Source organism: Camelus ferus, chromosome 25 (genome assembly GCF_009834535.1).
Source record: "Camelus ferus isolate YT-003-E chromosome 25, BCGSAC_Cfer_1.0, whole genome shotgun sequence".
In the NCBI taxonomy this organism is placed as follows: domain Eukaryota; kingdom Metazoa; phylum Chordata; class Mammalia; order Artiodactyla; family Camelidae; genus Camelus; species Camelus ferus.
In genome coordinates, this window is record NC_045720.1 from 28,296,135 (window position 1) to 28,357,082 (window position 60,948).

Sequence of the window (60,948 nt, forward strand, 5' to 3'; positions counted from 1 at the left end):
TGATACGATCAACAAGCACTGGATTTGCAGGTAAACTTCCCTCGCTTGAGTCCCTGCTCTGCCATTTACTGGTTGAATGGACCATAACTACTTTTTAATCTGTAAATGGGGGCTAATAGTGTTCTTGCCTATTTCACAAGGCTTTTGGAGGATTATGTAAAAGCCCTTTGTTTAAAAAGAAAAAAAAATCTAAGCAGCTCTACGTACAAATTTAAGGGTCCAGTAAAGATTCTCTGTAACTGTCCATATGTTTGAAATTCATGACTTTATTGACACAAACTTTGCAATAGGAAGCATTCCGCTAGGAGGACAGTAAGAATCAGTTTCTGTATCATACACACATGAAAAAGTTGCCAGGTGAATTTCCTAGTAACACGGTTTGACTTCCGGTCTTGGTGAAATCCAGATTGTTCTGGAGAGGGGAAGATCATACATGCCCTGCATTCCCTTCTCCTCCAGAAGTGAGAAACTGTTTCTATATAAAGCAGAGACACACTCTCAAGTTGATAAATTCCAAACAACGTGCAGCGGTTAAGTGACGCAAACACAAGGTTGTAAAGAGAAATGAGGCTTAGCCCGTGGCTGGCAGCACAGTGACTGGTGAAGGAGCACTAGCACAAAAGCACAGTGCACGTGCCCTGGGACAGCGAGCCCTTGAACCTGCAGGATCAATGCCAGCCTTTGGCAGTTGGTGGCTCCTGCTGAGTAATGCCAGAGGGGACATGGGAGCCACAGGCTTTGCTTTATTTTATTTTATTTAAGTTTTGGAACATGAAATTCCCGAAAAGCCCTTTCTCAGAGAATCACAAAATGATAAAGGTTTGAGAAAACTGTAGTTTTGTGGTTGGTAAAGGCTTGTACAGTGATTAGGAGAATGCCCAGATCTGGAGTTTGGGGAAGAAATCTATCCTGAATATAAAAGTGAGATTACATTGCAGACCGATTCTCACTGCATCTAAGCCACTCTCCTGGTTATGAAGTTCACTGTCAGAGTCAGGATATACAGTCATGACTGGCCAGACTCCAAACCTCTCAGCATCCGCATGGTACCTGACACAGGGTTGGCATTTAATGTTGAATGAATAAATATACAATCAACGGAAGGAAGGAAGGAAGGAAGGAAGGAAGGAAGGAAGGAAGGAAGGAAGGAAGGAAGGAAGGACATTGCCCACTTGTGTCTGAGAAATAACAGAGTTGGCAGGTAAGGAGGCTGAGTATCTGAATCTTTAACCCGCTGGTGTCAATTCTCTGGACCATGTTAGATAAACACACACCATCAGGCTGCCTATTTCTGTTAAACATGAAGTTTATTGGTGTCATTTGGTACAACTTTAGTCCTACCTTTCCCAGTCCCAGGCATATTAACAGTCCTTTAAAAATCATGCTACATTACTTTGGAGGAAAATACTTCCAACTTAACATGTTTAAAGAAATGCTAGAAAATTTTATTTCTATCAAAAAAAATTTTTTTCTGCCTCAGCTACCTGATTTCTTTTTTTAAAAAAACATTTTTTATTGATTTATAATCATTTTACAGTGTTGTATCAGCTACCTGATTTCTAACACAGAGCATGTCGATCTAAAGTCAGTGTGACCACACACCGACCAGGTACTGACTTTCTAAAATGATTCCTTTTAGATACCAAAATGACACAGTCCTGGGGCCGTGTGCTGAGAGGCCAAGGGAAGCTGACGTGTTCGGATTTCCTCCCTCTTGTGAGCAGTGTCTGGCTTCTGACTAACAATTGCAAATGACCTGATTGGAGAGAAAAACCGCTCATGAACACAAGCAGAGGGAAGTGGAAAGCTGGAAAAATGCAATGTCTGCTGAGCCTGGAGATGGGACGCACTGAGCATGACTGTGATATTACGGTTCAGAGGCTGACGAGGGTGCCTGCATGGGGGACACTGAAGGGAGATGAGAAATGGTGTGACTGCATCACAGAGGCCTCCCTGGGACATGCCCTGGGTGTTGGTGGGGTTAGTCTGTGTAAAATTGGATCTGAATCTGTCTCAGACTGAGCTAAGGAAACAAGAATAACAGAGTTTTCCTGTTTCTTGACTTCTCACACAGGAAACATTTGTATGGGCTTAGAGTTGGGTGAGAGCCAGCTTTTAAGTGAACATGGTAAGCTTTGATGGCGGTATTTGAAAGGAAGAATGAAAGGATAAGCTTCCTGACAGGGCACACCACTGCAGCCGGGAGAGCTCAGAACCGACTCTCCTTCAGCCAGGAACCACCGCTTCTGCCTCCCTGTTTCCTAAACTGGCCTGTGGCTTTAGCTCACCACCTTTCCATCAGACCACACTGCAGGAGTTGCAAGAGGCAAACCTAACGAACGCACATCTGCAGTTTACTACCCTATACATTTACATGATAGGAGGCTGAGAACATCCCAACAGCTCTGGCAGCGGGTGGCTGCCGGGTGAGAGTCTCCCAAGGCACTCAGCAGTGGCCAGTGCGACCACGGTCACCCACTTCTTCAAGGTTCCTCGATGGATCCAGGATGTGAAGGGCACCAGCGAAGCCCATCTGCCTTTCAATTGCACTCTGCTAGTTGACACAGTTCTTTGTGATTCTTCGACTTCGGTCCACCTGTCGGATGCTGTCTGGGACATTAATGGTGACTTCCTTTGCAGACGTTCGCTTAGTATCTCTTTTAGCCTGTTAAAAAGTTTAACACGGTGAATCAAGTTACTAGGAAATAACCCAAAGGCTCTCATATTTGCAGTAATCTCTTGAGATTGTTACATGCACATGCACACACACCCAGAAGCAAGAAGAATGACCCACAAAGACCCAAGCCCATATACTCCTCATAGGCTGCTCTGCTGAGTCTCTAACGTCAACCTAGTGCATAGAAAGCCTTGGTAAAGCGCTGCCAAATGACGCTTCAGAGCTCCCCCTGGGGTGGGTGCAGCACAGGCTGAGGTCAGGCCTGCACTGTTGCTCCACTTCTCCCTCTGCCCACTCCTGCTTCCAGCCCCTCTCCCACGAGTGTGGACAGAGCACTTCTCAATGAACATCCCGTATAATGACATCCCATATAATGACAACTGCTTCCTGGAAAATAGTCACTCAAGTTGTGGGAGCATCTCCCCATGCTGGGTGAGAGTCTAGGGTTGATAGATACATATTTTTCATACAACATGGTCCCTGAACACAAGCCATCTACTTCGTCAGTAGTGCATCCCAGGAAATGCTGGACTGTTGCACCACTGGAGAAAGATTAATTGCTCTGGTGTATTTACTGACAAATGATATGCATTTTCTAACATGTCACCTACACCCTGTGTAGTAGCTGCTGGTGATGCCCCTCTCCGATTCTCTTTACTTGGCTGGTGCATCCATCCATTAGCTGCTTTGGGTTTTGGCTGCTAACCACTCACAGCTGCACCCTTCTTTTGAGAACTGCCCTCATCTGACTGAAGCCATCTCACCCAGAAATACAAAAGCGGGCACACCCTACTTCCTAGAGACAGCCCAAAGCCAATGCCGATGGTTGGGAATATAAAAGGCTGGCCCTTCTGCCTTCAGGGGTGTAAATCTATGATGCCCTGCACATCCCAGAGCTCCCTGTGGGGTCAGGCTGAGGCTGCACTACAGTGTTCAGCTGAGCTCACGTATTTGCTGAACTCAGTCCTCTGGCCCAATCCTGCATCCCCTACTACTGTACAGGTTCCTCCCAAGACTACTCTTTCAGTCACTTACTTGCACAAGAATCCTCATCTCAGTCTCTGCTTCCAGGGAACCTGACCTCAGATAATACTCAATGGGTAATTTGATGCTTAAGGATCATTTTGATTGTATGCAACTTTAGTCTTATCTATTGATTTCATGAGACAGGAGTTCATTGTTTTCCTCTTCAAGTTCCCAGTGCCTAGCACAGTCTGAGACATAGCGGGCCCTCAATTTAACTTCCGTTGAATAAATGGATGAATGAACGAATAAGCACACCACATGTGTGAGCGCATCCTTGCTTTAACAATCAGTAGTCGGTGCTGCCTGAGGACTCAGTCGTACACTCAGCTCCTCCAAGCCGGAACTGGCACTGGGCTAGCAGTGACTTTTATGGGTTTGCTTTCCCCTCAAAGCAGAGAATTCATAAAGTCCCACAACCAATTCTGTTTCCTAAAGAAAAGTGTGGCAATTTTGAGGCTAAATCCATTTGATTGCCATTTCAGGTGTTATTGCAGAAAAGCTTAGAGGACTGAGACATGGAATGGTAACACAGAGGCTGTATTTAAAATGAGCCAAGGTGAGGGCAGCATTCCTCTCAAACTGGTGGGCAGTAAGAGAGCTTTCCAGAATGGAAACGTAAACGTTCCCAATGGCGTAACTGCTTTTCTTTAGAGTCACTGGCAGGATTTCACAAAAAGTTATTAAAGATTCTACACAGAAAGTGCTCTGCTCAATGTTTCAGCCTGCCTTCCCAAGCTGAAAGATCTAAGCAAACCTTCAATAGTCGGATGATTCTTAATTTTCCAGCCTGTTTAAGAATCAAAGGCCACAAAATAGTCATTCCCAGAATAGCCACAGAATATGTATGGTTTGCATCTCAAGTACAGAGGGGCAATTTCTTAAACCTGTGTATCAAAAGCCTGACAGTGGAGATGTTCAGAGGACAAGCTTTGGGAACAGACAGACCTAGACCCACCACAGTGCTTTACGGGACATTGCTTCAGCCTCTGAATCTCGGTTCCCTTACCTGAAATGGGGAAAATAACGCCTAATTCTTAGTGGTTTTTTTGGAGAGAATCAAGCACATCACTGAGCATTAATAGGGTGATCAGCTTCTCCTGGTTGGCCCACGACCTTTCCATTTTCAAACTGAAAGTCCCACATTCTGGGAACCACCTCAGGCCTCTGCAAACCAGGACAGCTACTCACCCCAATTATATAGATTTTGACATTAATTCTATTTGCAGAATGATGTCAGTCAAACAGATCAAATTTCAAATGAAAACTCTCTTATTCTAATGAAACTATAATGATTGCTATGATTATTTCTAAATACCAACAATAACCATAACTCTAAGTTCCACATTTGGACAGAGAACAAACTGGAGCTCTGTATCCTAATGATGGGCACAGAAGGGTCCTAGCCATAAACAAATTCACTTTCAAATAATCACACCATATTTAATTTGGCAACTTAAACAACTAGAACAACCATGCAGTGACTCGGAAGCGTTTTATAGAAGAGAAGCTTGCGACATCAGAGAGGTCCCCACCCCTTTACAGTGGCGCGGTTAGTCGTCGCTGAAATCTAGGTACAACTTGGAAACCTCAGATTTGAAGTTCAACCGAGAGGGAGAAAGAAAATGAGAAAGAGAACCACAGTGCCAGATATTTTTTCTAGAAGTTTCAAGAAATAAGTAGCTTTGGGATTTCTTCTAAGCCCTATTCTGAGAAGTTGCTTGAACTTGCCCCTGCTCAGCGTCAGGCAGGAGGGGTTCAGGACATGGAGATCAAGTCATGGTGGGTCTTTCCTGAAAACTTTAACTTTCCTTTAGAATTTTACATAGAAGAGGAGCAGGAGCAGTTCATCTTTGGCCACCTAGACACCGACCTCCACTGCATCGAGACGCACAGCCAGACCTTCACTGAGCTGAAGACGGGGTTCACGGCCACCAGCCTGACGCGTGTCCTTGTCATCAGACCTTTGGAGGGGAGGCAGTGGCTGTTCCTCATGATTCAGAGCATGGGGAGCTGGGGCTCCCACAGCCAGGCCCGAGGCTGAGAGATGCTGCAGCCGGTCCGGAGCCAGCCCCTGACCACGCACGACCTGGCATCCCCCACTTCCTGCAGCTTGACCCACTGGCCCTGTCTCTGCCCCTCAGGAGAGTGAGGGCTGCCTCTCTTAGAACTTCTTTGACTTGCCCTTACCAATCCATTGGTTACTGTAGACGCCACTAGATTTCAATCTCAGTAACAAAGGATTGCTCTCCCCTCGGCAAAAAAAAAAAAAAAAAAAGAAAGAAAGACAGTAGCTTTGCCTGCCTATGAGAAAAGAGCTATACAGATACACGGAACAATTATACCACTGTACCTCTGGGATTGTGACACTTTGTACAACATAGATAGCTATTTTCCCTCTGACATGGTTTCCAGCCAGCTAAAGCTTTTTTTTTTTTTTTTAACATTGGATTATAGTTGATTTACAACGTTGTGTCAGTTTCTAGTGTACAGCATAGTGGTTCAGTTATACATAGATATATACAGCCAAACCTTTCGATTTGACATCCAACCCTCTTTGTTTAAAGACAGGAAAAGAAAACACGTCCCTATTGCAATTACTGGCTTCAAAAAAAAAAAATCTTACGGTTCCCGACTCAATGATGAGAGAAACCTATTGGCACCTTTTCTTTTCACAGATGCCTGCTGATTCCATCCTTCCTCCGCTTCCAAGATTCTTGTTTTGTGAATTTTATCACCACTGACTCTTGTTCATGAGCCACATGCTTGTTTCTCACCCAGTTTTACAGCTTTTCTATTCTTCTCTTGCCTTGTGTTAATTTCTGCAGGTTTAGAATCATAGATTTTAGTCTTCTTGATACTTGCCTCTTTAATTAAAAGTAATGTACTGTCTGCCATTTCTCCAGGGAAACCAGGCTGACTGTGGTAACTTCCCGGCAGATGGATGCATTTCTCTCGAGGTCTAGAAGTCAACGACCCAGCTCATTCCTGCGGAAGGAGGGCTGCTAAGGTTACTTGGCCTTTTCTCACTTCCCCCTAGATGGAAACAGCGATGTTCTCTGCTTGACTTTGACTCCACAAATACACCTTTCATGGGGCTGTATGAGCCTTTTCATGGTTCCTTGCAGACAACGAAGGAAAACAAGGCTTACTAAGTTCATGATTTATCAGACACCGATTTGCTGTATAACTAGTATTTTTTAACGATAAAAAAGGATCCATAATTATGGGAAAAGAAATTCAAAGAGGAGAGAGAGGAACGGTGAAAAGTGGACACTTGCTCCCATGCTCTGGCCACGCTGTGCTCTCTCCAGAGGTAACCATGGCTAATCACTTCTTAGGAGCATTGTAGGGACTTTCTAAGCAGACCCAGCATGGGGCCATCTTATTCCCTCCCCCACGCTCTGCACTTCCTAGCCTTTAACTGGGGTTTAGATGATATGTTTATTTGCTTGTTAACTAGCTTTTTTTTTTTTTTGCATTCTTATCAGATTATAAGATTCAAGAAGGTAGAGACCCAGTGGGTGGATTCACTACAGTATCCCCAGAGTCTAGCCAAGTGCCTATCACATAATAGACATCCGACAAATAATTTGATGAGGAACACATGTGTGAAGACACATCTTCAGAAAGAAAGAGAAAAACAAAAACGCTGGGAAGAGAACCTGCTTGCATTGCCCTGCCTAAACGTTCTAGAACTTTCCTACAGAATTTCAGTTATGTTCAGTATTGATTGCTCTTGCACCACCCCCGAGGGACGGCCTGGAACGTAGCTGTGTTCACTTTTCCCAATGAGGCAGCTGAAGTTGCTTGGGCTAAAGCAATATGCCCAAGGTCAAAGTCAATATAGGCGGTGAATTGAACTAAAGACGGTGGGAGGCTGGATGTAGGCTTTAATCTCACACCCAGCCTCCCGCAATTGCCAGCATTCACTCTAAATTCTCCACCATTTCGTTTCAGGTAATGGGGAGGAAAGATCATGGGGTTCAGAGGCCGACAGACCTGGCTTCAGACTCCAGCACGGCCAAATCACTACTCCCAGTGCCACCCTGGCCAAATATCCTAACCTTCCCAGGCCTGTCTTCCCAGGTGGGGAATGATGCTACTAAGCGCTTAGAGTTGTGAGGGTTAAAGACGATGCCATATATACAGTGTGTCTGGCTCACAACAGATGCTTTGAAAATGTTAGTTCCTTCCTCTCCTCCTTCCCAAAAGATGAAAGCCTGAGCCTTGTCAGCTGCAACTCAAGACACTTTTCCTCTATTCAGTTAAGTTCCATTAAAGGGAGGCAGACAATACCAACCCTCTAGCTGTTCCCAAATTCCATGAATTTATTTGCGGCTGCTTCACTGGCATTAAAGAGAGGTCACCCAGGAAACATCTGATCTTAGCATCTCCACCAGGGGCCAGGATGCTAGCCTCCGAAGAAAGAGGTCAGACCCTGCCTCAAGCAAAACTCCCAAGCGCTCCCCAGGCCTAAAGCAGATCCTGTGCAGACCACAGCCCTGTGCTAACTCAGCCTAGGGGGTTTTATTTATCAGGTATCAGGTGTCAAAAGGAGTTGTTGCTTTTTCAGCTTAAACCTCAGAAAGATCAGACACTGGGAGGGCAGTAGAACCTGCTTCAGAAAAGCAACTGGGCTCCCACAGAACAGCCATTAAGCATACGAAGGTGCACTGGAGCAGGGGACAGAGCAGGGAGTGGAGCCGTGGGAAACCACTCTTATCTTGATGAAGTCCTGGCGATCTCATTCAGTCCACAATTAGTCAGTACACAGCAGGTGCCCATCCCTGAAGTGGGCTCAGGGGGCAAGGGAAGAATATAAAGAACAAGAAGGAAGTCTCTACCCTGAGAGTCTTCTAATCGAATTGATCTTTCTGCAGACCCTGAGACGAACAGTGAGTCTTGCAATTCTTCATCTACATAAGGTAGCAGCTGATGTACGATGCACTGTGGAAATCACCACACACACACACACACACACACACACACACACACACACACTCTCTCTCTCTCTCTCTCTCTCTCCACGTCCCTGTGCTGCTACATTGCTTCCCACCCCCACCTCCACCCCGGCTCAAACTGGAATATGAATCAAAGTCTCCTTCTAACAGCCCTCCCTGTCTGGTTGTCCCCAGTGGTTTCTCCTGTTATCTTTCCTTTTATTGTCATGTTTTTGTTCTTCTAGAAGAAACTCACATTGACTTTCCAAACTCTCTTCGTGGATCTCGATATTACCACCATTCAGGAGAAATTCTGGGCTGGTCCCATCCTCCTTTCGGGATCAGGTCTCCCTCTCTGGCCATTTTCACACCTCTGAGGCTTCACCTATCTCTCCTGGACCGCACTAAGCCTTGCCGACAGCTAGACACAGCAGGGAGGGGGGAACGAGAGCAGAAGGAGGAGGCTACCTAGATGAGAATCAGTCCAGGTATTGGCTGATTTCTTTGGCACAGCCACTTTGCCAAGAACAATAAAGCAACTGGGAAAGATGCAGCTTTGGAAGATGTGAAGGCTCACCCGGAGGCCCGCCACAGACTCAGCTCTGTCTCCCAGAGCTGCAGCCCCATCCATGCTTCTCCCTGAGCTGAATACTTGAGGAGGTACTTCTGGGGGAGAAAAACAAAGGTCCTCAGCCTGAAGGAATGGCACTTCCAGGTTGGAGAGGAAGTGTCTGGAGGCGGCCCGGAGTTCCTCAGCAATTAATCAGCAGGAGAGAAGCAGCAGCTACAGAGCTTCCCCTCGCGTTGTCTGTCGAGCTCAGGGAAGGGGCTAGGGGAAGGAGACAGCAGATGATTTATCAGATGCTGTGCAGTCAGACAGGTCCCAAGCGACTGGAAGAAATCGAGGTTTAATAGAGGAAGAGCTCCCCACCGAGACAGTCAGTTCCAATTTGTGAAAGATCATTTTTATCACATTCTTTCTGCCAGTTAGCACCTATTAACACCTGGCATGAGACAGGAGCCAGAGAGAACTGAAAGAAGGAAGATGTGGTTTGCTCGGTGGGCCCTGGAGCAGAGCAGGGATCAGCTCACGAGATGCTGTTGCTCACAGGCTTCCACACCATCAGCGGCCCCTCATCGCTCTTCAGAAAGCGATGAACTGTGGGGTCGCACCTATGCTAAATAGAGTAGTTGCTATCCCCAACTGGTGGCCTTTTATTTCCTTCACAGCACCATTTCAAGTCTAGAAGACTTGTTCGTTTATTCTGTATTATCGGAACCCCCACATGCAGTGCCATTAAAATTGGCAGCTGTTTCAGAGCAAAGGGCATGCGTGCCTTTTCCACTCCCGGATCGTTGGCATCACACCCATGCCTGGTACCCAGACGGGGCTCAGTGAATGAACATTAGATGAATGAACCCACAGAGTGCTTACAGGAACTGATGAGGAAACTTTCCAGGCCTAGCGAGGACTGCCTTTAACACACAACCTTGGTTTGTAAATCTGATGGGAACACCGCGTAGACACGTGCATGAGGACATGAGCTTCATGAACGGGTTCTTCTGGAGAAGGAAAACTTTTCGAAAGTGCCCAAGAATCATCAGCCAGTGGCCCAATGACGTCCAGGACAACTCTGGGAAGTGGGAATAGGTCATCTTAGGGGAGCAAAGGAAGACCGGAAGAGGCAAATGGATACAGCCTGAGCCAGAAAAGAAAGAAAATTATTTTCTTTAGGCAGATCCTAGGCAGCTGAGAGCGGTGTTGGTCTGAGATAGCTCCGCTAACAGAGCTTCAATCAGAGGTAGACTTGTAAGCAGACCCCTTAGGTAGAAAACCTTAGTCTTTGAGGAAGTCAGAGCACCTGGTGGCTGGTGAGGTCTCGGGACACGAAGAACACTGATGCACTTCGGCAACTGCCTGAACACTAAAAACTGAAGCTATCTGCTCCCTGATCTTATTTTGGAAATACTGACAATACAGCTATTGTTCATTGAATTGTGAAACAGAAGTTGTGTGGACAGCTTATCAGTGTGAGCCATCTGCCCCCGGGGCTGTGCTGGTCAGGAGTGTGTGGTCCTCACTCCCCTGTGACACAATTTTCTCTGCGGCTGGAGCGCCGGGTGGGCTGGCAGCACCTGGCCCTATCTGAACTACCACACGAGCTCCTGCAGCGCATGCGTGTGTGGCATGGGCAGGGCTGTCCTGAGCTGCCTCTGAGCCTCCATTCTCATCTGTGAGCTGGAGACCGCAGTGCCAGCTTTGCGGAGTCATTGTGAGAGTCAAGTGAGGCAAGATAACCAAGTGCTTAGCACCCTCTGCCACACCTAGAAGGCTGCTCTCACGGGTCTAAGAAACACAGGACCAAGCACAACTCACTGGCCTTAAATTCCTAAGGTTCGTAACTGGAACTCAACTGCTGCTGGTTAGCGTGGAAGGTGATATAACCACTTTGGAAAACTGTTTGTCACTATCTCTTAGAGTCAGATACATCCCCATTCTATGAGTCAGGAATTCTGCTCCTGGATACACACCCCAAAGAGGTGGATGTCCACCAAAGGGCATGCACAAGAATGGTAACAGCTGTGTGGTTCACAACAGCTCCAAACTGGAAACCACCCAAATTTCCCTCCAGTACAATGGTTAAATTGCGGTGTTTCCATTTAGTGGAATATACATAACAAGGAAAATGAGGGCATTTCTGCACCTCACAACAACACGGATGATTCTCACTAGGAGACTGTTGCACAGAAGGAGCCAGACACAAAAGAGCACAAATTGTAGATTCCATTCATAAAAGTCAAAAATAAACAAAGCTGGTCTATGACGCCAGCATATCAGAAGAATGGTAATGTTGTGGGCAGGAGAGGGTGCGGATGATGACTGACACATCCCAGGCACCACGGTGAAGGGCATGGGGGCATTTTTGGAATAGTGATGATGTCCTGTGTCTCCACATGAAAGATGGTTATGTGGATGTGTCACCTTTTAAAAATTAATTGAACTTATAACTGACGTGTACACTTTTCTATAAGTGTGTTATATGTGGTAGATTGCACTATTGCCCCTAATCCTTTGCTGTCTCCCCACTGGGGACAGAGTACACTTTCTTCCCTGTTGATGTTAGACTTGTCCAGGACTTCCTTTGGCCAGTTAGAGGTTGGACAGTATGGTGTGAGCAGAAGCATGAGATATATTTGAGTAGTTTGGTTTTGCACTGTTGGGTTTCTGCCATAGCTGAGAATATACCTCAGGGAGCTACTACTGCTCTTTTAGCCTGATTCTCAGAATAATATACATGGAACAGACTGAGCTAGACCTGGAGCTGGAGCCTAAAGTCAGGTCTAGCCATTCAAGTTGCAGCTGATCGTAAGAAAAAAAAAGATTGTTGTTTTAAGCCACTGAAAGTTGATTTGCTTTGTTATGGAGCATTATTGTGGCCATAGCTGACTAATACATCATTTGTCAACAAAAACATTCTCTAAGGTCTCTATGCACCACTTTTCTAATAGTCAGCTGTTTCAAATTAAAATTACCAACACCCAACTCTGGCACTTACATGACCTGTTCAGGTCATCTGTTAAGTGAATCTCAGTTTCCTTGTCTATAAAAATGGAATGGTGCTTACTTTCCAATGCTCCTGGGAAAACTGAAAGAGCCAGTACACCTAAAAGCACTCCGCAAATTGCAAAACACAATTTTAAAGTGATGGATGATGGCAGTGAGGTGGGAAAGTACGCACACACCAAGAAAAGCTGCTTCCCTCTTCCCATGGCACAACCTGACTCAGAGGGTCAGGACACAAGTGTGGGGAGGAGGCTGGGAACAAAAGTCCAGGCCTGCACTAGAGCAGTGACCAAGCTTCTGAGCGTAGTTCTGTGGGGTCCAGGCTGTCTTGGGAGATGGCAGTGGTGCTTAGGCCTCTCGAAGGCTCCGAGCTAACAGCTTATGCACAGACAAAGCAGGCAATACAGGACCCCAGGAGGCCACCACTGCCCTCATATCTACCTTCCACGCGTGACCTTCTATGTGTCTGAAAAACCACCTTTTTCCTTTATTTGGGTTACAGTGCCGTGTGCCTACCCACCCCTGTGAATCCTCACCGCCTTTCTCACAGCACTTCTCAGTTTACAAAGAACCAACTGTTCTCTCATTTTGGTCTTATTTCCACTGTGTGGATAAGGAACCCGAGACTCTGAGAGATTGAGTGATTCCTGCAAGGCCACTTAGTTCATGAGCATTAGAGCTGAATTTGCAAGAGGTTTTCTGACCAAAGCTTAGATAGGTAACTCACTGATGTGGTGAAGAATTCCATCATTGGATAACCCAGTTGGATTTTCAGAAAACAGTGTTGGCCTGAGGGACGGGACCAGTAAACACTGACAGAGGAGAGGGGAAAGATGGGTTTGGAGTGTTGGTAAGCAGGTCCGCAGTGGGCTTTGATGGTAGGGGTAGGGGGAAGCGAGGGAGAAGAGGGGGAGGGGCGGGGGAGGGGAGGGGTGGGAAGCACGGGGAAAATGAGGAAGTGAGAGGGAAGAATGTCCCCACGGGGGGAGCCAGGGCAGCAAGAGGAGCGCTTCCCAACAACAGCTCTGAGAGAGAAGGAAGAACTGAGAGGGCTGCCAGCTAAGGTCCAGGGGCTCTGCAGCCCTGCCTCATCTCCAAAAGCAACGGTGCAGGGGTGATGCTGTCACCACGTTCTGCAACCAGAGCCCTCCTGGGGACCCTCCCACGGCCACGGTCGGTCGGAGGGTGTGAGGTAGGACGCGTACTACATATGCCCTTCTCTCCCCTTCCCTGCCAACCCCTGACCTGGCCGACTGCTGGCCAGAGCCTGGTTCCTGTAACCAGTATCGTCCTCACTACCAAGATGAGAACTGCAACAGAAAAGCAGATCCTTGAACAAAGCTGTATTTAAACAAACACACGCTTCCTTTACAGCGCAGATATCTAGGACCTGTTTCCGCTAATTCAACAAAACATAGCAACACTCAAGGCGGGGGTTGGGGGGTGGGTCTTGCTATTTTCTTTGCGACACTTTTCACAGGGTGGGTGGAGGACTTCCTTTGGCAAGGTGAGCTGGCTCCTTCCCTGTGCTTTCCCTGGGTACCGTCTCAGCTTGGCTCTGCCCTGAAGCAAGCCTCTCCTCCTTTCTCCCATCCCAAGTCTGTTCTGTGACCTACCTCGGTGGTCCGGAGGCCATTCTGTTTCTGGGTCAGGGGGCCTGAGCTGAGGCTCTGAGGATTCGGGCACTGGGTCCCACAGCTCATCTTCTTCTCTGCGTTAGGCATTCCACCTGGGGCTGCAGATCGGGACACACCACTGGAGGACAATCCATCTTCCAGCACACCTAGGGGAGGGAAGCAGAGGATGGCACTAGAGTCTTGCATGTGGCAGTTGCTGCAAACAATCCCCAAGACTGTGAGGGAAAGACAGCAAAAAAGAAGAAATAAAAGTCACCCAGAATCCCACCATGCAGAGCTACCGTTTTCTATACAAACATGCATGGGTTGGTTTTTTGTTTGTTTGTTTTTTACAAAAATGAGACTGTAAAGTAATTTTGTAACCTAAAATTTTTACTTATTAATACATCAGTGACACTGTCCATGCCATTAGATATTCTGCCATATTACTTTTCACACACTTTGTCATTGTATAGATGTGTCACCATCTATTTAACTAATCACCTCCAACTGGTTCTTTGTTACTTTTTCATAACAAATGTTACTGTGATGAAGCCCCTTGGGGTTAAAGCTTTATTCTTTATTACTCCCTTAGGATAAATTCCTAGAAGTGAGATTACTGGTTTGAAGGCTATACATCGTTTTTTACATAATTCCATTTTAAGGTGTTGGACTGAGCATGTGTTACTCCCATAACAAATACCAAAGAAATGATAGAATGAAGTTTAAATATGGCCTCATTGAAAAGCGAGAGGAAGACTATAGCGAGGAGTTCATGGATAAAGAGTATCTGACTGAAGGTAAAAGGTGGCCCGGGGAGCACGACGGGAGTGCCAAGTGGGAGACAAAGGCCGGCAGAGGCTCTGTGATAACCACGGGGAAGCCGGGGGCGGCCAGGTAGGCTGGTCATTCTACTCCTCCACCGGCTGAAGCCAGCCAGCAACGGTGGAGCAGTCTGTGAGGGTAGGACATGGTGATACAAAAAGAAAGATGTATCTGGTCTTTGTCCCCAGTTTCCGGCACAGAGCTCCTAAAACCCTGAGTAAGAGGGGTGACAGCAGCATCTTCTGCTATAACATTTGGTATCTGCTTGCGCTTCATGACACAGAGCTCCTAAATTTCTCCCACAGAAGAGTCTAAAACAGAGCTTCTCCTTGTGGTCCAGGGACCAAACTGCTGTTACTGGTCTGCTGTGGGATAAATATAAGAACTGAACACAAGCATTTGGAAATGTCTACAGCAATCTGACGTTGCTGGACCACAGAGGAAAACTAGTTCTTATATCATCATGCAGAGATATCCCTGGTTAACAAGGAGGTGACATCTTTCTGGAAGACGCTCTTGGTGCCTGCCCAGGTCCACCTACCCAACCCTACACCCATCCATCCCCTAATTGTGGTAGATGCTGGTGGCTAATGGCTCATGATTGTCCCCTTCTCCTAAGACTTGCCCTTGGCCAAAGGAGGCCCCCTCACTGGGAGAGGCCAGGTACAGCCCATGGCCAACGATTGACTAAAAGTGTGGGAGGGTGGGGGGTGTGGGAGAGGGGTGTGTATACAACAGCCCTGACCCCTTGCCTCGGAGCAGGACAATGTCTACAAAGCAACATTTCTCCAAAGTAACTCACAAGATCAGGCTGGGGCTAGACCGATCCTGAAACTACATCTCTGCCCAGCTCCTTCTCTTGGCCCATCCTGCTTCCCTCACTCCGTTCTCCTCCTCCGAGTGTCTCCAGGAGTCACCTGCACAAAATCCCCATTCAGGCTCTGCTTCTAGAGAACCAAACCTAAGACAGCATGCATATTCCTTGCATGCTGGAGATATTCCTTCTGCCCCTCCATGCTCACTCTCCCCTTCTCTTCACCCCACTCTGTGTCCCAGGACACTGGCTTGGCCGCACCATGTCCACCAACTCCCTTGCCCACTGGCCTCTAGTTGGGTTTGCCCAGGGGCATCACTAGCTATTGCCGGGGGGTGCTCTGCAGTAGCATGCTGAGGTCGGGTCTTTATTTCTCTAGCTCCCTCCCAGCAGGGTTGCCATGGGTGCACTGTGTCCTCTCTACACTCCTCCCCCAGAAAAGGGTACAGAACCAAGAGGTTTCTGATGACTTCAAGGAGAGTGCAGAGGAGTGGTGGGAAGAGAGAACAGATGTTAAGTTGCTGAGTAGGGAGTTACCGATGCTGTATCAGTCAGAGTTCATAGCTGCAAGCAACAAAAATTGACGCCAGTGAATTAAAGTAGAAAAGTGATTCATTTAGATGATCTGAGAAGCTCACAGAATATCTGGGAGGGCTGGAGGCTGAGGCACAGAAGCTATCAATTAAGGAACAATGCCCCAGATCCTTCTATGGAACCTGACCCACCAACCCCTGGACCCTGGAAACTCGCCTCAGCATTGCTGCCACACCATACTAAAAAATTATTGTTGTTTTTCTGAAATTTAAGCTTAATTGGGTGTCCTGAATTTTATCTGGCAATCCTACTGGGCGCCAAGTGCTCCAGACTGGCGGGACTTTGTTGTGAAAGCTGCATGTACTAGACCCTGAGCGCCATCTGCATCTCTACTCCATGCAACTCCTCTCAAGCCCGGGCCGTGAGGAAGAGACTTATTTTACAGGAGAAGAAACTGAAGTTGAACCCATGTTCTGTGTATTTCCAAAGTCTGTGGTCTCAGCAAGTATTCACATTTCCTTTGAGGAAAAACTCCCAAGTACGCAATTCTCAAATTTTAGTGGGCACAAGACCCACCTGTTAAAATACAGATCCTTATACCCAATCCCCAGAACTTCTGATTCAGTAGGGGCCAAGGAATATGCATTTTAACAAGTTCTTTCCATCCCACCCCACCTCCAGGGACTCTGAGACAGGGAATTCTAAAGACTACGCTTTGAAGCTCCCAACACAGAGACCGACACTCATACTCATTTTGAAGGTTGCCCGAAAAATGCCCGTCTATTTCTTTCCATAGTGAATTCTGTAGTAGTAACTTGAGGGACATTTGTGTGCCCCTAGGGCAGGTCTTTTTTGGACACCCTTCAGAAAATTTTCATTCCACACAGAAGACAAGCCAATCACTGACTTTGCCAAAAGATGGGAAACAGCTGAGTCCAAAGCTTGATGATAAATTGCAACCAATGCCTTCTTGCCAGTTTCTTGCTATTTTGGAAATGGAGCTGGGAGAGGGGCAGAGCGTAGAAGTTAAAAATGACAGCCAGAAGCCATGGGGAGAGTAGGACAAGGGGCAATTCCTCCTTAACCCTTGGTGAAGGTGATCACAGAGTCTGTTCAAAGTCATTGAAGCCACCTGCAAGCCAATGACCTCAATGACTGAAGACCAAAGTAGGAGTCATTAGCAGTCTGTTTGGGAAGAATCTCTTAAAGTCACATCAGATAAGATTCTGGCTCATCAAGCACTGTCTGGGCTCAGGTTCTGAACACATGGCTGATGATAATTTTGTTTGAACTGAGTTATAAATTTAATAAACTGCAACTACCCAGCCACCTACTGAGAATTTGTTTCTTCATCTTTCAAAATGAGCTAGAATGGGAAGGTGTCTGTCATTTCTTCAATCTGATGAGTAATTTTTGAATACACAATGTGACCTTTGGGATGGCTAATGTAAGAAAATCCTTAAAAATGGTAACCCTTACATTTACTGTCAATTGATTTTGGGCAATGGTGCCAAGATATTTCAATGGGAGAAAGAATTGTTTTTTCCAAATATGTGGGACAACTGGATATTTACATGCCAAAGAATGAAATTGGACCCCTACCTCATATCATATACAAAAATTAACCCAAAGTGGATCAAAGATCTAAATGTAATTGCTTAAACTATAAAACACTGAAAAGAAAACATAGGTGTTAAGTCTTCACAACCTTGGATTAGGCAATGGTTTCTTAAAAATGATGCCAAAAGCACAAGCAACAAGAACAGAAAGTAGGTAAATTGCAGATCATCAAAATTTAAAACTTTTGTGCTTCAAAGGACACCATAAATAAAGTGAGAAGACAATTCACAGAACAGGAGAACATCTTTGCAAATTATACATCCAGTAAGGGATTCTTATTCCCCAAAACCCATACAATTCAATAATAAAAAGACAAAGAACCCAATTAAAGCCTGGGCAAAGAAGCTGAATAGATATTTTTCCCCAAGAGATATGCAAATGGTAAATAAGTAAATAAAAAGGTATTCAACATCACTACTAGGAAAATACAAATCAAAACCAGAATGAGATTATCACTTTTCATTCACTAGAATGGCTATAAAAAGAGACAGGTAACAAGAGTTGACAAAGATGTGGAGAATTTGGAACCCTCCATACACTGCCAGTGGGAATGTAAAATGGGGCAGCCACTTTAGAAATCAGTCTGGCAGATCCCCCAAAGGTTAGACACAGTTACCATATGACCCAGAAATTCCACTCCTCCATATGTACCTAAGAGAAATGGAAACCTATGTCCACACAAAGACTTGTACATGAATGTTCACAGCAGCATTGTTCATAATAGCCAAAAAGTAGAAGGATCCTAAATATCCACTGACTGATGGATGGATAAATAAAATACAGTATATACCTACAATAGACTGTTACTTGGCAGCAAAGTGAAATGCTGATGCCTGCTGCAACACTGGAAAACCCTGAAAACACTATACTAAGTGAAAAATGCCAGTTACAGAAGGTCATGTAAAATATTGTATTATTCCATTTATATGAAATGTTCAGAAAGAGGCTAATCCATAGACAGAAAAGGACATTAGTGGTTGCCTGGAGCTGGGGTGCACGGGGGTTGGGGAATGAAGAGTGACTGTCAATAGATGTGGGGTTTCTTTTTAAGATGATGAAAATGTTCTAAAATTGATTGTGGGGATGATTCCACAACTCTAAGAATATACTAAAAACTGTTTAATTATACACTTTAGATAGGTCAATTGTATGGTACATGAATTATAGCTCAATAAAGCTGTAATCTTAAAAATGGTGAGCAACACATTTTGGAATGTTCCATTGTCTAGAGAAAATGAAGCACATTTGGATTTGCACAGTAATAGTCGAGGAGAGAGACTGACCAAGGGACTTAAAGTCTCTAAGGACAACTGCAGGCCTAGCCTCACAGTCCCCAAAGGCCCTGGGTCCTGACGAGGAGGGCACTGGAGATGAGTCACAGGCCTGTCACATCTGCCCTTGGCCATGGGGGTTGGTGGTAGAAAAGGCTTCCCCACGGTCCCCAGCCACGTGCAAGAAAGAGGCTGAGAGCAACAGCTGGAATGGAAAGGACCATGAAAAGAAGCTAGGAGAGTCCCATCTGTCCTTGGTGAAATCAGGCCTGAATTCTTCTCTCCCCAGAGACACTAGGAGACAACAAACTAGCCAAGGAACTGGGAGGCAGCCAAAAGGAAAACTCAAAATCTCCCTTTTCTTCTCCCTACTGATTCCCTTAGAATCTGTCAGTGTTACCCTTCCCTCTCCTGCTTCCATCCCCTCCGTGGCACTTCCCTTCCTTGAAGCCTCCACCTCTGCTCCGGGATCATCACACAGAAGGTTCTCCAGGGCGGGTTCATGCCTCATCTCTGGGCTAATCACAGTGCAGCTGCCTCGACTCTGTAATCAAAACTTAGCTCTCTCCCATCACAGAACTTACTGTTTCAAAACAGACTCAGACATAGAAAACAAACTTCACCCGGTCACCAGCAGGGGTTGTGGGAGGGAAGGGATAAATTGGGAGTTTGGGATTTGCAGATACACACTACTATATATAAAATAGATAAATAACAAGATCCTACTGTATAGCATAGGGAACTGTATTCAATATTTTGTAGTAAGCTATAATAAAAAAGAATATGAAAAGGAATATATGTCTGTGTATGTATGACTGAAACGTTATGCTGTACACCAGAAATTGTAAACTGACTACACTTTAATTTTAAAAAATCTTACTATTTCTAAGGTATGCAATATTGCTTTTATCATCAGTCTTTCAATTAGCCAGTCATTTGAAAAATATTTATTCAGTGCCTACTATGTGCCAGGCACTATGCTGGGTGCTTGTACTCTAGTAGGGTTGCAGTCTCTCAGCTAAGTCCTCCCCTCCACCTACCTTCCTTTTCTTCCTGCCTCTCCCAGTCTCCCCAGTTCCACACCAGAGAGGATGCGGAGATGGAGGAAAAGTTGAATTCCCACTGGTGGGAGAAGGAAGATAAGAACCTGAACTAGTGTTAACACAATTCTCCCTGAGAGACAGAGGGCGAGGCAAGGCAGAGGACATTTGGAAGACAACAAATCATACCTCTTCCTCATCCCCTGGCCCAGTCTGGCTCCCACCTTCTTAATGGGGTTGAAACTGCCTCTCCAGGAAATTGTTTACCTAAGCAGCCCCAGGCACCCTGGCCAGCGGCGCCCTCACCACAGAATACTCTCTGAAGGTGACATGCTGACCCTGGGAAGAAAGCCCCAGGAGTCGGGTGGGAGGAGGAGGCCCCTCCGGTGGCCGGGGCCTTCCTTGGCCAAGGCCCTGCCCATCACGGCCCCATTTCTCGGTAAGTGAGCTTGACTGGGAAGGCTTACTTTGATCTTGTATTCTTCCCCCACTTCCTTATATGTCCAGACAAGATATCCTTCTTGTGGCCTGGCTTCCTTCCACAAAGTCTGCAGATCTAATCAGCCAGGGATTTAGAAACACCCCAGGGGTTACGCCTCGCACGGCTGAAAGGTGCCAGCCCCACGCTAGTCTCACGGCCTGCCCTTGACTCTTGCTTAGTCAGTGAAATCGGACCTCAGGGAAACAGTCTTCCAATGCAATCTTCTCCCTGTCTTCTTTTTGCCTTGGTTCAGTCACTTTCAGGGTGCTTCACTCTTTTAGGAAGTGGCAGCTTGTTTCCTGTTTTTTTTTTTAAAGCTCCTGGACAGTTTCTGAGTTTAGCGCAACCAACTTCTTCAGCAGGCTCTTTCCAGGCCAGCTGTAGCTGGTACTAAATTGTTCTCAGATGCACATTAGAAATTAGGGGACATATCCTTACTAGATATAAGAAGTATACTGGGGCCAATCAGAATTTGGAGATTTAGGTCAACTGAATTGTTTTAATTCTTGAAAATTTAGAATCATCCAAAGCCATCAGTCAATCCCGTAGCATCTGTGAGTGCCTCCCCTGTGCCTACTAGCACTGGGCTGTCACTAGGGGATATAAAACACTTGCCTGACCGAATCCTTCCTGCTTCTGTAATTTAATTAGGAACGTAATCGTTTATTTAAGAATTACTGGAAAATAGAGCTGTGCAAAATTTAAATAGCAAGGTGTCATTTCTGACCCATCAGAGTGGCAAAAGTTAAGAAGTCTGATAATCCTAAATGTTGAAAGGGGTTCAGTGAATGGGTTCTCTTGTATATTGCTGGTGGGGGTGCAAACAGAACTATCTATTTTGGGAAAGTTGGCAGAATCTATGCAAGTTTAAAACATGTGTACATTATGACACAGCAATTTCAGTCCCCAGTATCTCCTGTAGAAAACCACCCCCCATCGCCCAGAGGCCAGTTGACAGCATTCTTTGCATCCCTGTAATAGTGAAAAATAAATTAACGTAGCCATTCATCAGCTGGCTAAATTAACTGTTTTACCTGTACTGTATTATGGAATTCTATACAATAATGTAAAAGTAGAAAGATTTATATAAATAGAGGTTCAATACATGATAATGAGTGGAATAAAGCAAGCAGAAGATAAATGTGTAAGAATGATAGCTTTTGTGTAGGAAAGAAAAAACTATATTATATACTATATTTTTATTGCTGTATTTTTTGCATAATGATACACATATGTATGTGTATATATATCTTTATGTATGTATATGTATACGTGTGTGTGTGCGTATACACCCAACAAACTGGTAACAATGTCCCTAGGGAAAAGACAGGGGACCATGATCAGAGGGTGGTTAATGGGGTCTTATCTATAACATTTCTACTTTGTAAATCTATTACTTGTGAAATAAAAACAATTTTAAACAATAGAGCTATGTCATATTCTGCCTTTTCTCATTAGTAATGGCTTTGCCCCCCACCCAGAATATCTGGCTATTTAATTTTTAGTTATTAGATTATAGTAACCAAATACAACCAAGACCAAGCATGACACACAGGAATTACCGCATTGCTGTTAGCCTATTCTACAAAGACAGTGCAACCACTTTAAAATCAAAAGATGCAACGTCTGCCTCTCTGAAGGCAGCCAGACAATTCACTGAGGCACCCTAACAGTAAATGTGCATGGAGCAAATTACAGCTGTTGGTAAGAACCTGGGGATTACTTATGTGACTGAGTTCAGACATGGTTAGTCCTCACTGGGGAGAGGATTCCTGAGCAATGTTTAAAAAGAAAGACTGGGTGGCTTTGGCAGGAAGGGTAACAGAAGAAATGACATGAGCACATTTGTGGGCTCCCACTGAGTGCCAGCCCCACACTCAGAGCTAAAGAAATAAAGATGGAAAGGCTCCTGAAATGACTGGTAGCAAAGAGCATGGAGTTGGAATTGGGTTCCCAACTCACTTCATTGTCACATCAACCTTCCACGTAGGTGTTACAACCTCCCTCTTTTTTTTTTTTTTTTTTCTTTCAGAATAGGAAACAGAAGTTCAAGAAGGTTAAGTAACCTGCCTGAGGTCCTACAGCCTGTGCCACAGCCACGGCTTCCACCCTACGTCTGTCAGACTCTAAAACCTTTGATTTCACATGCATTTGTGTTTACTCGCATCATTAAAAAAAATCGACAGCGAAACATGTTCTCCCTTTTCAGGGCTAGGCAACAGCAAGGAGATGTACGGTGCCATCAAAATAAGTGGAAGGCTTTTTGTTGTTTTGGAGGTAACCCACAGCTCAAATGTCTTACTCCTTCAGGGAAGAGCAGGTCTTTGGAATACCTCGGAATCCAAGTAACTTGCAGCAGAATCAAGCAGGTCACAGTGAAGCGCAGACAGAGAGAAGACGGGTATATCTAATTAAACTAGCTTCATGCCTTTCCTACCCCTCGGACCCCTAAGACTGTCCTGCTGGGTGCTCAGCCCTCTGGGTTTCCCACCGAGGATTCAGCTTCTCTCCCCAACACTGAGAAGCCACACATCAGCTCCCGTTTCAGGGGTGCAGCCAGCTGGCCTTGGACAATCTCTACCCCAGGCAGGATCATGACAACTTTCTCTGGGATGGAAAATAATTCCAGGGATGCTCACAAGGCCAGGATGTTGCAGGCATCTAGTGATCCAATCAAGGGGGCAGAGAGAGGCTGCCAAACGAAGAGGAGAAGGGATGGCATGGTGGCTTGTAGATTCTATTCTCCACTGGGCGGCCAGAACTATCTATCCATCTATCCATCTGTGTATCTATATTCTTTGTTTTTAATTGAAGTAGAGTTGGTTTACAATGTGTTAATTTCCAGTGTACAGCACAGTGATATATATGTATATATATCCCTTTTCATATTCATTTTCATTATAGGCTATTACAAGGTACCAAATAGAGCAGAACAATATTTTAGAGCTATGAATCTGATCCCGGCCCACCCTTCGTGGACTTCTCAATGCCTTTAGGATAAAGTCCCCGATCCCTGCATGCCCGCAAGGCTCTTTGCTCTATGTTCTTGTCTTACTGGATGTAAAAGGCACCTCACTGCCTGTACACGCTGTCCCATCTATCCACAAAGCTCTTCCCTCGGCCTGGCTGATTTCTCTGTGTCAACCTAAGCATGACGTCCATAGGGGGCCTTCCCAGACTCCTCCCTCACACAGGGTTAGGTTCCCCTGGTCACCTCCCACAGCACCTTGTACTTCTTTGGAGCGTTCATCACTGTTGGAATTTTCTGTTCTGGGACTGCCTGCCCTACTAGTCTGGCTGCTCCATGAAGCCAAGGACCATGCCTGTCTTGTTCATTACCACGCCTGGCATATATCAGCATTCAAGAAGTGTTTGTTGGAAGAGTCTTGGGCCGCTGAGCAGGTTGCCAGAGCTAGGATCATCGTTCAGGACGGAGCTGCCATACAGACCTCCATGTGTTCAGTGTTTTCTCCCTTGATGTACCAAGCAGCTGAAATTCCAAAGGAAGCAAGTGCAAACATGCACCGTACCAGCTGTTCTGATCACTGGAGGTATCAGGGAGTGAAGGAAAGAGCTCACAGAAACAGTGTAAGCAGCCCTGCCGGCCACACACCCCGCACCACACTTCAGGTTCCTGTGACTCCCGGGGGCTCCCAATCAAGGCTGACATCTTTCCAGGATTTGGGGCTGAGTGCAAATGCAAAGGCAGTTTGTAGGTCTCCCCAGATTCCATTTGCCCTCTGGGGCTCCTGCTGAAGGAAGGAAGGATGGCTTCCCCTCATCATGAATGTCACATCCCTCGGGCAAAAGCAGTTCTCCAACAACCTTAGCTCATTAAGGTCACTCTGTACCCAAATCCAGGAAGGGCTGGTGACAGGGCTGGGCAGTGCTACCCAGGGGCTGGCAACGGCACAGGCGAGAGGTGAGTCATGCTGGGCTTTCCTTTCCTCTCTCTACAGATGGCTGACGGCTGCCAGGAAGGGGAGCTTAGATGGTGGGGCCCTGGGAAGGTGCCAAGGGCATGACCCTGGGCCTTTGATTCTAGGCTGGAAGGTCTCCAGGGCTAACTTTGTGTAGAAGAAGAACCCCCAGCCTTCAAAGCCCTCCCTCTTTTCCACTGATGCTTGCAATTCCTTCCCCGGGGGACAGTATATTTTACACTACGATTACCAGTAAGGTTTAAGCGAGTTCCAGGAGAGAGAACATGGTAACTTAAATTCACCTCTCTCTACCTTTCCCAATCTTTTAAAAGCAGAGAGGATTCATATATGCTAGAATGACCTCCTGGCTTACTTCTGAGTTGAAAAATCCAGGTAATTAACTGGTGGAAAGGAAGTCAAAGAACAGAGAGACATTACGCTGACTTTTTATTAGAGTTTAGGTGGAGAACGGGCAGGAAGCAGAAAAGTGGTGTCAAGGATGGGAAGAAGAAGGAGAGAGACTAGGAGATGGGGAGCTACTGCCTGGTTTGTAAAAAAGTCTGAGTCAGAAGATTTCAGAGAGGTTTTGTTATGCATCAAGAGTAAACTCCTTCCAAAATCCTGCCATTTGAGACAACGTGGACGAATCTGAGGGCATCACGCTAAGTGAAATAAGCCGGCCAGCCAGAGACAAATACTGCATGGTTTCAGTCATACGTGGAATCTTAACAACACCAACACCAACAAAAAGTTAAACTCATGGGAATAGAGAGGAGAAAAGTAGTTGCCAGGGGCCGAGGGTGGGGGAACTCGGGAGAGGTTAGTTAAAGGGTACAAACTTGGAGTTGTAAGATGAGTAAGGTCTGAGGATCTAATGGATAACGATGACTGTGACTGATAACACTACACTGCGTAACTGAAACTTGCTAAGAGAGGAGAAGCCCAGGGATGGATGTGTGTCAATTGATTTGATGGAGAGAATTCTTTCACGATGTACACATGTATCAAGTCATGTTCACACTTTAAGTACCTTACAATTTTATTTAAAATTACACCTCAGTAAAGCTGGAAAAAATAAAAAATTTCTTCTTTTGTGATACTTCTTTTCTGAGACAGAGCAGGATTTGAACTGCTTTTTTTCCTTCATTCCATGTCTCTGAAGCTGCCTCCATTTTGAGACTGAACCTCTTGGGGCCTAAGTGTCTGTGAGCTGAATGACTTCAATTCCTGTTCACTCAGCAAGCATCACCAGCGGCCTGCTGGCTGTGTGTCCAGGAGGACCGTGCCGCAGTAGGGTGGCACTGCCTCTCCAACCAGTCAGGCCTGGGTCCAAATCCCAGCTGTGCCCCTTACAAGCTGTGTGACCATTCTGAAGTGACTCAATTTTAACATTCACCTCTTTTTTTTTTTTTTTTGTTAGTCTACCAAGTATCAAACTCTCTGATATGATTACTCCCATTTTATAGACCAGGACGCTGCCTCAGAGAGGCCAAGTAACTTGCTCAAAGACAACCAGCCAATGGCGGAACAAAGACAGCACTCAGATCTGTGACCCCAAGGATGCCTTGTTCCCATCTACTGTCTGTCGTTGCCCACTACTCAGCATCCCCTGGCCTCGGTTTCCTTGGGTCAAGAATGGGAATGATGATATGTGCACCAAAGATGGGTGCTCAGAAGGGGAGAAGAGTATGGGAGCCCGGCTCCGGGCCTGGCACACAGTCAGGGCTGATTTCTCGACTTCCCAGCCCCAGGCACAAGATGCAGACTACAGATGCTTTCTTGAGAGTGAAGAGTTGCTGGGGTAATGGTGGGTGAAAGAGATGCAGGAAAGAGCTGGGGACAGGAGAGAATCATCAAGACCAACTCTGCCAAGTCCACGACTCTGTCCCAGATCCAGTCAGGGCGTAGCAACCCCTAAAGGGCGGAAGACCCAGAGACTAAGGGACCCCGGAGGCCCATCAAAGGGACAAAGGCTGAGCTGACGCAGGAGCCCCAGGTTACAGAGCAGACGGCTGTTACATTAGGGTCTCTTTACTGCATTTATCTGATATGCAACACGTGTGACAGGGATAAGGGATAAAACAGTATTCACAGCCCTCACTGGGCCTCACCCTCTTCAGAAGGAGCTTGGCCAGCTGGGGGCCTTTCTTGTACTGAAGAGAAACCAACAGAGCCCGAGAAAAACAGACCAGGGGACGGTGGTTCATGACTATTTCCTGCACTTCTCCCATGTGCCAGGCTCTGCTCTAGGGCTGGGGAGGCAGCAGTGGAGGAGAGACTCACTCCTTGTCCTTTGGCAGAGATATTTGGGATGCAGGGACAAAAGCTGTCCAAGAGGCCTTGTTGGTGGAAAGGTACAAAACAGGCCAAAGAGAGGCAGAGGCCAAGTCATGGGCGGCCACATGTACCCTGTTAAGGTGTCTGGATGGTGTCCAGAGGGCAGCAGAGCCAGTGTGGAGGAGCCATCTGAAGGGCTCAAACCTGGAGGCAGGGAGTCCAAGAAGGAGAGCCTTGCCTCAGGGCTCTGCTTCCTTCTAGAGTCTCCCTTAGCTCACTGAAGGCATTTTTGAGATGATTATCTTCCCAGCTGGACTCACCAAATTGGAACCACTCACGGAAGGCTGCGACTGGTAATTACGCCACTTTAGAAAGTAAGCTTTTGCCAAAAGACACACCTGACAAGTGCAATGGAATATTTAGATAGAAAGAGGGGGAAAATGAAAACAATAGTAAATTAATTAGGATAATCATCTGTAACCACGATCTAGAGAAGGTTTTCAGTAACGATTTCAAAAGGACAAAAAGGATACAGTCGGAATGGACTGATTAAGCCTGACAGCCCACTCACTACACAGCTCACTCTGAGTGTTGAAGTAGTTGATGAGATCCAGAATCCCTCTGTAGCGAACCCGTGAGACAGAGATACCATGCATTTTCTATCAGAAGCTGAAATAACTCCAGTTGGGCTGACTTGATTTTTCATTTCTGAAATGCCGTAATTGGCTCTTACATCCCCTGTTCTTGTCTCTGAGCTTTCCAAGCAGGATAGCTTTAAAAGCAGGTTTAAGCTTAGTTTTTTCTTCTGAGAAGCCAAGTTCAAGCTCCCCACCTTCAACAAGTTCCTGCAAGGTTCCAGGAGAAGGTGCAGCTGGCTTTGCTTTAAATCATAGTACCGTTCTCGATATTTACAGAAGGAGGTGGCTTTTCCAATGGAAGAGTTTGGACAGCATTATCTGTAAAGTGCATAAGCTGTTTGTGTGACCTGATTCCATCCCCAATGCATGGATCCTGTTTTGAAACAGGTTCTGCTGAGTTAGAACCAGGGAATACAAAGCCTGAGAAAAATCAAAATCCCTTTTAGGGATTTTCTTCATTGTGAAACAATAGCAAAACTGATTTTTCTTCAAGTTTCCCACTCAAAATATCTGGATCAAACCTTAGGGACACACAAGAAGGTAGGTGGCCCTGTGGAAAACTTCATGAACCCAAGGTCATGCAGGGACTTAGATGGAATGGGCACTGGCTTGCTTAGACCCCACACCACTGACTGATGGCTTTGTAGGTTCTGTCCAAAAAATTAGCACAGGGTGGCTCACACATCACTGATCACTGAGGGTAGCTCACACATCACTCTAAAAATCCCCACTCTTTGCTCTAATATATTCCTCTCTCAGAGACTACATCCATCTTCACTCATTTCACTCACATCTGATCCCAGCTCTCTGCTCTTATCAGTTCATCCCAACAAGTACTAGCATGCCAGACATTTCACCAGCCTCTGGGGACTCTCAGGGACCTAGTTACAGTCTTCACCCCACAGGTACTCACATTCAGTGAGAGAGTCAGAAACAGAAATCACTGCAGTCCTTGTAAATCCAGTCATCCTTGTGGCCCAGGCTCAGAATGAACATTAGACTGAAGGAAAGAACATTCAACACTCATAAGTTATTAGAAAGTCATCTAAATCCTTTACTTGCTTTTCTTAGAGATGAGCAAAGGGAGTTCCATTCATAAGCCACTGCAACACTTTATAATGTCCCTAGATATATATACTGAATTAGTAATCTGGAAAACAAAATGATGGGCAGAGTGAAAACATGAGGAAAAGTTCAAAGACATGAAAGATGACAGATCAAAGAGGATGAGACTAGAGGGAGGAAAACTGGTTAGGACTGTTATGTTCTCTGGAGGCAAGAGGGCATGAGGACCTCAGCTCGGACAGGGGGGTGGGGTGGGTTGAACAGGATGGATTCAAGAGATAGAGGAGAAGAGAGGGAGAGATTCAGGCAGAGATGCCCACAGTCCTGCAGGACCAGCTGCAGCCCAGCCTTCCCACACGGAAGTCCCTCAGGTCACGTCAGACTCAGCTTGTCCAGACGGAGCTTATCATGTTCCCTTCCTGCCTCTCTCATGTATGTCAGCTGTGCTATGAATTTTCTAGCTTCTCGTCTTAAAAACTTGTGAGTTATTTCCTTTCTCTTTTCCTTCTTTCCCTATAATCAAGTCTGACACTAAGCTCTATCATTTCTTCCTTTTATACGTCTTCCCCAGTAGTTCTTGGCTCTCCTTTTATGCTCCCCGTGGAGAGGTCCCGTTCACCTCCCCTCTAGATTACTGCAGTGGCTGAAAGCTGGCCTCCTCGAGTCCAGTCCCTCTCCTCTGTCCGGAACATCCACATCATGACAGGAAGACGAATCTCCCTAAAGCCTGGTGTTCTTCCTCACACCACACGGCGTCAGACCCAGACACCTCTGCTTGGCGCTCAAGAGCGCGATCAGTCGTGTGGGCTTGCTGTCGTTATGCGGCTTCGCTCTCACCACATGCCTCGCCCTCCAGGCAGGCGGATGTCCTTATGTTCCCCTGTGTTCTCCGTAGGTGCCAGGCTCACGCCCACCTCGGTGATGCTGCTCAGGGTGATCTCTTACCTGCGGCGCTCTTCCTCCTCCTTCACCTTTCCAGCCTGGTGAGGGCGCCGCCGACCAGGGCTTGCTCAACAACGTCCACGTCTGTCTGTCAGCCTCCCACAGTTCTGCACCAGGTGATTCCCTGCTAACTCCAACTGCTGAGGTTTTCTCTCTGCTGTTCCCTGGGAAACAAAGTCTCTCAAATTGCCCAGCTACCTCCCCTAACCTAAGAAAAAGAAAGATCTCAAGGGAGCTTTGGCATTTACATTTTCCCTCTCATTTTAAGAAAAACACTATGTTTTTCTTAAATCCTCATGCAATTTGTTCTCTAATTCATTTTTAATTATTAAATTATATATTTTATCCTCCCCTTCAAAAATGAAACAAATAAAATAAAAATTGATCTTTATGGATAAATTAATCAGTGATCACTGACTGCAAATAAATAAATAAATACTGTCTTAAAAATTAGATATTATATTTAAAGTGAAACTATAACTTAGGTTTAAGTCTTATAACCTTTTGGAAAACATCATCATCTCTACAAACTATAGTTGATATATTCCATTTCTTTTCTTCATCAGAGTTTTCAAATGGTCCTAAAAAGTAGCAGAAGGGTATTTCTGTTTATAGAGAGCCCATTACATGTCAGGCACTGAACTCTTTGCTTTATTTTAAGCCTCCCTACTATACTGAGTCAGGTACAAAGGCACTTTTTTCTTAAAAACTGATTTTCATTTAAAAGGCATGCTTAAAGCTCTCTTTCTCAGTGCTACGTACGGAGGTGGCAGCCATCTCCTAGTCGGCATCACGGCTGCCCTCAGACCCCTCGTGAAGCCCAGGATCGTCAAAAAGAGGACCAAGAAGCTCATCCGGCACCAGTCAGACCAGATATGTCAAAATTAAGCGGAAGTGGCGGAAACCCAGAGGCACTGACCACAGGGTGCGCAGGAGGTTCAAGGGTCAGATCCTGATGCCCAGCATCGGCTACGGGAGCATCAAGAAAACAAAGCACGTGCTGCCCAGCAGCTTCCACAAGTTCCTGGTCCACAATGTCAAGGAGCTCAAAGTGCTGCTGATGTGCAACAAATCTTACTGTGCTGAGATTGCTCACAGTGTCTCCTCCAAGAACTGCAAAGCCACTGTGGAGACAGCAGCCCAGCTGGCCCCTAGAGTCACCAATCCCAATGCCAGGCTGTGCAGTGAAGAAAACGAATAGACAGCTCATGAACATTGTACTTGTGTTAATAAAACCATGAAACTCAATAAATAAATAAATAAATAAATAAATAAATGGCATGTTTAAAAATGGCACTTGGATATGAAATTGAAGAAATGCACTTTAAAATCTAATGGAAATTAAAAGTACTTCAATTGCCACATTTTGACTTTTCAAAGACAATCATTAATTGTTGTTTTAGAAAGCTGCCTATTAAAATAAAGATGTGAGATTTCACAAGCAATTTTAGGGGAAAAAATCTAAAACGTGAATACATTAAGATATAGAAAAATATAAGTGCTCATCACAGTTGAATATATCTTGGCATATTATCAAGCAAATATCTGACAAAGTGTTCACAGATTGTGGGCCTATAGAGGTAGAGCTGGAGGAACATGCAGGCGATATTTGCTTTCTATCAGAGGTTGCTTTAGAGCTCCTTGCACCTTTCCAGACCTATATTCCCCATACTGTGCAGTCCGATTTGCTTAAGCATAAAATTATCGATCTTTTCTCATTTTTGAAGGATATATTCTTCATTAGAGATTCTCTCCCTGATCTATTTAATAACCCCACAGCCCCTTTGATAGAACCTAAGATTCCAAACCACTGCAGCGGGCTTGTCCCCCACCATTGGAATACCTTTTCCTGAGTAACCTCATCCTCCCACTTTCAGAGCAGGTGATCTGAGTTAGAGCATGTGACCAAGAGCAGAGCCAGTCACCACTCTGCATTCTCCAGGACCATGTGATTGGCTTGGGGCATCACATGACCCAAGTCAGTAACTCTTGGGACCCCTGCAGAAGCTCCTGGAAAAGAGGCTCTCTCTTTCCCATTGGACATGATTCTGGGAGATGTGAGGCGGGGCTGTGGCAGTGGTCTGGCCACTGCGAGGGGAGACCCTCTCTGTGAATAGAGCCCTCACAGAAGAAGGGGCTTGAGAGATAGAAAGGGAGATATGAGGTCCCTGACATCATGTGAACCTTGAACCCAGCCTCACCCCAAGGCAGTCCTACCCTCAGCCTGTCTGTTACCTGAGCCAATACAGTTCCTGTTGTTGTAAGCCATCCAATCCATGGCACTTCATTATAGCAGCCCCAGAAAACTAACACACTTAGTAATCAAAGAGATCAAAGACTTAGCAGAAATCAGAGGTGCTGACAGGGACTGAATCTTATTTCCAAAGGCCCAGCTTGGGAGAGGAAAGATGCATAGTATCAACAGACTCCAGTTCACAATCCGGTCCCTCCAGTCTCCCCAGATCTCTCAGGGAGGTGTCTTTGGTCACAGTCTCCTAGGAATCACTTAATTTTGAGGCCTGGGACAGAACCCCATGTGTCACTCTCAAGCACCAGTGTCTTTTTTTATAGGAAGGAATTAAGCTAACATGGGAACAAGGAAAGTTATTGATAAACTTCAGATTTTGACAAATTAAGTATGTATGCTACAGCTTTAGGATAACTACTGAAACAGAAAGAGAAGGTGAAAATTCCAAACTAGAATGGGAGAAAACAGCAGAAATGAGAAAAACAACAACCCAGAAGCTGAAAACAGAGGGAAAAAAACCAGAAAAGTTGGGAGAAGACAATGTGAAGAATTTCACTGGTCCACTTCTCAGCAGAAGTACGACGTGCACTGCTTCCCTGAGAGGCAGGCGCCTGTGACGGACACGGGGGCTGCGGGGTGGTGAAGGTTTGGAGGGATTAATGACAGGGATGAGAGAAGAGGCCACCCGAGATGGAGTCAAATGATCGACTTGCAGTAGTAATCAGGGCCTGGCCGACGATTTAAATCGTGGTTTTGCAGGAGAGCCAATCAGCTATAAAAGATCAAATCAGGCCGAAGTGCTTGGTGAGTACAGAATCAGAGCACAAAGAATTAGACGTTTCCGAGGCTATTCCAGCCAGGCGTTGGAGGGGTGAAGCCTGGGACAGGAAGATTACTCTCTCATGACACCTGTGCCCTCCCATTACAGAGGGCTGGATAAAAAAACCTGAGACATTCTTATGACTCAGATCCTGCTTTGATTGGATGCTAGAGGTAGCCCTACATCAGGCAAGTTATAAATCAACCGAGTAATGACAGCTCTCTGTGCTTTAGTCCGGATGGGTCGTCCGAGCCTGCCCCCTGCTGGCCTCCTGCTGTCAGCAGCTGAACAGTCACAATTCACTGGATGAGTCACCGCGTCTGGTTGCCGCTCTCATCTGTTTTAAGTCGATTCTCCTTGGCTTCAAGTTCAGAAGGTGACCTCTTACTGTGTTTTTGTCCCCCCACCCCCACGTATACTGACATATGCTCATATACATGCTGAAGCCTCTAGGCCTATTTGGGAGGAGCAAAGGGTAGCAGATGGCAGCACGGACTGGAGGACAGACAGACAGAATTCCACAGTCACCAGCGATGTGACTAAGCCTCTGGGAGCCAGCATTTTCTCACTAGTAAATTACGGCTTGAAGGTTGGGAGACTGAGGTCAGCTCTAAAGCACCTGGTTTACTGCCTGGCACACAGCGGGCACTCAAACAATGGCAGATCCCTTCCTCTGTGGCTCTCTAGGTTTTGACCACCCAGATAATGTCTGGGGACATGGTATGGCAGGCAAAATAATGTGCCCCCCAACAACTGTCTACTCTTCATCCCCAGAACCTGTGACTGTGTTAGGTTACATGGCAAAGGGGAATTAAGGCTGCAGAAGGAAGTAAGGTTGCTAATTCCAATCAAGGTTGCTATTTTAAGCTGACTTGAAAATAGATTATCCTGGATTATCCAGTATAATCACAGGAGTCCTTAAAAGCAGAAGAGGGAGGGAGAAAAGTAAGAATCAAAGGTGACGTGGCTGCAGAAGGAAGGCCCCGAGATGAGACTTCACTGGCCAGCTTTGAATATGGAGGAAGAGGCCATAAATCAAGAAATGTGGCAGCTTCTAGAAGCTGGACAGGGCAAGGAAATTCATTCTCTCCTACAGCAACCAGGGAGGAGCGCCACCCATGCTTTAGCCCAATGACACTGTTTCAGGCTGCAGACTGGAAGGTAATAAATTGTGTTGTTTAAGCCGCTACATTTGTGGTGATTTGTTACATCAGCAACAGGAAACTAATACACTTGGCATCATGGGATTCTTCCCATCCCGCTTTCAGAGACCACGCATGGGAATTCAGTTAGTACCTAATAGTGCTCTGAAAATTTAGGTATTCCAGTGACACAACCATGACTTCTATGCCTGGGACCAATCTGAGCAATTATACGCCTAGGTTAGTGGGTCTGTATGGAGCAGGGGTGATGGGGCTGGTGAGTTACTCATCCCAGCCTCTGTGTGAGAAAAGAACTGACCACTGCTAGCAACTCTGGGGCAGCTCTCCTGAAGCCTGAATGGTCCACCTGCTGCAGGGAAACAGGCCTCCTGACACCCAGGCCAGGGAGGCTCTCCCTCTGGTCCGTATTTTCCAGTGTACGTCTCCCTGGATCCTGCAGTGAATCACGAGGAAGGGGGAGGGGCTTGAAGGATGCTGAAGTTGGAAGCCTCCTTCCTTGAACTGCTACTGTGGGTGAGGTTGACGCTCTGCATCTAAAATATCTTGGAAGCAGCTCCTGTGCCAGCCTGGCGTGGACTCTGCCAAGTTTTTTGGAGGTTAGCATCCAAATTCCAGTTCCAAAGGTCATTTCCTCCCCGTGACCAAGCACAGGAGCCCTGGTCCAGCCAACCTGGAAGACCCAGATTCAGGTTCCTGTGCAGTCAGCTCCCTGAGGACCCGTGATGACTAGTAACAAGAAGCCACTGACACCACTGGGCTCTGAACACTGCTGCTTCCTCTTCCTTAGGCTCCAGCTGTCTTCCGTTTTCCAACTGGGAACTGCATTCCTCCCACTGGCCCACCTGTCCTATCTTTGGCCTTATCTCTTAGCTAGAAATCTGCTCGTTTCTCCCCCGTGTTCTTCACAGCTCCCCACTTCTGCATCATTATTTCCCGGGCTGCCAGTAATCCCAGGAGCTGGCTGGGCCTGCCCTGTGGGCAGTCATTTCTGGGCCTCACATCCCCTCTGGCTAGGAGCAACAACTTAGGGCTAGTGCAGGGGGAACAACCACCTCTCTTTGATCAGGAACTGGGAATTCTAGTCCTCATCCGACTTCCCGAAGCCCTGAGATTCTAAGGCCACCATGACCTTCTATTACCTCCTCCGTACCATTTCCAGCTCTCACCACTGAATCATCGCACAGTAGTCATCTGCCCACAGCCTCATCCACCCACTAAAACCTTCAGTACCTCAAGAACAGAACCTAGTGTCGGTCACGGTCAAAGCCTGGAGCCTAGCACAGTACCTGGCATGTAGCTGATGCTCACAAAGTTGTAATGACTCCAGACTGACTGCCTCAAACCCATTTCAGAACAAGAGAGCGCTTAACCGGACACACCCTGCCGGGAACCAGCTGTCTGCTTCAGAGACACCATCTCCCCTCACAACCCTCAGCTGGAAAATGAGGCGGTTGGACCAGGCCGAAGCAATGTCTAAGGGGCCTGTTCTGCTAAACATCTGTGACTCCTGGTAAAGCTCAGTGCACATGTGTCCAGCACAGTGACCCTGTAATTGGTGGTTTTATGTGTGAAGAACAATTATCCGAAAGCTGGGAAGAGACGATTCATATCATGCCAGGAGCACTTCCCAGCAAGCTCACCTTAAGGTCTTCAGGCTCTGTGGGCCCGAGAGCCTAGCACAGTGGTCCTTAACGGGTGACATCACCCCCTACAGACATCTGGGGACATTTCTGGTTGTTGACAGGGAGACGGTTCCTGGCATCTAATCGGGGGAGGCCAGAGATGCTGCTAAACATCCTACAATGCCCGGGATGGCTTCTCGCAGCAAAGAACGTTCCAGGCCCCAGGACAGCAATAGTGCTGAGGTCAGAAGGGCCTGTTCTGGAGTCTGCAACTTTGTTCACACATTTTGCTATGACCCAAATATTTTACAGTTCTGGGAGCTGATAATGTATGATGAGTTTCTTTTCCATTTACTAGAGAGAATAACCCCCAAACTACATCCTACCTTTTTTTTTCTTTTTTGCCCTATAGGATATAACAAGTTTTGTATTTAATTTAGTAATGTTATTTCTGCTTTCCTTCTTTCCACTGCTTACTTACCATCCAGGGTGTTGACATGAGCATGATCCATCCATCTTACTGAAATTTCTCCAGCGTTACTTATTGTCCTTTGTGTATTTGTATTTAGTCCTGTCCGGTTTCACACACGCGTAGGTTCCTGTAGCCATCACCACAGTCCAGATACACAACAGCTCCAACACCACAAGGATTCCTGCAGCCCCTTTAATAACCACACCCTCATATTCTCTTTTGGCCTGGCTTTACCACCCTGCTGTGATCCTTATTAATGAGTTAAATAGATAGTGAGACCTGCTCATCATTTGCATGAGAATTAAGCTTTTAACATTTTGAGAAATACACTTCGATATACTCCTTGGCACACACATGGGGAAAAGAAACCAGCGCTCCTCCCCCCAAACTCAGTCAGCAAGCCGAGCAAGGGGGGGGGGGGTACAGGGCAGGCAGGCGGGCACGGCCCCAGAGCTTCACCCTCAAAAAGCAAGTGCTTCCTCTGAAATACTGGTTTACACTGAGGCATAATGAAAACTTCCTGGATCGTGGCTTGGGCCAGATAAAACCCCAGCCAATCAGCAGCCTAGGAATTGAAAGCCCTCAGGGGGGAAAGGCTGAGAGGAAACCAATGGAAAGCAGAGACTGAACCATCCTCACCAGCCCCTCCTGTCTCAACTTCTACAGAGCTAGGCTAACACCAGGCAGAGGTTTCCAGTGCTGGGTCACAGGGACGAGTTCCCCGCTGTCCTGTACGATGAGAAAGATGCAGTCGTGTAGCAGGTGTGTGCGGGTGCTGGGACTGTCCACGTCCCTTCTTAGCAAGACGGGTGTGTTCCCTCTCCTTCCTCAGCCGGGGCTTCCTCCCCCACATACTCACATCCCTCTTTCCTGCCTTATTTTCTCCCTATAGCATTCATTTCTAACATGCCATGCACTTTCCTTATTATTTTTCTAATCCATCAAATCTCAGGATTTAAGCATGAGGGTGGAAATTTTATTTTGTCAATAATATTCTTTGGTGCCTAGAACAGTGCCTGGCACATAATAGCTGCTCAGTAAATACTCATTGAATTAATTTAGAAATGGTTTTTCATGTGTGTGTGTGTGTGTGTGAGAGAGAGACAGAAATATTCTATCCAATTAAATGGTAGTAATAATAAATGACAGGCCTTTTTCATGCCCTGATGACATAATAAAAAATTAGCAACTCTGTATTAGCATGTATGCACACTCACACTTATTTTCTTTTTAATTTTACACAAATTTAAACAAAGTTACTGGCCCATGAATTCTAAAAGTTTAGGACCCCATGGCCATAGGGAAGGGTTCTGGAGTAAGGAAAGCTTGGTTTGAATCTGGCTCTACCAGCCATGGACCTTGGAGAAGCTCCTTTCGAACTCTGAGCCTTGATTTCCTCACCTACAAAACAAGAATAGTATTTGAGAGGATGATATATGTAAAGCAGGGACCTGGTACAGAGTAAGTTTATTTCAGTGAATAAGTGATGCTCACCAGTGCAGTTCGGCTGTGGCAGAGCAGGCCTTCTCCACCAATGCCTCATCTCAAAAGCCTCTTGGGTTTGCTCTCTTTGCTCCAGATACACTGCTGACAACTGGGGCCAGGCCAGACAAGGGCCACCCAAAGGCAGTCTCCTGGCATTCAAAGAAGCTAACCTTAACTCAGTATTTAACTCCCTTCCTAGAACTATGATTAAATCGAAAGGTTTCAAGGTACCACTTTTAAGTTGCTGAAGCCCATCTGCCTGGGAAGGGTGACTTATGAGACCCTTATAAGTTAAGAGATTGATGAATGAATTCCTTTCCCCAGTGTAACTAGGAAAGAGAGGAATCAGGCCAGAAATCACCGCCGAAAGGATATTCTTCAGAAATGACAAAACAATCCTGAAATTAGAACATAAATAAGCGAGAACACAAAAATCGTCTTGTGGCCATTCGATCTGCATACATTTTTAATTTTTAAATTTTTGCTTTCATTCATGCTCAACCTTGCCTCTTGTTGGAGTTCACACTATTGGAAAGTTATAACAGAGGGAAAATGAGTAAACTGGGAGTTGTGGAAACAGAGGGAAGGTGAGGACAGAGGAAGGTGTCTCTGCAGCTTAGCCTTGAGAAAGACACAGCTGAGCCAAAGCAAAGAGAAAGAAAAGTCTCTGGGCGTTTAACTATTTAAGAGAAGGAGGGTATGATGAGTAAATGAGGAAGGTAAAGTGGGTCTGCCACATCCTACAGGCTCCGTCCTGTATAATTCCATGTATGGAGATGGAAGTTGGGAGCCTCCTTCAGCAATGGTTCCCCTATTTTCAAAATGATCTGAAAAAATTGGGGGGGGGGGGACTGTGGCCAGACTGCTAGCTGCCATCTAATGTTAACCCTCTGCTTTAGCCTTAGTAACAGAATCTTGGCTTTTAGCTTGGCATGTTGCCACTCAGCTAACGGACATGCAGGAGATGGGGGCAAGGTGGGGAGGGGAGGGATGCAGAAGGATGACAAATTTCATACAAAGGATCATGTAAACTCCACAAGGGCTCTTCACAGGTCCATCCTAAATGCCAAGGACTGTGTCTAGCACCCTGTCAGTGCTCCCCTAAGTAACTGCTGAAAAAACAAATTCATTCATTTTTTAGGGTAAAAAGTGTGGACGCTTCGTTGACTGGGAAGATTTCAATATTTGGTCTGCCTTAGTCTCAAGCCCTTCAAGAACGTCTATTTCTCTATCATTCCAATAGCAAAACCCACACCAAAAAAATTTAAAACTTAGGTAACAAAATTAATAAATACTCATGGCATCATTTGAGGCCCAATAGCAGCGTTAAGTGGCTCATAGAGGCAAAAGGATTACATTCCATCCAGAATTAGATTCTTGATTTGTCTTATGAACCAATCATTAGAATTAACCTGTAAGACATGTATTTTCAGAGTCCATTTGGATTTAAAGCATCCTAACGTGTCCTGAGGCCTCGGCAAGCTAAGCCACCCTGGGCATTGTAGGGTATAAATCCAGTTTAGATGCTGTATTTAGCATTACACAGAGAGAAAGAGATTAAATAGATATGATTTTCTCTTAAGGGGATTATTACCAGGCTTTCAAAGAGGCACAAGCACCTCATTAATGGTTAATGTGTTCACTGGGTTTGAACAAATTCAAAAGCCCAGAGACACATTCAAACACATTTATTTAACCACTCTGAAGTTTTAAAAAATAAAACGAGGTCTTTCTGGATACCAGGAAATCACTATCTCCCCCTCCCAACATGCTGGCTAGGGGAGAATCCCCATACTAGTGTCCTCGCCCATCCCAAACTCAGTGTCTGCCTTCAGGGGCTCCCCTTCCCCACCCACACGTCTCCATCTCAAAAAAGCCCTGATTCACGAAGTCCCTGGCAACAAAGAGAGTTTTCCTGAGGCCTGAAAAAAGCAGTCTGGGAAAGCAGGGCTCCCTCTTCAATGATGAATATTTAGTTTCAGCCTCCTTTTTTATCTGCCTCCCTCCCCTCTCGGTTCTCCCAGTCTTGGGAACAAAATCAACCACAGGGGAGCCCCACAGTGTTCCTGGAGCAGAGACACAGAAATAAGCGCTTCTGTAGTTTCAGATGCAAGTGGATTCTAAGAATTAAGCAGGACCCAGAGTGGCGAGAGTTTCAATTCCAGGTCCCTAGAGGAACTGTGCAAAGATGACCTCTCCCAGGACAGGTCCGTATCCTGTGCCCATGAGGTGTGTCCTGTCAGGGAAAGACAACTCAGATGACAGACCTAGGACATCTGGGAGGAGCTGAACCACCTAGAAGAAAGGAAGGACACTGGGAGGAGCATGGGGACACAGTCACAGTCACGATGAACGACGGCCAGCATGTATTGTGCACGACTGAGAGCTGAGTCCTCAACACCATCTGATCTGCCCCACAACATTCCAGGGGTTGCACCGTACTATCGAAAAAAACCCAAAAAACAAAAAACAACTACATGGCGTAAAGAAAGTAAGTGCTGTGTGGCCACATCTGCAAAGTGGCTGTAACCTGACCTCACAGGGTTGCTGCAAATACTCAATGAGTTTGGTTATGTGGCTAGAACAGTGTCTGGCCCAAAATAAAATATACAAGTATTTGTTATATAAAAACAAGTGAATCCCTATATTACAGATCCCAGATTTTTTAAAAATGCATTCCAGTGTGGGTTCTGTGGCTGACAAGCTGTGGGAGTTCAGCCCAGGCCCTTAAGCCCGCAGGTCTTGATCAGCTCATGAAAACTTCAGGGTTTGTACTTGACAATTATTTGGATCCTTTTCAGCTATTGGCTTCGTCTGATGAGCACAATTTCTTTGTAACTTTCCCTTCACCTTACTCCCCTGTGCTCATGATCTAGGGATCTTAACAGGTGGGGAGGGGAGTACGGAAGGGCACAGGGACATTTTTGGTTGTCTTGATGACAAGAGCCACATTGCAGTTTGGTGGCAGGGTCAAGGGTTGCTTAATGTTTATGAATGCATGCCGCAGCCCCACCCCAAATGCGAATGGCTTCCTTATGGAAAACACAACCAACCTCAGAATGCTGGTAGAAATCTTGATGCAACTCACAGAAAAGTAAAGGGAAGTTTTTTTGTCAAAGCAATGGAACCACATGGCCGGGAAGCCACATGGTCAGCCATGCAGCAGTGTCGTCATGCAGCAAAGCAGTCATTTGGTCATTGGAGCACGCAGTTACGTCACTGTGCAACCACACAGCTAAATGCCCACAGAGCCAGGCCCGAAACCCCACCGTGTGATAGCCAAGGAACAGCCCATCATCTTCTTCAAATGCAAGATGGGATAACGAAGCAGGTGTGTGCCTATCTTGTCAATCTCAGAAAACACTACTGGGGCTTCTATTTCATGCAAGGCTTCACAGGGGACAGACAATGAGCAGGACACAATTTCTGCCCCCCAGGGAGCCCTCATTCCTGCAGGAGGGTGGACCCGTGCCCATGCATCCCGTTGGTTGACCAGAGAGCAGTGGAAATCATGGTTAGAAGAAAAAAAGTAGAATAGGGAAATGCGGCCACAGAGGTTGGTTCCATGGGGAGAATCTAGGGGAGTTCTGCAGTGGGCATGGCTTCAGGGTTAGATCTGTGTGATGAGCAAGTGTGAAGGTACAATGTCCCATCTGAGGAAGCAAGACTAAACACATAGAGAGGAAAGGTGAGGGCAGGGCTAGGAAGCAGTGAGGACTCAAGAGTGTGGAGATGGTAGGGGCAGAAGGTTCAAGCCGAGGGCCAAGGGTCTGGAAGGCCATGTTGAAATTTTCATCATATACCACATAGGAAACAGGGGTCATGAAACATTTTGGGGCCCTAGTGACAGAACCACATCCATGCTCCAGAAAGACTCTGGCAGGAGTGTGAGGAATGACTCAAGAAAGGGAAGGTCAGGAAGGAGAGGCTCAGAGCCTCCATGGGGACAGCTAATCCCAGCCCTGCTTCTCTCCGCTGCTGGAACGAGGCCCACACTCCTGCCCATCACTCACAGGGCGATGCATATTCCATCCCCTACACACAGCCTCTCTGGCTACATTCCTCTCTCTCAGTTCCCTCCAATCACTTTGGCCTCATTCTGTGCCTCCATCACATCAGGCTCATTCCAACCTGAGGGCTTTTGCACTTTCTGGTGGCTCTCCAGGAGCAGTCTGGTCCCTAACGTTCACAAGGCCAGCCCTGCTTTCCACTCACAGTCTAACTCACATACCACTTCCTTAAGAGACCTTCCCTCACCACCCAATCTCTTGGCCCCCACTCCCTCCCCATCTCCATCTCTTTCATTACCTTGGTGTTTTTCATGGTGATTACAGATATCTGAAATTGCCTTGGTTATTTATTTCTCTGCCTGTCACCATCACCCCCAACCCAAACGTCCGCTCCAAGAGCAGAGCCTTGTTGGTCTCATTCACTGCTACAGTGTCTACCACGGTGCCTCCCGGCAGCCCACAGTGGGTGCTGAAGCACATTTGTGGAAAGGAAGGGAGGGAAGGAATAAGGTTGTTCACTAGCTGAGAAATCCAGCTAGTGGTTTTGGGGAAAGACAAGCACAGGGCAGTGAGAGAGGAGAGGGACACCTGTCTTGCCATCAAGATGTGACACATAGGAAGGGTGACGTGAGGCTATTCACAGGTGAGCCTGAGAGGGGCCTGAACTTGGGCACTGGTCCTGAGACCTGAGAAAAACTATTCATTATAGAAGACAGTCTGTGGGATTTGGTTACCCATTAAATGTGCAGAAAGAAAGATAGGAGTAAAACAAAAATAACATTAAAGTCTAGCACCCAGACAACCAGAGGATGACTGTGGTGAACCAAGAGGGAACTCACATTAGGAGGCGCAGGTATGTGGATGGAGAGGTTAGTCTGGTTTGGGGGAAACTGAATTTGAGGCACCTGGGGGACAGCAGCCGGCTGTCTTGCTAGCAGTTGGAAATGTGGGTGATTTCTGCAGGAGAGAGCATGCCGAGTGAGGAAAGAGAGCTGGGGAAGGACATGGAGAGTCACACACCCAGGGTGGGGGTCGGGGAACCAGGAAAGAGGAGCCAAAAGGGAGAATGAGGCAGAGAAGACGTAATCAGAGGTAGAAGAGAAATTCATCCGTGGTGGGAGCGGTGCAACTGAAGGAGAAGGTTGATTTCCAAAGTAGGGGAGGGCGTGGGCAGAGGAGATTAGCCAGAACAACGCAGTGCTGAAAGCTGCAGAGAGGTCAAGGGCAAGGAGCATTGACGGTGCATTTATACCACCCTTGGTGAGAAAAGCAGGCACAGAAATCTGTAACCCAATCTAGCCCATGTGCAGGAACCCATCTGGGCCCATCTGCGTCACCTCTGTGAGACTTGGGGAAAAGGGGAGTTGATGCAAATGCTGACTGTCATGGGGCTTGCTGTGCCCTCGTGACCAAGTCCTTTGTTTCTGACCCAGGAGACTCATGTCTTTCCAGCGTCCAAGACACTGTCACAGGCTAACTTGTCAGGTAAAATCTCAGACACTTCGCAGTTCTTAAAACTGCCACAGTCTTCTAGAACTCTGCCATTCTTTCATCAAGGGGTGGAATCTAATTCCCTCCCTTTGAACCTGGGCAGACTCGTGACTCACTTGTAAGCAGAAGTGACACCATGACTTCCAAAGCTAGGTCACAAGAGGTAATATAGCTTCTGCCTTTTTAGCTGGGACATGTTCTGGAACTGGCAGTAGTTACATAAACAGTCCAACTGCCCGAGGCCACCAGGCTGTGAGGAAGCCCAAGCTAGTCCATGCAGAAAGAGCATATGGAGACGCCCCGGGCCTGCACTAAGACAGAGAGGTGCCCAGCGAGCCCCAGCTGCTCCATCTGACAGCAAAATCCCCACAATTTTATCTACTAAATAACTTCAGGGACTTCTTGCTCTTCAGAGTACCTCCGTCATCCTCAAAGGATGAAGACTTTAGATTTGCTACTACTGAATATGGTCAAAAGAATAGGCCTAGAGATATAAACAGATTGTATGCATCTGGCAAAAAGGCAATTTGTCCATAATCATATGAAAAGACAGCAACCTCACTCACAGAGAGGCACATTAAAACTAGGTGACAATCTCTTACCCATTAAAGTGACAAAACTCCCTGATTTGGACAACATTCTCTGTTGGCAAGGCTAGGGGACAACAGGCACTCTCAAACACTGCTGGTGGGAATGCAAAACGGTGCACGTCCTAGGGAGGGGAATTTGGCAATACCTGTTTGCATTCAGCCTGCAGCCTGCCGTCCCACTTTTAGGAATCTACCTGAAGGTACACTGGCAAAATGACAAAACACATGGACAAGACTGTTTGTACAGCAAAAGTTTGGTATCAACCCAATGGCCGTGAGTGGGAGACTGGTTTAATAAACTATGACCTACCCACACAATTGAGCACTACGTAGTTATAAAAAAAAGAATGAGAAATTTACCTTTATACTCCTTTGAAGTGATCTCTGGAATATATTGTTAAGCGAAAAGGCCAAGGTACATAACAGAGGTACAGTACACTATCTTTTATCTTTAAAATGGAGAGAATTGTGTAAGTGTGTGTGGTATGTGTGTTTATTTTACAAAATTTTTAATGAAAAGATAACCAAAACTACAGGAGGACAAAGGGAACAGAGTAGAGGAAATAGATGAAAGTTAGACTTCTTAAATGTAGCTTGTTTTGTAGATTTGTCATTGGACCTCTGTAAATTTTTTACCTAAATAATAAAACAAAATTACACTGAAATTTTAAAAAACAACAGTTTTGCCACAAAAATGAAACAAATGAACCTACCTATATAGCAAGTTGATAGCTTAACCATCCACCAAGGAATTATTTCAAGTGACTTTAAAACAGCAATCTAACTGTACATTTCTACTGTGATATACCCTAAGGACAAAAACCCCCATAAAAATCTGAAAATACTTTCAATAACATATTGTTAGATATATAAAAAGCAAATAAGCATTTACAATGTTGTTAGGAACCAAGATTTTCAGATTCTAAAAAATGAACAAATATAAAATCAAAAAATTATGGGAAAGCCCTACAATTGAAAAATCTAAATCTATAATATCAACACAAATATACTGTCGCTTTAAAAAAGAAAATAAATAACTTCTACCTCTGTCTGCTGAAAAGGTCTATAAACAATAACCAATCCAATAGCAATGAGCACCCAGGCGCTGGAACCAGGACTCCTTAGGGGAATGGCTAATTCAAAGTCTAGCACAGAAAAATGTAAGATAAACCTAGAAAAAAAAAATCAAATACCAGAAAGGAAGGGCTATCAAAGATGATTGAAGTTGTGTAAAAAGAAACCAAACTGAGAGGCTCCCACTTGTCAAGGGTGGGACAGCTTAAGTACACACACATAAAATAATAATTGCAGTAAGTGCAAAGAATTAAAACTCATCAAACACTCTAAAATCCAGGCACTAATAATGTTATTTCCACCTTTGGAGGCAACGAGGATACAAACTGAAAGCTGATAATTAAGGGAAAAGAAGTAGGATAACATTTACTCTGCCTTTTCAGGGAAACCAAATGGGCAATAAGGAATAGTCATTCTTTATAGAATGTCTAATACATTTTGAAGAAATGTTAGAATATCACCACTTTGCAATTCCTAATGAAATAACTGATGTCGACATTGATTATCAATGACTAAAATCTGATGAGGATGATAATATTATTACAATGGATGATGGGATTGTCTCAGCCAATCTTAGTATCACCAAATTGAGAGATAACCAGATAAATATCAATCACATACAATGTGTGGACATTGTATCCTAATTCAAACCAATCACAGAAAAGAACATGAGACCATTGGTGAAATTTGGACAATGATTGAATTTTGGTTATGTGAGAGGAATTTTCATTACCTTTGAGGTACACTGATGGTATTTTGGTTAGGCTGAAACATACAGAATTGCTGCTATTACACCATTTCAACCTACAAAAATGAGTTTCATGTGATTCAATCTTACATCTTTTTAAAAAGAGTCCTTAGCTTTTAGCGATCCACACTAAAGTATTTATGGATGAAGTTACATGACTTCTGGAACTTGCTTCAAAATAATCCAGTGGGTGAAGGCGGATGGATGTAGAGATGAGACAAGTCCTGCTGTGTGTAGATAATCGTTGAAGCTGGATGATGGGTACCTAGGGGTTCATGATACCATTCCCCCAATGTATATATATGTATATTTGAAATAATGTGTGTTCATTTGTATAGTTAACCTTAAGGTTTTACACTTTTATAAAAATTGAAATGCTATGTTAAAAATGCCTGCGGCTACAATGAAGGGGTTCCAGAATTGTTTTGCCCAGTTGCAACTAGTTGGTATCTCCAGTTGTAGATGTAATCTCTGGGGTGTGTGCGTGTTTGTGTGTGTGTGTGTGCGCGCGCAAACATGTTTAAATTGCCTTCTCATTTGTGTTTTTATTACATTTCCCACTGAGTTTTTGCTTATGGCTATGGGATTTGGGGATTCCAAGAACAATCAGTGTTTGAACTTCGAATTCATGTGCAAAAGAAAAAAAACTAAGGGCACAGGCACACTCTCCCTGGGCCCCTTTGTTAACATTTGGGGCAGCTTCTATTTAAATGGTGCCTTTTGTAACTAGGTTCACTGGATGTTTTCTGAAGCCTTACGTCATGGCTCGAAGCCCCCGTCTCTAAAAGGAACACCTGATTCAGAAAAGTAAACATCATAACAGCAATCCATTCATCAGCTGCCCAGACTCACCGCCAACCAGACGTGAGGCGACTTTTGAAACACCCCAGCTCGGGCCTTACAGCCCATGGCAGTAACTGGGCATTAAAGAAAGGTGAACAGAGCTCGGAGAGACACTGGAGATGCCTGATTACTCCTCTCACCTCCCTGCAGCTCCACACCATGGAAGAAGTGCAGGGCGGTGGCGTGGAGGCGGGGGAGCCCGAGTGCAGCTGGGAAAAGCATCCCAGGCCACAGCAGCCGCCTCGTGGCTTTGAATCAACAGCGACCCGTGATGTGATGAAGGGACAGAGGATCCCGACATTCCTGGGGGCCCTAGGCAGGGAGAGCACCTGAGAGACCCAGAGCCCCAAACTTACTCTGGGTGATGCCATGACACAGGTTTCTTCCCAAACCCTACTCAACTCAGGAGTAAGATTTGCATAGTAAGATATACAATGCCTTGATGACCTAATGGTATCAGAGACACCTTAATAACCTTTAAAAACTGCCTTCAAGGTGAAAAATGCACTAATCCTATTTACTTGTTCATTGCACTGACATTGAGGGCTCATTTGTGCTGAGCTAGGTAGAGGTGTGCTTGAGGGCTCGGACTAGTGACAGCAAACCTGTCCCTTTCTCTCTTCCACCCCGGCCTTGGGGATAAAGACAATGGCTCTTAAACCTGGCTGAGCCTCAGAATCTCCTAGGACAGGAGTGAGCACGCAGCCATACCCGCTCATCTCTGTATCTTTTCCTGTGGCTGCTTTGGTGCTAAACATAGCCAAGTCGAGTAGTGGCAACAGAGGTCATGTGGCCCATGTAGCCTGATGTGTTTACCATCTGGTGCTTTCCATTAAAGGTTTGCCAACCTCTGATCAAAGACCTCCTTTCTCTGTGAGAGTCCAAGCACCACTTGGGAGCTAGTCAGAAATGCAGAATCTTTGCCCCACTCCAGACAAAGGGAATGCCACTCAGCACGGGCCCCACCCCACCCTACCATATCTGAAGCCCCAGGGTTAGGGTGAGGACTTCATTTTAGGTTCCCCAAGAGAATCTGATGTGCAGCACTTGGGCAAGGCATCCCACCTTGCTGACTACCCCAATCTGTAAAATGGGGATAAGAGGATTGGGTACTGAACACACGCAGATAACAGAAGCTGCGCTCATGAGGCAGAGAATGGGTTCGTTTGTGTTTGCACACATTCCACTTATCTCCCCAGCAAGCAAATCTGAGCCTGGCTGCTATGAAGCCTGTCCTTGAAAAGTGATTGCTGGAGGCAATAATTTGGTGGAGCCTCATTGTCAAATGGGACTGTTGTTGATGGAGGTGTTTAAACCTGAATCCCCCTCTTGTGAAGGGTGCGCGGCATCCCTGCTTCCCTCACAGTCGCCGCTGTGCCCTGTTGTTATGACGACCGGTTTCTCAAACAGCCCTGCTGTTTTCTACAAGTCCTTTCGATTTCCTCTTGCCCTGAAGTACACCAGCTCTACAGACAGTAGCAGGCTGTGTTGTTGTTGGGTTTTTTTTTTAACTTTCACAGGAAATAATGTCAAGTCTTTCAATCAGCCAGCTGGCTGTCTCCTGCTTCTCCAGCAGAAGCCCCCAGTCTGAGCGTGAGTGGGACCCCACGGGGACCTCCACAAATGTTCCCGCTAATCGGAAATTGGAGCCACAGAAGATCACGGGCACATCAGTTTCTGGCTGGCATTAGCTCTGCAGGAAAATGAAGCAGAAAACAAAGGAATGTCCACCACTGTGGACTGTGTGGACTGTGTGTACACAAAACAATGTCTGATGCCAGAAGGCCATTTTAAAAGATTTCAGTTTGGGCTATTGTTGCCTTATTTCTAAAATTAGTTCAGTATTGGCACGTGTAACTTTTTCAACAAATATCCACCTTTATGAATTCATTTGACACAGGGGAATGTGAAAAACACAATAATTACTATTATATATGATTATTGTAGCAAAATCTTAATACTAGTAATTACGTTGTCTTGGTTTCTGGCTGACCTTCCGCTCCTCACCTCTCTACCTCCTTTCCTGCTTCCCCCTGGCTCCTGCTAATGTTCCCGCTTCTCTGACACAGCCTTAGGATGAAAGGTACAGTTACCTGCTTGCAGCCTTCCCAATATCTGTTCTCCCCTTTTTTTCTTTGCCAAAAGGACTCACTACTTTTAGGGTGTCATGAGCCCAACTAAAAGTCTTGATTTCCTAGGCTCTTGTAACAGGGATGGCCATGTACCATGGTTCTGTGCAATGAGACTCAAGCAAAGCTTAATGGGTTTTGGGAAAGCTATCATTTTACAGATTTAAAAAAAAGAGAGAGAGAAAGAGAGAGAGAGGTAGAATGCTTCTTTCTACCCTTCCCACTTCTTCCTGTCTAAAGTAACATGCCTACAGCATCTTGCCACTGTGAGGATGAAATCCACACACCAAGGATGGCGAAGCAATAAACTCAAAGAGCCCAGGTTCCCGGTAGCAGCCTTGAGCAGTGCAGCTGCTGACCTCCAGACTTTTTGTTAAGTGCAGAAAATAAATGGAACCGTCTGTGATGGCCTCGCCCACAGTTACAACAAAGAACAACCTCTTCAGTGCACCTAGACTCCAAACAGGCAGATCTGAGGAGAGCCAATGGCTAGAGATGTTTTTTCAAATGCTGAGGTGACAAGAAGGATGTACAACAGGTGATTAGAGGGAGAGATGGGAGACTTCACAGCAAGTCTTCAAATTTTTTCGTATTCAGAGGGCAAGAATAGGACAGTGTCGGGAGTATCACATGGGGACTGTCACAGCACATTAATAAGGGATTAACAGAACTGCCGAGAAGCGCTAAGAACACTGAGGTTCTAGGCACGAGGTCCTAGGCTATCGGGCGCAATCACTCACATGCATGACTCTCAACAGCAATGCTAGGCAGCTCAGAAACAGGGATGTGAGGAGCACAGGGGAGCAGTGACCCTGGGTTTGAGATGGGCCCAGGACAAGATGGAGGAGGTGAGGGGATCCTGGGTGCTTGGAGGGGAAGCATTGAAACACTACACCCTTTATATTTGTGAGAACATTAATTCTGCAACAATTCCCATCCTACAATGTCGAAAACTGAAACCCAGAAGAGCTAAGAAACGTGCTCAAGGTGACACAGCTGGGAAACGTCTGTTGTTAAAGTCCAATTCCTTAACCACTGAACTGTCCTGTCTCCAAGCAAGATAGCACGGAAGACAATGAGGTTGGTGAAGAGAGAGGTCCAGGCACTGGAGGACATGGTCACGGGAGAAGGAGATTGTAAACAGAGACCAGATCTGGCGGGGTGGTTCCGTGGGTGTGGTGTGTCCCACAGGCTGGTGCAGTGACTTAGAGGAGAAGGTAAAGGGGCTCTGGGTTGAACTTCCAGGCTGAAGGGCATCTGGCTGGGAGAACTCAGCCCTGCCCAGCTGCCCACTAAAATGCTCACGAAGACAGAAAAAGACCAAGAATCACAACATTACTCAGAGTGAAGACTAATAGACAACTTAATCCCAGAACCTGGGAGAAATTGGCACTGTTTGTAAAGCAGATGGAGCTAGACTCAGAAAAATCTACTCACGGCAGGACGGTATAGCTCAAGTGGCAGAAGAACGCATGCTTAGCACGCACAAGGTCCTGGGTTCAATCCCCAGTACCTCCATTTAAATCAATCAATCAATAAACCTAATTACCACCCCCCCGCAACTAAATAAATAAATAGATGAAATTAAAAAAAGGAAAGGAAAATCTACTCAGGCTTCTGGCTTTGCTTCATTACACAGAAGCCACATGGCGGGATGAAGGCAGACACCGTTTCCCTATCCCACCTGACCCAGGGACCCTGGGCTGGCAGTGTGTGGCGCGGAACCAACCGAACACGGGGCCACCAACCTGCACAACCTCACGGGCATTTGAGACTCAGACAGAGAGCGAGTCCACACACACACCATGTTTCTACATTCATAAAGCGGCTGTAAATCCCAAAAAACGGCTGGGCAGAATATAAAACAGAATCCTGAGTCTGAGCCAAATGGCGGGGGGGGCACTAGAAGAGAGGTGGGAGGGGGACATGGAGGGTCCCACGCACCATCACACACAATGGATTCACACGCATTAGCTGAGTACGTAATTTTGCTGAATTCAACCACATTTGCTTAGTATTGAAAGGAAAAACGGGAGAAAAACTCCTTCACTTAGCCATGGCCTTTGCCCTCTGCTCTGCCCTCATTCAAACTAGACTGGGGCTGCCACCACCTCTAAATAGTTCCCTGAACACAAAGAGAAACAAAAAATTTTTTCTTGGCCTTTGAGCTACCATGCAATTTGAAGGATTTTTTTCCACGTCCCTAAAACTTTAATCACAGCTCCCACAGACGATGCAACGTGCAGCGTATACACCCGGATACAGGACCTGAAGGATGGAACCTAAAGGTGACAGAGGCATTGTTTCCTTCCATGTGCTTCTCTGCACTTTCTAAATTTTTTTAAGGAACAGTTGTTGCATCTGAAATCAGGGAAAAATATTATTCTGCCCAGAGACTGTTCATCTTTAATGAGGCCACGAGGTGAGTGGGATGCAGGTAATCTGAGCATCCCTGCAGCTCCGCTCGGGGCGCTCAGCACAGGCAGGGGGTGGTGTTAGTGCCACTGGGCTGCAGGTGTCTCCTCAAGGATTCACGTCCTCAGCCTTGAGAACACTGCCGGGAGGCTCCCACTCCAAGTGGTTCAGATTTTCAAAAAAGCCAAAGGCAGATGGGGTGGAGGAGGACACTAAATTTGTGCTTAGACATTAGCACTGCCCTGGATTTAGAAACAACAGACCTGAATGCTGCCCCAGGTGCTTCCACGTCCTGGCTTGGTGACCCCGCTTAATCTCTTAATCTCACTGGACCTCAGTTTCCTTATCCGGTAAACGGTGATAGCAATGATTTATGAAGTTATTTTAGAGAGTTATGTAAACTAATGTCCAAAAGAAAAATTCTCACTTCTACTAGGTGCTCAATAAATGCTACTTGAACGTAAATGACAAGGAAATAGACTTGATCTCAGAAGGAAGTGTGAGGTGGTGACCACGGAAATCCTCTCTCATTGTTTCAGTGTTCATGCTCATAAATACATTTTTACTAGTTTTCTATGCCTGCTGTAACAAAGTACTGCAAACTGCAGGGCTTCACAGAAATATACTGCCTCCCTGTTCTGGAGGCTAGAAGACTGAGATCCACGTGTTGGTGGGGTCGGAGCCTTCTGAGGGCTGGGAGGGAGAATCCAGCTTCTGAGGGTTGCCTGGTCATCTCTGGCCTTCCTTGGCCTTCCGATCATCATCATATGGCATGCTCCCTGAGTGTCTGTCTGTCTGTCTGTGTGTTTACATTTCCTTTCTATACCAGTCAGCAGTCACACTGGATGAGAGCCAACCATAACGACCTCATTTTACTTGATCACCTCTACAAGGACCCTATCTCCAAAGAAGGTCACATTCTGATGTACTGGGGGTTAGGACTTCAACAGACAAGTATGGCAGGACACAGGTCAGCCTACAGCAACATTCTGAAAGAGCTTTATCTCTGGAGAGAAGGAGGTGACTGGGTAGGGGCAGGGTAGGGGGTGCACATGAGGAAAGGAAGGCCGCTGGTAGCTAAGCTGGAAGGGGCTAAATCACAGTGTGGCTCAGACCACACCCCCACCCCCCAGGCTCCCCTACAGATGGAAGCCAGGGTGGCACCCAGACCGGCTACAGAACCTCTGAAGGAGTCTTGGCAGGGACAGGATTTTACAACAGGAGACAAATGATCTTCTGACAGGGGCTAGAAGCCATGGACCTGACACTGAAGGGCTCCCGGGATGGAAGCCCGGGCACTGCGGGCCAGGAACAACGGGTCAGGCTCCCACTTCACTAGGACAGAATGTTCTTACCTGCAGGAAGGTGCTGGGGCTCAGAGGCGCACAGATCCCAGGGAGAAGGCAGGACCTCCAGGGGCTGCGGGTTGGTGAGCGCAGGAAAAGCCAGGAAAAGACTCCTTGCTGACCGAAAGGGGACTATCTTTCTCCCACTGGGGCCCAAGCCTGAGGCCTGAAATTCATCTCTGATCAGAGTCAGAAGAACTTTATCTAGTGTCCAATGAAGACATAGTTCACTGGACTGAAGTCCAAGACAATATCACTTAAGACAGGACTCAGGAAAGCAGGTACGAGACAGACAGACAAAGCTGCACTTGCACAGCAGGGTCATTCCTCCATCCATGCATTTTTACAGTCATTCAACACCCGCCTGGTAGATGCCAGGCACGCAAACGCCAGTCAGGCTAACCCGAGAGACGGGCGTGACCATGCCTCGGCAGCGCAGTTTGGCCGGTGCTCTCACTGGGCTGGACAAAGTGCCTGGAGAGCCTGGGGCAGGCTGGGCGACTGTGCCCAGGGGATGAGGGCCATGGGAACATGCGACTTCCCAGAGCTTTACGAACTGCCTAGGTTTATTGCCACCCTTTTTTTGGTCACGATTTTTGCAAAATAACCCTTATAACAAAGGGGCTTGTGTTTGGCAAAGGAGACACAGAGGGGTGGGGATGTTTCCCATCAGGTAGACAAGAGCCCAAAAAGGAAGAGCAGTTGGGACTTTTGAGGAAAGAAAACATCACCCTGGGGACTAGAGGAAGAAGGAAGTGGACACAGGGAAGTTTTAGGAGATGTGTTCACTCACAAGACATTACCTGAGGTCCTCCCGTTGCCAGGCCCAGCACTGGGCACAGGGATTCAATGGCGAGGGGAGTGACCCCTGACCTAACTGTCAGAGCCTGTCGTCCCGAGGGGGCGGGCGTTAGGCCAAAATATAACCATCAGTGGTAACAGGTCTACAGAGGGAGCTGGGGGACTGAGGGAGGCTTATCCACCGGGAAGCCCCATGTGGGCTCTCCACGGTGCCCTCACTCTCTGAGCGGGGGGAGTCAGGATAATGGGGCTGTGAGGGCTCCTTCCTGCGGGGAGGCCTCCTGCAGGGGTCTGTACACACCGGCCCCTCCCCAGGCAAAATGAACTCCTCAGTCCTCTGCCCTCCCCCGGCGCCTTTCCCTCATGCTGTTCCAGGGTGGACCATGCTGACCTGAAGTGTGTCCACCTTTATGCCTGTCTCCCCTATATTAGTAACTTCTTGAGGTCAAGGAACCTCTCTTACTCATCTTCATGCTGGCTCTGTATTGAATGAACAAACGAGTGAACGAGTGTCCTTCATCTTTAGACTGTCGACATCGGGAAACAGGCCTAGACTACTGTCTTCACGGCACTATCTAAATGAGTCGGGGTCAGCAAGTTTAAATATTGAACTGAAACCAAGATTCGTTTTAACAAGAAAAAAATACAAAAATCCCTCACTCGTGTTATGGAAATCAATAGCACAAATGTAGGATTCATGAGGACTCACTCATTCCACAAACATTTATTGAATGCCACCGAGATTCTAGTCACTGTTTCAGATGCTGGGTATAGAGGCTGAAATCCAGACAATGTCCCTGATGCCACAGAATGTGACTTAAATGTGACTAGAAAGGAAGATCTAAGGGTTTTAAGTCACCACAAGTGTCATGTGAGTCCTCAAGGTAATATGGCAACAACAACAGCAAAAAAAAATACAAATTCTCACCTGGTTTTACCTGCGCCCAGAGAGGGTCAGCGCCCACAGCATAACAGACCTCACATTTCCTATGCTGGTCGGCTAACATCAGCAGCTCGGAGGTCATCATAGGTCCCCTGTATCAAGATGGACTTCGAGAAACCAAGTGGTGTGTTTGCAGGAGTACGGTCAGGCCCACAGATGTCTGAGAAATGATGGCAGGAATTGTACGTGCTGGTCTAGGGGACCAATGGTGAGAGGAGATGCAACGGCAGTCCTCAGACACTGAAGGAACCATCTGTGCGAGGCCAGGTGGAAATCACAAGGCAGCAGGTAGAGTTTCTTACAAGGAAAACTGCTCCACAAAGGTATGGGGAGAACTTCTTCCCTAGGGACGAGATCTCCCACCCTCAGGGATGCTGCACAGAAAAACTGTGCTGAGACCACACCACACTATCAAAAGATCAGACCAGACTTTGAGTCCCATCAACTGGGACTCTATAGTTGATCCCCCATTCATCAGGAAGGCAGGATTTAGGAGTGGGGGCTTTGGATTCAGGAAGAACTGGATTCTAGTCTTAGACTAGGAAAAGTTACTGCACACTCTAAGCCTCACTCCCTCACTTGTAAGAGGGCGGTGACGGTCTGCCTCATTCCCCCTTGAAGATTAAACGAGACGATTTACATCAAGTGCCATTGAGTACTTCGCCTGGCCCTTGGTAAGATATCAATATATGTTAGCTAATGGTAATATTAAGTGCTCTTCATTTCATGTGACTTATTTCAATTGATTTAGATAAATCATTTTGCTGCAAGTCTAATTCTGCAATCTGCCATCTCGCATTCACTAAAGCAATTATTATAGTGATTTAAAACTATAAAGTAGAAGCATTTTAGAGAAATTCAAAATGTTTTATTCTCTAGAGACATTAGGAAAAAACTAACAGTCCAAAAAGGGATATTTAAGGATCTGACTCAAGGGACTTGTGATTAAATTGAGGGGATGTTGGGAAGTGATTCATATATGGAATGGCTGAGCTTGGCTGGAGCATAGCAACCTCAGAGACCCCCTCTCTCCATGGGAGACCTCCTTCAGACAACAGAGGTAACAATCAATCCAGCAAACTGATTTTATAAGAACTAAATCATGCCAGATGAATTAAAATTCCTCCTGTGACAGAAAGACAGGCTTCAATGACACAGGGAAGCCATGGATATCAGATCCTGTGGCTTTGGTTAAGTCTTTAATTCCAGCCTCCCTAATAGCTGAATCTAAAACTTAATTGAATTCTTTTGGCAAGTGGAGGCTCCCCAGGCACAGCAATGAAAGGCTTGGAGTCACTCTTTAAGGAGAAGGAGGCAAGAAAGTCTTCCCTTTATGGGACTGGCCCCCTTCCTGCTGAGAAATGCAGAATTCATTCAATAAACACTTACTGAACATCTGTGAGGTGTCACTCTGGGTTGGACTAAGAAATGGAAATGAGATTTACAAGCAGACATGCTTAAATGGGGCTTTCTGGTAGATATGGGTGTGGAGTTGAGGTTGGAGGGGCCACAGAAGAAATGGAATCTTTGAGCTGGGGTTTCAATAGGGTAGGGTAAAGTTGGGGGCACTTTTAAAAAAAAACTGTGGGATCAGAAAGGCACTTGGAAGAATCTAGGTTAAATTTATGCAAGTGGGAAAAATGTCAGCAGCAAGGGATGCAAGGCAGGGCACGGGGGTGGGGGGCAGGGAATCGAGGAAGAGCTGACAGGGTGAGGGCAGGGTTAGCTGGAGTGCCTACCCATTCAGAAAACCTAAAATCCTAACCGCAGGCTCCACGCTCTGCTGAGCAAAAGATATGAAGATGAATTAGTCCTCTCTCTGCCCTCAGAGCTCCTGATTTGGGGTGGCTTCAATTTGACACTAAAGGAGAGTGACCAGGGGCCCAGAAAGAAGGGATTCTGGAGGCCGGAGGGAGCTGGAGGTAAGACTGAAGGGCTTGGGAGGCTGTGTGGTGCAGACTGGGGCAATTTACTTGAATCCCATGGGCCCTGACAGATGACCTCCAGAGACCTGCTCCAGCTCTAGAATTCTAGGGACAAAGCCATTATTGTTGGTTTTACAATCTGGATTCTCCAAAATCCAGCTTTCCCTTTTGTCCCCCATCAGAAAAGGACTGATGGAAACAGGAAAAGTGGCATTCTGGCTTCCTCCCATGACACAGTCACTGTGGGCTGGTGGGTGTCCCCCAGAAGCCTGGAACTGAATTCACAGGTGGAGCACTGACAGAAGATGGATGAGGCCAGGGGAGCAGGGAGGAGAAGAAAAATAAAGAACTCTGGCTAATCCCCCAGGGCAGCTGAAATCCAGATGTGTAGCTCTGACAGATGACCCACTCTGACTAAGGACAACCAGTTGCTAGTCTGAAAAATCCACAGGAATCAAGCCATTTTTCTAAAGGCTCTAAAGGGAATGCCAATGCACTTTCAGGGGAGGCTTGATTCCATCTTGATCTTCAGAAATGTTCCTCTCCACTGAGGCTAATGGAAGGCTCTAGGGAACTGAAATGATCCTGCCCACCTAAGAGTCTTGCCAATTTTAGGGTGCTGTTCCAGGACTGGAGCTGAGCCCTTCCTGTGAGTGATTCAGGTCTTCAGGACCACCTGACTGGCAGGGCCCCATGAGTGAGCATGCTTGTCCTAGACCCCACCTGTTGCAGGAACCAGATCTCATGATGCATGATGGGAAATGACTCAGGATGGCAGAGTAATAAAGGAATAAGCATTGGAAACAAATATGTACATATGTAGCCATCCCATAATAACTCACACCATACACACACACACATACACACACACACACATACATTTCCAGTCACCAAGGCAACCATTCTCTGAAGCTGTACTTTGTTCTTTTTCACACTGGACCTTTTTAACCTTATTTCCTTGGAGTACAGCTCTGGTCTTTTGAGTCTCTACTGAGAAGCACCACACCTCCCCGGGAAATGCTGTTTCATCTAACATTTACCAGGTTGCTTTTGAAGGCTCACGTCTTATCCTCATTCTGACACTGAATTCAGCCAACACATCTTTTGGAAACTCGCTGGTGTTGCATCAGCAATACCATTAGCCACTATGATTGCTATCTCAAGTCAGAAAAATCAGACAAATGTAGTGTAGTGTTATGCCCTTCACAGTTTCACTGACAGTTCTCACTTTAAAAAAAATCACACAGTTCATGTGAAAAAGGAGCCAGCTTGGTCCTAAAAGATGGAGACCGAGTCTCAGGATTAAAGTGGCAGCTCTTACTTATGAAGCACAGATTTCAGATGACTGATCTTCTAAGGTAGTTGACATTCCTTTTCCCCTCCTTATATGTTATGCTTCAAATTAACCTCATTTGCTATTTTAGATGTCAGTATTCAAATGCCAGTAACATAGAGAGGTCAGGAAGCAGTTAAAATATTCTTACCCAAATATTGATCTGGCTTTGATAACATCCATGTAATAAGGAGTGAAGTTTTTTCTTCCTTTTTACGTCACCAACACGTTTATGATTAAAGGTCAGTCTGTGGCAACAGTCTAGTTTCATCTCTACCCTACAATTATTAGTGTCTGCTTTTAAAAAAAAAAAATCTAATTTGTGACTGAACTGAAAAGGGACCAGAAAGTTCTTTGCATATTTTTCTATCAGATTTCTGTCAGAGAGGGGATGGTAAGAGTATCTAATGTGTAGTTGTAATCCACTTTCATGCCCTGCCTCGTATAAGCATCGAGGAATCATAGGGTAGCGAGGGGAGTCCCTACTAAGAAGCAACTGCTTGAAAAGTAAGCTTAAACGCAAAACTAGGGATGAGGCGGCCGGCATACATTTTGCCCTGAATACTAGGATTATGGATTTCAAAGCCCGAGACGAGGAAAAGGGGGGAGCGAGAAGGAAGACTCCACCCAGGCAATCTGGGTCAGTCTATAAATCAAGGGAGAGAGGAGCCAGGTGGCCAGTGGATGGAGTGACCGGCTGGGTGCACAGGCGGCCAGAAGAGGGAATGGGCCAAAACCGGGCTGCGGCGACTCCAAGCGGGCGGGAGGCGTGGGTGGGCTGCGGGACAGGCGCGCGGGCCGGGCGGGCAGTGCTCCCACCCAACGCGTCCCTGACCAGTGAGCAGGCACCGGGGGAGGCCAAGAGGTGCGAGCTTCCCCGAGGCTCGGGGATTAGCTCAGCCTTCTGTAAAGGTCTCAGGTTGGCCCCGCTCCCTGGGCCTGGGTCCGTCAGTCCGTCTGTCCGTCAGCAGGCAGGTCCCGTCTGCCTGTCTTCCACCTCCCCCGACCCCGACCATTCAGCACCGAATTCTCTGGGGGGCTGGGCTGCCCCTGGCGTCCCGCGCCCCTCCCGTTTCCCCCTCCTGTACCCCCGCCTCACAGCGCCGGGGGTCTGCCGGGGCCGGGCGCACTCACCCGCGTGCAGGCCGCCCGCCTCGGGGCTGCTGTCCGGGGCGGCGTTGCTGGGCGGCGCATCCGAGTCGGTGTAGGTGAGCCAGGTGGACTCCGTCTCCCGGGTCCAGCTCTCGTAGTAGCGGGGCTCGATGGCATCCGCCCGGCTCCCGCCGCAGCCCATCCTCCCGCGCTGCGGGCGCGCGGGGCGGCCGCTCGGCTAGCAGCTCCGGCGGCGGCGGCGGCGGCTCAGCCGCGGCGGCGCAGCCCGGGCCGGCGAGGAGGCGGCAGCGGCGGCATCGCGTCCCCGCGCCCGCCGCCCGCGCCGCGGCCAGGCGCCCAGCTCCCGCGGCGCCCGCCGCCCCTTCCGCCGCGCCCTCTCCCCACGCGCCCCTCCTCTCCGCCTCCAAGGCCCTCCCCTTCCCCAATCTCCTTCCCCACCTCCCCTCGCCTTCGCCGCTCCCCTTACCCCGCCCCAAGTCAAACGCTCCCCGCACCCTCCCTCGGTTCGCCCCAGCCGGCCGAGGGGCGCAGGAGCAGCGGCCTGGGAGCGGGGAGGGCGGGGGCCCACGAGGGGATCAACCCCGAGGGCCAGGGTCATCGCTCCCAGGCCCTTGCGCATCTATCTACTCCTTCAGCCCCCTTATTTCATCTCTTCATCCATCCTGCCTTCCTCCTTCGTTCCATTCATCCATCCTGGGGACTTATGAAGGGATCCTAAGCTTTCTGGCCTCCTGTTTCAAAAGCGTGGACCTGGTGACAACCTGGAAACTGGGAATAAGGTATTGCCGCTAAGAATCAGGGAGCAGTCAGAGCCCGTTCCTGTCCTAGTTGGAGCAGGGAGTAGGGCCATAATAGAGTGAGGCTATACTCTGTCACTAACACCCTTTCCAGTTCTGTGACTTCAAACTGTTCTCAAGAAAACAAACGAGGATAAGGAACCGCAGAGCACCTGGAACATCCTCTATGGATGGGGCTGGGAGGCATGGCTGGCTTCCTTCCAAGCTCAAGGGCAGCCCTGACATTCTCGGGGTCCACCATCCAGCTGTCAGCATTTCATTCCCTGGTGCACACTCAACTCTTAGAGCTCAGACTTGGGTGAGGCAACGAATTTACTTGTCCCAAAGGAGCCAGAACATGTGGTAAAAGAAGGAAACTGCCTTAAAGAGACAGCTAAGAAAGAAGGGTTGGGAAAATAAATCCTCTGTGACCAAGTTCTGCCGGAATGTCATGGTGTTGAATAAGTATTTTTTCCACTCACTCAACACATATAGATGTATATAATTGAAATACAGATGGTGTACAATATTATGCTAGTTCATAGTGATTTGGCATTGGCATACATTATGAAATAATCACCACAGTAAGTCTAGTAACCATCTGTCCCCATACAAAGTTATTACAATATTATTGACCATATTCCTTATGCTGTATATTACATCCCTGTGGCTTATTTATTATATAACTGAAGGTTTGTAACTCTTAATCCCCTTCACCTATCTCACTCACCTTCCCACTTTCCTCCCCTCTGGCAACCAACCTTTTGTTCTCTGCATCTGAGTCTGGTTTTTTTGTTTGTTTTGTTTTGTTTTGTTTTGGGTTTTATACAAGTGAGATCAATCAGTATTTGTCTTACTCTGTTCGACGTATTTCTCTTATCCCAGTAGTCTCTAGATCCATCCAAGTTGTCCAAAATGGCAAGATTCCATTTTTAATGGTTGGGTAATATTCCATTGACTGTGTACCACACTGTCTTTATCCATTCATCTGTAATGGACACTTACACTGCTTCTATATCATGGCTATTGTAAATAATGCTGCAGTGAACACTGTCATGCGTATATCTTTTCAAATTAGTGTTCCTGTTTTCTTTGGGTAAACACCCAGAAGTGAAATTGCTGCATCACATGGTAGTTCTAGTTTTGATTTTTTCCTGAAAAACCTCCATACTGGTTTCCATAGTGGCTGCACCACTTTACATTCCCATCAACAGTGCATGAGGGTTCCCTTTTCTCCACATCCTCATCAACACTTGCTATTTGTTGTCTTTTTGATGATAGCTATTCTGGCAGGTGTGAGGTGATATCTCATGGTGATTTTGATTTTCATTCCCCTGATAATTAGTGATGTTCAGCATCTTTTCATGTGTCTTTTAGCCATCTGTGTGTCTTCTTTGGAAAAATGTCTATGCAGGTCCTCTGCCCATTTTTTAAATTGGATTTTCTTCTTTATGTTAAGCTGTATGAGTTCTTTGCATTTTTGTATATTAACCCCTTATTGGATAAATCATTTGCAAATATCCTCTCCCATTCAGAAGGTTGCTTTTTCATTTTGTTGATAGTTTCATTCACAGTGTCTTTAATCTTTTTTTTTTTAACTGTGTCTTTAATCTTTAATCCATTTTGAGTTTATTTTTGTATATGGTGTAAGAAATTAGTCTAGTTTCATTCTTTTGCATGCAGCTGTCCAGTTTTCCCAATACCGTTTATTGAAGAGACTGTCTTTTCTTCATTGTATATTCCTGGCTTCTTTGTAATAGATTGACCATAAGTGCATGGGTTTATTTCTGTGCCCTCCATTCTATTCCAGTGCTCTATGTGTCTGTTTTGTGTTAGTACCATACTGTTTTGATGACTGTAGCTTTGTAGTATAGTTTGAAATCAGGGCATTGGATACTTCCAGTTTTGTTCTTTCTCAAGATTGTTTTGGTATTGGGGTCTTTTGTGTTTCCATACAAATTTTAGAATTATTTGTTCTAGTTCTGTGAAAAATGTCATTGATATTCTGACAGGGATTGCATTGAATCTGTAGATTGCCTTGGGGAATATGATTATTTTAACAATACTAATTCTTTCCAAACCATGAGCATGGTATATCTTTCCATTTGTTTGTGTCATCTTCAGTGTCTTTCATAAATGTCTTACAGTTGTCCAAGTACAAGTCTTTTACCTCTTTGGTTAGAATCATTCCAAGGCATTTTGTTCTCTTTGATGCAATTGTAAATGGGATTGTTTTCCTAATTTCTCTTTCTGAAAGTTCATTTTTAATGAACAGAAATGCAACAGATTTTTGCATATTAATTTCATATCCTGCAACTTTACTGAATTCATTCATCAGTTCTAATCATTT

The 60,948-nt window shown here is 46.4% G+C and overlaps 1 protein-coding gene, 1 long non-coding RNA gene and 1 pseudogene across 3 annotated transcripts; 1 reads left to right on the forward strand and 2 right to left on the reverse strand.

Moving 5' to 3' along the window:
• Positions 1-1,288: 1,288 nt before the first annotated feature.
• Positions 1,289-58,132, reverse strand: BAALC (BAALC binder of MAP3K1 and KLF4). 2 transcript variants are annotated; one of them, XM_032467739.1, is made up of 3 exons: positions 57,844-58,132; positions 13,825-13,991; positions 1,289-2,665 (listed from the first exon to the last, which is right to left on the reverse strand). In XM_032467739.1, exons 1-3 carry the CDS (start codon positions 58,001-58,003, stop codon positions 2,555-2,557), a joined length of 438 nt encoding a protein of 145 aa, XP_032323630.1. In that variant the 5' UTR covers positions 58,004-58,132; the 3' UTR covers positions 1,289-2,554. The 2 variants fall into 2 exon arrangements, with proteins under 2 accessions (XP_032323630.1, XP_032323631.1); XM_032467740.1 differs by lacking the exon at positions 1,289-2,665 and adding an exon at positions 6,589-6,688.
• LOC116659721 lies at positions 22,092-30,494 on the forward strand (annotated as a pseudogene).
• LOC116659773 lies at positions 30,504-39,975 on the reverse strand. Its single transcript, XR_004315114.1, has 3 exons — positions 39,966-39,975; positions 37,799-37,801; positions 30,504-30,939 (listed from the first exon to the last, which is right to left on the reverse strand). It is a non-coding gene; the product is annotated as an uncharacterized LOC116659773 (long non-coding RNA).
• Positions 58,133-60,948: the final 2,816 nt, after the last annotated feature.

Bases quoted from the DNA above. Each gene is read 5' to 3' on its own strand.
- BAALC (XM_032467739.1), bottom strand. From the start codon at position 58,003: ATGGGCTGCGGCGGGAGCCGGGCGGATGCCATCGAGCCCCGCTACTAC. The intron at 13,992-57,843 runs GTGAGTGCGCCC...TCCCTCCCCTAG, and splicing joins GGCGGGCGGCCTGCACGCGG to GTGTGCTGGAAGATGGATTG. The intron at 2,666-13,824 runs GTAGGTCACAGA...ACTTTTTAACAG, and splicing joins ATGGCCTCCGGACCACCGAG to GCTAAAAGAGATACTAAGCG.